Source organism: Melopsittacus undulatus, chromosome 1 (genome assembly GCF_012275295.1).
Source record: "Melopsittacus undulatus isolate bMelUnd1 chromosome 1, bMelUnd1.mat.Z, whole genome shotgun sequence".
Taxonomy (NCBI): Eukaryota; Metazoa; Chordata; class Aves; order Psittaciformes; family Psittaculidae; genus Melopsittacus; species Melopsittacus undulatus.
In genome coordinates, this window is record NC_047527.1 from 69,474,803 (window position 1) to 69,546,891 (window position 72,089).

The 72,089-nt window shown below is 37.6% G+C and overlaps 1 protein-coding gene across 2 annotated transcripts; it reads right to left on the reverse strand.

The window, feature by feature from the left end:
- Positions 1-25,663: 25,663 nt before the first annotated feature.
- On the reverse strand, positions 25,664-50,706 carry VSTM2A (V-set and transmembrane domain containing 2A). 2 transcript variants are annotated; one of them, XM_034064903.1, is made up of 5 exons: positions 50,392-50,706; positions 48,045-48,211; positions 47,148-47,198; positions 43,520-43,856; positions 25,664-26,096 (listed from the first exon to the last, which is right to left on the reverse strand). In XM_034064903.1, exons 1-5 carry the CDS (start codon positions 50,468-50,470, stop codon positions 26,008-26,010), a joined length of 723 nt encoding a protein of 240 aa, XP_033920794.1. In that variant the 5' UTR covers positions 50,471-50,706; the 3' UTR covers positions 25,664-26,007. The 2 variants fall into 2 exon arrangements, with proteins under 2 accessions (XP_033920794.1, XP_033920797.1); XM_034064906.1 differs by having other exon boundaries at positions 25,664-26,218.
- Between the last annotated feature and the right edge of the window lie 21,383 nt (positions 50,707-72,089).

Here is a 72,089-nt window from a genome sequence, read left to right on the forward strand (position 1 = left end):
TGGTGGGAAAGCTCACGTGACTGGAATGTGGTCATGGATGGCTATGTCCTTTTTAGGAAAGATAGGTCAGCAAAGCGAGGTGGTGGAGTTGCTCTTTATGTGAGAGAGCGACTAGAATGTATTGAATTCTCTCCAGGGGCAGATGAGGAGAAAGTGGAATGTCTGGGGGTACGAATTAAGGGACAGACTGGTACTGGTGATACAGTTGTGGGAGTCTATTATAGACCTCCTGATCAGGATGAAGGAGTTGATGAGGCTTTCTACAGGCAACTGGAAGTAGCCTCGCGACTACATGCCTTAGTCCTCATGGGGGATTTTAACTACCCTGATATTTGCTGGAAGACTCACACAGCCAATCATTCACAGTCTAGGAGGTTCCTCCAGTGTACTGACGATAACTTCTTAATGCAAATGCTGGACAAACCAACTAGGAGAGGAGCACTGATAGACTTAGTACTCACCAAGAAGGAGGGTTTGATTGAAGTGATGATAATCAATGGCATCCTTGGCTGCAGTGACCATGAGATGGTGGAGTTTAGGATCCTGTGTGGGAGGAATAGAATACCTAGCAAGGCCACAGTTCTGGATTTCCGAAGGGCCAACTTTGGCCTGTTCAATCAACTGCTAGGGGAAGTCTCATGGGAAAGGGTACTAGGCGGTAAAGGGGCTCATGATAGTTGGTCAGCATTCAAGGACCACTTCTTCCAAGCTCAGGATCAGAGCATCCCAATGGGTAGGAAATCAAGTAAGGGATCTAGGAGACCAACGTGGTTACACAAGGAGCTGCTGGGCAAACTCAAGTGGAAAAGGAGAATCTATGGATTATGGAAAGAGAGGCTGGCCACTTGGGAGGAATATAGGACAGTTGTTAGAGGATGTAGGGAGGCAATTAGGACAGCTAAGGCCTCCTTGGAAATTAATCTTGCTAATCAGATTAAGGACAATAGAAAGGGCTTCTTCAAATACATAGCAAATAAAACTAACACAAGAGGCAATATAGGCCCACAGTTGAACAAGGTGGGTGCCCTGGAGACAGAGGATATAAAGAAGGCAGAGGAGTTGAATGCTTTCTTTGCCTCTGTCTTTACTCCTGCAGACTCTCCCCGGGGGCCCCAGATTCCTATAGCCCCAGAAGGAGTCAGGACAAAGGAGGAGTTTGCTTTGGTAGATGAGGATTGGGTTAGGGATCAGCTATGCAATCTGGACATCTATAAATCAATGGGTCCTGATGGAATGCACCCACGGGTGCTGAGGGAGCTGGCGGAGGTCATTGCTAGGCCACTCTCCATCATCTTTGGTAAATCGTGGGAAACGGGAGAGGTACCTGAGGATTGGAAGATGGCAAATGTCACACCAGTCTATAAGAAGGGCAAGAAGGAGGACCTGGGTAATTATGGACTGGTCAGCCTTACCTCCGTCCCTGGAAAGGTGATGGAACAACTTATTCTTGACTCCATCTCTAGGCATATCAAGGATGAGGGGGTTATTAAGAACAGCCAACATGGTTTTATGAAGGGGAAGTCATGTTTGACCAACCTTATAGCCTTCTATGAGGAAGTGACTAGGTGGAGGGATGATGGTAGAGCAGTAGATGAAGTTTTTCATTATTTCAGTAAGGCATTTGATACTGTCTCCCACAGCATTCTCATAGATAAGCTAAGAAAGTGTGGGCTTGATGATCAGGTTGTGAGGTGGATCAAGAACTGGTTGAAAGGAAGAAGGCAGAGAGTTGTGGTCAATGGGGCAGAATCTAGCTGGAGGTCTGTGACTAGTGGAGTCCCTCAGGGGTCAGTGCTGGGACCAGTACTGTTTAATTTTTTCATCAACGATCTGGATGAGGGAACTGAGTGTACCCTCAGCAAGTTCGATGGTGACACTAAATTGGGAGGAGTGGCTGACACACCAGAAGGCTGTGTTGCCATTCAGTGAGACCTGGACAGGCTGGAGAGTTGGGCAGGGAGAAACTTGATGAAATTCAACAAGGACAAGTGTAGAGTCTTCCATCTGGGCAAGAACAACCCCACGTACCAGTATAGGTTGGAGGTTGACCTGCTGGAAAGTAGTGAAGGGGAAAGGGACCTGGGGGTCCTGCTGGACAGGAGGATGACCATGAGCCAGCAATGTGCCCTTGTGGCCAAGAAGGCAAATGGCATCCTAGGGTGCATTAGAGAGGGTGTGGTTAGAAGGTCAAGAGAGGTTCTCCTCCCCCTCTACTCTGCCTTGGTGAGGCCACATCTGGAATATTGCCTCCAGTTCTGGGCTCCCCAGTTCAAGAAGGACAGGGAATTGCTTGAGAGTCCAGCGCAGAGCCACAAAGATGATGAAGGGAGTGGAACACCTCCCTTATGAGGAGAGGCTGAGGGAGCTGGGTCTCTTTAGCTTGGAGGAGACTGAGGGGTGATCTCATCAGTGTTTACAAATATGTAAAGGGTGGGTGTCAGGATGATGGAGCTAGGCTTTTTTTTCAGTGATATCCAGTGGTAGGACAAGGGGCAATGGGTGTAAAGTGGAGCATAGGAGGTTCCCCGTTAACATCAGGAAGAACTTCTTTACTGTAAGAGTGACAGAGCACTGGAACAGGTTGCCCAGGGGGGTTGTGGAGTCTCCTACGTTGGAGATATTCAAGGCCCACCTGGACAAGTTCCTGTGTGATGTACTCTAGGTTACCCTGCTCTTGCAGGGGGGTTGGACTAGATGATCTTTCGAGGTCCCTTCCAACCCTTGGGACTCTGTGATTCTGTGATTCCACGTTATGGAAATATGTTGAACTCTTGAGATAAACGCAATATATTAATTAAAATTTGGGTTGATGTAATAAGTGAAGTAGTTACTACACATATGCATTTGAACAGCAGCTTCTGGAATTGCAGAACTAGCATAAACATGTGGGGTCTTTCCAACTTGCATATAGTAATGACTATTGATTGTTACAGAGCTGAATGGGAAAGCAAACCATGATGAAGGGTCCTGAGTTGCACAGCAATTTACCCCATACCTGTGCAGAAGCAGTTCACTAATTACCATATGAAAGCAGGCTCCGCTAAACATTACATGGCATTTTTCATTGGGTTAGTGCTTGTAATTCATACTCTGGCAGCTATTACTAACAATTTGTGTTGTTATTCTTAAAGGGAACCATGTAAGAGTAGAAAAAAAATTTATTAAAATTAATTACTATTAGTTTTAGTACTATTTACATTACTAAATTAATTATTAATAATTAATATTAATTATTATTACTATTTTAATTATTAACTCCATACACATGGAGTTTTCTTCCTACAAAACCAGGCAAAATTGTCAGCCACAAAAGAAATTAATCCTTCTGTTCTACAGAACTAAGTGGACCAATTACATTTTCTGATGAACACAAGGGAAGAACAGGACCTAAGATGTAAATGCTCACTTAGCTACTTACCAGTGACAGAATGCTGATAATGTCCAAGAAAGCTTTTAGTGGACTGTGGGTAAGATGGTGCTGCCTGCAAAACTCATGAGATACCAGTAGCTGCATTCAGACTGGGAATAAATTGGAAATCTCTTCTATAAAATATTACAAATTCTTCCGAAATAAGAGACTTGATAGAATAAGAATCAGAGTTCGGACAACCTAACTGTTGAGGAGATCCCTTTCTTGAAAATTTATACTCCAATGCAAAAAGTTAATTGTAGAAGTAAGAAATGGATGTTTAAAAGTACAGGGAGCATCCTACAAATAGATTATCAGGAAAGAGCCAGACCTCCTTGTCTCTGGAATTAAGAATGTTGCCACATTTAATAGAATGTGGCATAACTGGTATTCATAGTCAAATCTTCTGCAGCACAGAAAGAGGAAATGTTATGTGTGGGTGAAACTGATTGATTAGCAGAAGAGCAATTCTAAGTATTTAATATATGAATATATAAAGTACATGGAAAAAATGTATAAATTACATAAAAAATATGAAAACGCGTTGTGCTTCTAGGTCTAAATTTTTTCTTTGCTTGTAATTATTTAAGTGTCTTTAGATGTCTAAGATAATGAAGAACTTGGGGAAGTGGAAAATGTGATCTATGGAATGGTTCTACATCCTGTTTTGCTTATAGCTGGATACACCGGGTATTCACTGCAACATACTGGAAATATTATAGTCAGATACTACTTTTGAGTTACAAGAGTGACTGTTCTTGATTTTGCTTATGATATCAACAGTAGAAGAATGAACTTATGCTATGGAGTTGGAAACATACTCAAAAGACCAGCTAGCATCTTGTAAACCCCTGCACAGCGGAAACGTATACTGGACAGTTCTGACCTGAACCTTGTGATTTTTTTATTATATTTTTTTGTACAAATTGTGTCCAGTAATACATGTCTTTCATACTTTTTTTTTTTAAATCCATCTGTGGAGTATGCTTTTAAGTGAAGCTTCATAAAAAGCAGTTCACATTTTAACTGATACAGAATGAAGCTATCACTTAGCAGTTCTCTCAAAGTGGTGAGATAGTTCATTTTCTATTATGAATAGATAACTTTGCTAATATAATTGGGAGATTATTTATATTGTATATTTCTTAATTCTTAATGTCTTGAACCTTTTAGGCTTCCTCAATTTCTTCTTCCCAGTCAGATTCTCAAAACTGAGATGATGTGCAAAGAGACACAATGCTTGTAAAAATAAAATTTGATACATGTATCTTGGAAATAAAATGTATGATGTCTTAGACTGTGGATCATGACTTTCTGAAACACTAGGGCAGTTTAGCAGAGCAATGATGATATGATCACTAGCTATTTGATCATTTTTTTTAAGAAGATATGATTTAGTTAAAAAAATAATTTAAGGAAGTTTTCTAAATTAAAATTAGACTAAATTATCACAGAAATGTCATTCAGTCTTCATAAATAAATAGATACTGTGTTATCTAAAACTGTTTTTAAATGCTAAAATTCACCACACCTTAGTTGTCCAACAAAACTTTGATTTCATGCTCTTTATAGTTTTCACTGTTCTGTTCAAATGGATAGTGTAGGTATGTTAAAATTATTAAATACTTATATGTTTTTTTCAGATTGGATACAAATTGATGCTTTTTTCCACTTTGAAAGTTTTAATATTTTCTAGAACTTGTTTTTCATGCGTAAATTCCATGCTAATATCAAATAACCAAACTACTGCCTTCAGTAATTTTTTTTTCACCATCTGCTACCTGTAAGAAGTAGAAATCATCCCCAGAGACTCATGTAAAAGAGTCAATACATGAAAATAATTTAAAATTCTTTAGTGTGTCTTACTCCCAGCCAGGTTCTCAAATGGTAGCTCAATCGCATCTCCCAAGCCCTGCTCCAAAATGATACTGACAGATGCTATAGCTTATGGAAGGTGCCATTCTTACAGAAGTATGATCTAGTTAAGCATTTCTGTAGACAGTACTCACTATATCTGATTATTACTAGTTAAAGTAATAAATTTAAAGTTCAGCTATCAGCTAAACAATTCCTCTGCCTGTCCTGTTTATGCTTCTGCTCAGGAAATACCACACTGTTTTTTATAACCCACTTGGACTTCATTTCCACAGAAAGTAGAAGGCAGTAAAAGAAGAATTAGTGTCATCCTACTACTATAATATCTCTAGGCAGTTGCTTCAAATAAATAATTATTGTATTTTACCTATGGTTCATGGTACTTCCTTTTTCATAAAACAGCACTGAAGAGTTCTTCAGTTTCAGGAGGAGGCAGGAATCTTTTGATAACACACAGTGGATTTTTTGTCTTAAGTGCCTGTTTGTTGGGTAAAAATCCTGAAATGCTAGCTAATTATCAAAAGACTGAAAGAGGAGCATACCAGCTAATTGCTGCAGTAAGACTTGTTGAACTTCAAGAACCCCAGGGAAAAAATTAGTATCATTTTTGCTGTGCTTGATTGTAATCGGTCAGATTTAACTGAAAAATTCCAATTTAGCTAATCGAGTTAAACTTAAAATATGCAAATGCAAAAGAGTAGAACTCTTTTGTCTTTGAGCATTATGTAAATGAGAGAAAAAAGTCAGATGTGAAAGGGATGATCAGAAAGAATGTGCTCTAGGTCTAGCAGCAGAACATGCAAGATGCAGAGCACTACTAAGGGTTAGGACATGTAACGTAAGATGAATAATAGAACTTTAGTAACATAAAAAGTCAAATTGCTGTATTTGCATCATGACAGAAAAGATGCATATTTCAATGTTAAAAAGAAGAATCTCGTATGATGTGGAAGATTATAAATGCCTGCAATTCAGTAGAACTTCCTCATGGGCACTGATTTGTTATGTGTTGTCATAGGTAAAAGGAATTCCATCCATTGATGTCACATGTCAAAAATTGCTGACAAGTTATAACAAATTGACTTGGCTTTGGATGAGTACTGTTTAACTCGTTTTAAGTAAAATGGACACTTGACAGAGTAAACTGCCTATTTGTGTAAGCCTGAGTTCTTCAATATAGTTGTTATTTGATACGTAACTTCCATAGACATTAGAACCACATTGGTCTAAGAATGTCAGCAAAGGTGAAACAGCTTGGTCTTATAATTAATTAATCTTCTTAATAAATAACAATGGTGGTGGAATTAGATCCTAACAAAGCACTAACAACACAGAAGCAGCAGGAAGAGAATGATGATCCTTCTCTCTCATACTCTCTATGAAAGGCTAATTAAATTTCAGTCTAAAGTTTCTGAAATTGCAAGAGTGGTGGGAATATACATAAAACGGAAAAAAAAAAGTTTTGAAGAGAACAACAATTCTACCCTGAATTCAAAGCTATTTCTCTTAGGAAAGGTCTTCTGAATCTAATCTGGCTTCTCAAAGAGAATTCTCTGCATATTATTTTTACCTGTTTCATTTTCTATAATGTGATATCCAGTAGCAAAAAGAGGAAAAGGTAGTGCTAGAAAATAAAATAAATATTCTGATAACATTTAAGATTTTGCCAGGCAAGCTGGTAGTCAGTAAAGGTCAGTGAATAACCTATTTGGAGAGTGAGAAATAATGGCATGCTTCTTAAAAATGTTTTTATTAAAGGGAATGTAAAAGCTCTGGAAAATTCTGCTGAGACAGGCTGTCAGGGATTAATTTTACTGTATTTAACTGCTGTCTTGGCAGATGGAAGAAAATTCTTAAGTCGCTTGAACCAAATTAGCTGTGTGCTTACTTGATTCTCCTCTCTTACCAACCTCTTCTGTTGTTCCCTTTTTTCTGAAAGCATACCCTAACAATTACAAAATGTTAGATGAAATGTTGGAATTTATGACCCATGCCATTCAAAGATGAGGTGCAACAGACAGATGCACAGTGTCACCTGACACTGCAGGGACAAGCAGGTTCTTTTGAGGATCCTTGGCGGAATATTACTGGAGTTCAGGAGTAGGGGATACCAGTCACACACAGAGAAATGCTGCTGGGTTAAGAGTACAAGTCCATTTTATTTGGGTAAGGACTGAAGGGGAAATCATACTTGTACTACATGAGGTTGTGTAAAGCAGACATCTGCAGAAACTCTCTTCCTTTGTGTATTGACTAGCAGAGTAAATGCAAAATGCAGGAGTTGAATTATTGGATTTTGATGGAATTCCCAAAGTCAATGCTGCTATTTTACTTTCAGAGATGAAAGTGAATGGCATGGCCTTTCAAATGTCATCAAGTTTGTAAGTTAATGAAGATCAAGCACAGGGCTAGGAAATGTCGAGACAACAACAAACGCCACCCACCCCTGCTCCCCTTTATTTTCACATGGAAAAGTAATGGTGTTTAATTGATCAGCCCAATAGAAGACAATGTAGTGGGTTCAACAGGTCTTGTACTTCAGGATTCAGTAATATGCTATAAATTGGTAGTGACTTGGGAAAAGTCAAAGGGGTAACTGACTGATAAGGTGAAGTTTTATACTACTAGTAAAGCTAGAAAAATACACACTTTATACTACTGGTGGTTATAAATTTCTTGGCTTTTTTTTTTCTATGTGTAAAAGTCCAGGAGGCAGGATGAGATAATAATTTTCTGGGGTCTCTAAAAGATTAAGAAAGGACTTCCTTTAATTTTTGCCCTGACATTGAAAGGTTCCACAGAAACTTAAGCATATTTTCAAGAGTTTCAAGAGTTGAATCGATGCCAGCTTACAGCAGTAAAATAGGTCACAAAAGTCACCTCCTTTAGGCTCTTAAGACTTTTCTCAAAGCACCTTTTTATTGCCACTGGCAGTGACAGAAAGAGCTCAGTAGTACTGGAATAATCATTACACAACTTCCTTGCAAAACAGATACCTCTGTAAATTCTATTCCATCTTCTCATTTTTGTGGGAAGCATTCCCTCAATCTTCCCCAAAAGCACTCCCAAAAATATGGCTTCAGGTCATCAGCTCAAGTCTGTGAGCCGCCTATATGTACATCTGTGTAGAAAATGTTGGTCATAAGGGTCATCATTACCAATTGTTCTTCTGTTTTCCATTTCCAAGGACTTAATTTTGAACTGTCTACTCTTTCTGTTTACATTGCATGCAAATATTTTGCTTGGTAATACTGAAGTGAACAGTGAATACAGCTGCCATATGATTAGAGTTGTTCCACATGGTGGCTGGAATTTATTCAATTTAGTAATCTTAACTGGTTATTTGAGTGAGGGTTTTTTTATCAGGCCACCTAATTAGAGTCATGGATTAACATTACTAATGCCCTCCAGGGTCCTTTTAGTCCTGTTTTGTCTCTGACCTTGGCCATGTCAAGGTTTAAGCCCAGGTAACTCAGAACCACTCAGCTGCTCGCCCACTCTCTCCCACTTTCGAGCTACCCTCTGGGCTTAAACCAAGACAGACCACTATCAACGTATTTGCATGTTAAACTACTGTCCCTGAATCTGGGCAGGTTACAGAGGAGGTGATTGCTAGGTTCTGGGCAGTTTTAAGCAGTATTACACTGTACTGAGTTGCATTACCTCATATTGTTATGTACCATGGATAGACTTGGCGGGGGTTGGACTAGATGATCTTTTGAGGTCCCTTCCAACCCTTGGGATTCTGTGATTCTGTGATTGTCTGTAGACATTTAGGCAGCTGACAGATCTGACAGCTGTTTGGGTTCTCAGGATACATATGGATGAAATAGCCCATACTTTCTTTAGAATGAAGAGAAGGAAGTGATGAAATGCCTGTGAAAACCCTGTCAGAAAACTATCATCATCAAGTCTTTTGGTGCCTTTGCAGCCTTTCTAGTTTTTAAGCTGTAGTTTTGAATGTCTTCTTTGGTGTCCTAACACTTTTTGACCATGTATTTAAGGAATATGCAGTTGACAGGAAAAATTCTGATTGTTACCCCAAGTATTCTACCTTTATGGTGATTTGATATCTTCCTTTGATATTTTGTCTCGCAGTCCTTTATGTATGGAGCAATGGAGGGGGGGAATCAAAATCAAATAGTATGCCAAAGCTTGAAACATCCTCATTGTAATTATAGAAGGAGTTGCATACGGCATCTAATAAAAAATGTGATCACAGAAAAACAGACAGGTCAACATGTTCCTTGTTGCAGGAATTTGAGAGGCAGGGAAAAAATGTCTGTGCATGTAAGAGAAAGAAAGGGAGATAGATTAAGAAGCTGACAGAGTCAGCAGAGAAAGAAGCCAAGAAAAACAGATGCCAGATCTAAATACCAGTTCTGTAAGGACTGAATCATTCTTTCAGCAGCCATACATTGACTGCTTACAATAATTGACAGGGTACAATGCTGTTGTCTGCTTGGGGAAGAGTTTTTGCATAGTCAGATTGAAATTATTCAGAGAGGTCAAAATGGCTGTGAAATCAGCTCTCTATTTATTATTCATACAGATACTATAATGATCCAGATGTCTGCCCTTCAATAAATCACTGAGCAGCTCTTTGGGCTATAAACATATCTTTCAAAACACATTTGACAACTTAGATTACACATTGCTGTCTGATACTCTGTAGTGTATGTGTCCAAATATGTTTTTAAATGTATTTGCAATAGTATTATGGTCATCTTTTGACAATTTATGCTGCAATGATAAAAAATACAAAAGATTGTAAAAATATGATTTAGGGTAATCAGTGTTGTGTCACTTAATCCTATAGAGTTTACAACTGATTTAAAAAGCTATCACTGGTATGACATGGTGCTGGTTGATGCCCATAGTTGTCAAAGTAATCTCTAACATCTGACTTCTTTATTAACTTTTATAAAAGCCTAGTATGTAGGATGAAGGGACTGAAGAGGCACCAAGTTCATTCCTCTGATCCAATATAGACTGAATTGTAAAATAAACTTTCTGATAATTGTCTAATCTGCTTCTAAAAGACTGTAATGAAAGAGACTATAAATATAGATAAAAAATATAAATCATCAGTATTATGAATAGGAAACAGTATTAATAAATAAAGAAAAATAAAGAAATTATATATAGCCAATGATAAACTGCAAGATAGTCAAACTGGATACTAAAATCAAATTTACCACCCTGGAAAGCAACCAAGCACAGTTTATAACCTTATTCAATTGAAAGCTTCGTGTTACTTCATCGCAGAAAGGTACAGCAAAAATATTGTATAGGATAACTTTCCATGTGAGAAATTAACTTGAGAGATTGGCAGATTTCCAGAGTTATACAAAACAAGCCTTAAAATGAAGGAATTAGTATTGCTTCCCTTTGCATAAAAATGGAAGATTATGACTGCATCTACATGAGCTGTTTAGGTGGATTTTCGTTGCTCAGCAAATTCTCAGTTCACCTTTCATGCACATGAAAAATTTTCTAGAATCCATTCCAGACTAAAACCTAGTCAGAATAGCCAGCTTGATCTATAGGACTAGCAAGAGATTAAGTGTTGACCAAGGATATATATCCTGTAAACAAGTCATGTGCAGCAGAATGGTTGCTGTTGGGAGTCACTACTATGAGATAAAACTTTCTATTAAAAAAGAGATAAAACTTATTATTTTTCAGACTTTTATCTGTGGAATTTTTCAGGGGTCAGCAAATCTTTAAAATACTTCTCTGATTCTTGCTGTCTTTGGAGAGACTAGCAAATTTCTCCTCTCAGTTATTCGTCTACAACTGATTCTAAATAAAGCAGGGGACAGGATTAAAAAGGGAAAAAGAAAATGTGAAGAAAAACTGTTCACAAACGAAAGCTAGCATCTGACTGGAAAAGTATTACAAGTTTTCAGTTTACCTGTAGAAGAAAAAAAAAAAAAGTGGATGATTTCATCAAAACTGTAAAACCCAACATATATAGGACAGAATCTCTGCGAAGGTGAGAGTGGCAGGAATAGCAAGAGTGGAAAGTTTTGTCAAAAGAGATAGGCAGACAGAAATATGACTGATATAGAGGTTTTGGGTAATACATCAAAATGCTATTGATAAATAAATAAATCTCCCTTATGAAACTCATAGGACTAGAAGGAAAGGCTGCAGTTTATTAAAAAAGTGTTAGGAATTCCTGGAGTAATTATTTAACCTATATGAAGTAATAGAGTCACATAGCTTTGTAGACCCATTTACAGTTTCACTTAAGAGACATCAGTGGGTGATGGCAGTTAGAAAATATAATACAGTTTTAAAATCTGCTGTGGCTCAAGCCAAAGGCTGAGTTATGTACTTTATTGCCTGCATAGCATCTAGAAATGAATGGCTTGCAGAAAGAAAAAGCAAAACAAAGTTATAATACGATACTTTTGCCTAATGCTGATTTCAACCTCCAGCTATTTTTTCTTTAGAAATCTGACTCTGTGGTTCTATTTCTCTTCCATAAATTTTTTCAGTCTCCTAATCAGCCTATATGAACTTAGAATCATAGAATCATAGAATAGTGAGGGTTGGAAAGGACTTTAAGAGCATCTAGTTCCAACCCCCCTGACATGGGCAGGGACACCTCGCACTAAACCATATCACCCAAGGCTTCGTCCAACCTGGCCTTGAACACTGCCAGGGATGGAGCATTCACAACTTCCTTGGGCAACCCATTCCAGTGTCTCACCACCCTAACAGTAAAGAATTTCTTCCTTATATCCAGTCTAAACCTCTGCTGTTTAAGTTTTAAGTCATTACCCCTTGTCCTATCACTACAGTCCCTAACGAAGAGTCTCTCACCAGCATCCCTGTAGGCCCTCTTCAAATACTGGAAGGCTGCTATGAGGTCTCCATGCAGCCTTCTCTTTTCCAGGCTAAACAGTCCCAACTTCCTCAGCCTGTCTTCATATGGGAGGTGCACCAGTCCCCTGATCATCCTCGTGGCCCTCCTCTGGACTTGTTCCAACAGTTCCATGTCCTTTTTATGCTGAGGGCACCAGAACTGCACACAATACACCAAGTGAGGTCTCACAAGAGCAGAGTAGAGGGGCAGGATCACCTCCTTTGACCTGCTGGTCACGCTCGTTCTGATGCAGCCCAGGATACTGTTGGCTTTCTGCCGGCTCATGTTTATTTTCTCATCGATCAACACCCCCAAGTCCTTCTCCACAGGTCTTCTAAGGGCTGTGCCAGTTTTGTCAAGGTCTTTTATACCTCTCTCTTGAAATGTGTTTGAATGGCTTAATTGGTCACCTCCTGTTTCCTACTACAAAAGTGAGTTAACAATTTTCATCAATTTTTATGCCATCTGTGATTTTATTTTCTTCTATCATACCTCCTGTCTGTTTTCTCTTTTCCACAAGGAAAAGTGACAAGTGACTATATGTAGTTCAGTATACAGAAATCATACGTAGATGCACTTTCTAATGAGGTAAAAATATATTTAGAAAGTGATGAAGTTTTCTAGTATGCAGGAGAAGTACAATTAATTCCGTGGTGTGATTACCAGTTTTGCATGCGCCAAAATAACTGGAGAAAGATGTGCCATGTTCATAGAGATTTAGCCAGATCATATGTACATTGGTTTTATTGGTAGTATGCAGTTTTATATGAAAATTTTTGTTCCTTTTATCATGTGGAATTGAGCAAGTGATGAAGAGTGCTTTATCTCTCTCTTCCTTTGTGTGTTATATAGTTTAACCAGTGCCACAGAACTGAGTGAAGTACAGAGGTAGTTGGTTGTTGAGTTAATCAACTTTCTCATCAGATAAACTGGAATATTTTTGGTTTCATTTTTCTTCCATTCCAAACCATTGGTAATAGTGTTGTTCTTATCAGATTTTTCTTATCTTCTGCTTTTTCTCGCTTCACCGCAGAACTACCAATCCTTTTTTTTTTCTTTACCCTTGTCTGTATGAGGCTTTTTTAGAGATTTCCACTATGTTATTTAACACAGTCATTATTACTGCTCAGAATGACTCTGAAGAATAGTTGAACTTCATGTTATAGCAGTATGGGAGGCAATTCGCAATGCCTGACATTTGTCACTACAAAATCAATTTCAGAACAGATTCTAAGAGGAGAATTTGACACTGGAAAAACTCCTACCAGTTAAAAAAGTCTCTTATCGTTGTTGAAGTTTTTTGCCTAACCAAGGAAAAAAATGTGGCCTAAGTATATAGTGATTCAAAGACCAAAGAATTTGTTTCCGAGACTAAATTTTAAATCTAGCCAGTTCCCTATTTCTTTTAAATGCCCTTTCTTAGCTACTGATATATTCTGGGGTGTTAGTAACTGTTATATTTGGTCACTATGGTATTCAAGGACTTATATTTTTTTTCTCATATCTTTTCTCATAAGGAATAATGAAGGCATTGGTTTATATTGACAAGATTCCACTACTGATAAAATACTCCAGCCTATAGCTAGCTTTATGGTTCCCTGCTCTCCAGATCATAGTCATTGAGAGATTTCTAGGCAGCTTCAGTATTTCTACTCTCTCATTTTTAAAAGGCAGCGTTCTAAGGAAAAGTAGTCCTTAATTTCTCTCTGTATCCTGACACTATCTGTATGTCTTCTCACACCAGTTCCCCATGCTAAGCAGCCTTACTTATTTCCATTTGGGGACAAACATTTCCGGTCAAGAGACACATCGAAGCTTCATCTTCCCTTTTTCATTTCTTCCTTTCCACAAGAGACATAACGAACTGTAATGAAATATAAATGCATGAATAAAGAAACATGCATTAAAATCACGCTGAAAGAAAGCACTGCAAAGAAGGAAACTGAAATGAACCATCATCCTTATCAGCAGTCTGTGATCTCCCTTCCTTTTTCTCCCCAGTATTGCCTGCCTTTTCTTAAATATGTTTTCCCAGATGCACCGTACTTGTGGATGATGGGTTCAGCTTTGGCCAGTGGTGGATCTGTTGTAGAGCTGTCTGGAATTGGCTGTGTCCAGCACATGGTAGTCCCTGCCCTCTTTACACAGATGCTACTGCTGTGATCCCAAACTGCTAAAACCTTGTCCTTTACACCCGGCCTAAAAGCAAGGGAAGCAGTGTCTCCTTATGTAATAAGAAGATGCTCTTTATGGAAGAGAGTTTAGGAAAAAAACATACCCTAGGAGTGTAGCCTCCTACTTTGCCCTTACTATTAGCAGCAGTAGTAATTCCAGTTCTCCCACTTCACTTTTCCTCCCTCTCTCAGAGTTTATGTGTATTTTCAAAAATAAATGGTACTTGTTTGTTCTTAGTTTTAGTGAGTGTGATGTTGGTGATGTTTTTAATAATTTGATCTTTAACGATGCAGAGACTGTTTCAGTAAATTCTATTTAGGACTTTTCAAACTGGCCACCCAAATGTAGATTATGATTTAAAGCTTTATTTTGTTTTCTTCTTAATGTCAGTCCTCTGTAATCTTGGCAAACAAATTCTATTACTGCATTGACTTTACATGCAGTTTCAACAGAAAGTAAGTTCTTTGTACCAGTGCAGCACAGGAAAGAACCTGAGTTTGGATTGGGCAAGCTCCACTCATTCGGTTACTTTTTTTAAAAAGTGAGTATGTCTTACAGTTTTTGAATACTTAGAATTCCATCCTGATATTTTGGTGATAAAAGTAAACAGGATGTGGCTGATACAGGAACCAGCTATTTTTAGGTAAAAAAATTCTGAAGTGGGATTTAATTTTAAGTCTTCTCTGCATTTTTATTTCTGAAGCTGCTTGCAAGGCTTGAATGATACATGATTAATAACTGAGCACATCGTATTTATACATTCCTTTACAATAGATGGATGGAAAGAAACTAGAAAATGAAGGGGGTTGGGGAGGAAAAGGATTAGCAGCCTGGGATACTAAAAGGCAAAAATAAACTTCCATGGTAGATCCTGCAAGAAAGACATGAGCTGGTAGTGATGATAACTTTTCTGCAATCTACCTGTGTTTAATCTGTACGTATTAATTTATACAAGCCTCAATATTCGCACTTGGCCCATTTTCTCTTGTGCAAGTGAATCAGAGGCAGGATTGTTGTAACTGCATTACGGATTAAGGCTAGACTAATTTCTGCTAATATATGTACTGCCTAGTTAAGGCTAGAAATCTGTTTTAAAGTCCATACAAATTATGCTTCACCTACACAGGATATGTGCAGTTAGTGGTATGGCCTAATGTTTTTGGCTGAGTTGACACATGTGTTGGCATGTGACAATTATTTGCTTGTACTTCCAACCAGAGCAAAATAATACTAACAATCTTATAAATTTAAAAATCAAAAGTCTTAGTTAAACTGCATTAACGTGCTAGTATTAATGCTCTACCTGTGATATACTGAAGTAACCACCCCATCCACCTTTCTGTCAACTAAGAATATCTGGCAGTAACTTTATTTTTTTTTTTAAGTTCATAAACCATCGAAACCTTCTTCTTGGTACTTCTAAAGTATAACAGAGAAGGTTACAAAGAAAAATCTTGTTTTTTACAGTCCTTTTCAAAAGATACCCCATGTGGTATAGGAATTTTAGTGTAAAAAATTTGAAAATCTTGAAACGAGACTTTATTGTTGGGGAAGTTAAAAGGGCATACTACAGTTTTACAGCCTTAGCCTTGGTTATGGTCTTATACATGTTCACAGTCAGAAAAATATCTGAAACCTCTGCATTGTTTATTTCTGCAGCATGTAGTGGGGTTCACCTAATTCAGTAGTGTTCAGTAGCTAAATCTATATGCTTCTCAGAGATAAGGAAATCTCATGGAATAATGTGTTCATGGAATAATATGCCTAAAGGTTACGTTATTACCACCAGTAAATGTTTGTTACCTTCGGTGTTGAAACATGAAGATTTATATTCATAGAATTACAGAATCATTTCATTTGGAAAAGACCTTTAAGATCATCAAGTCCAAATGTAAACCTAACACTACCAAGCCCACTATTAAACCATGTCTGTAAGTGCCATAGCTACATATCTTTCTGAATACTTCAGGGATAGTGACTCATCCAATTCCCTGAGCAGCCTGTTCCAATGTTTGATAACCCTTTCAGTGAAGAAATTTTCCCTAGCATCCAATCTAAACCTCCCCTGGCATGGCTTGAGCCCATTTCCTCTTGGCCTATCACTTGTTACTTAGAAGAGACGAAAACCCACCTCACTGCAACCTCCTGTTAGGCAGTTGTAGAGAGCTCCCCCTGAGCGCTCCCCCTGCACAAGGTCCCCCTGAGCTTCGTTTTCCCCAGACTAAACAACCCCAGTTCCCTCAGCCCTTCCTAATCAGACTTGTTTTCCAGACTCTTCACCGGCTTCGTTGCCCTTCTCTGGACTCGCTCCAGCACCTCAATGTCTTTCTTGCAGTGAGGGGCCTAAAACTTAGCACAGTATTCATGGTATGCCCCCCCCCCACCTTAAAAAAAAGCTCTTATACTTGATCTGTAGATTTTATTATTATCTTTACAAGCATCCAGTTTCACTTGGAATTTTACTGTCTTAAGTACAGCTCCATTTTGAACTTGAGCTCTATCTCACTGCCACATTCTGATGCTGGTGTTGTCAGTGATAACAAGTCCACACTTGCATGCAGTATATCTCAGCAGCAAACACAGAAACCTGTCGTGCCATTTTGTTATTTTCAAAGTTTCTTATTTCCTTTGTTTCGTATATGTCAAAATGTACTTTCTGCTTGTTTACCCATTAACCACTACAATGGTGTTTTATCAATCCTCTCACACTGAGCCCTAGTCTTTCTTTGGAACGACTATAGTTAGTACAGAAACAATACATTCCAGTGTTAGGTTCAGATTTGTTAAGACCTTGACTATGTAATAAATCTTCAAAACATATACTCATGTGAATTTAAGTGTCACTGGAAGAGCCCTCTATAGTGGATGGAACCTGGACAGAGCACAGGAGTTGCTGGCTTATTTATCCTGCCTCCCAGTGTTGTGTTTTTCCACCCGCATAGCTTTACCTACACTAGGTACTTTGTATGCTGGTTCATCAACAGATCTTGCACCAACTTCCTGGATGATATTCCTTTTAAATACCCCTGATGTCTAGGGTTTGTTTTGTTTTTTTCCGAATGACCAGAGATAGCTGTGCCTGCTTTAAAACATGTCTGCCACTTCACCTTGTTTCTTACCATGCTGCAGCTAGGAAGTCAGAGCCCTCAAAGCTGACCTTGTGAAACAGACTGTGCAAGTGTTTCTCATTCACTTCAGTAATGTTGTATGGCTTAGTAGCTTAAATTGAAGAAACAGAATAAAGAACCAGTACAGAAATCCACAATAAAATGAGGGCAGATATTTCAAGCAGAGCTTCCATTGTGGCATATATGATGGCAAATCTTTCTGAACATTGTTTCAAATATGACTTGTATATAACAAACTTATCTTGCAGAATGACACAAGTCTTTCTTTTCCTAAGGAAATGTTTAGCCTAATTTAATTTGTCCAGTGAAAACAGCCACACACTTCAATGCAACTGCCTGTGGTTTTTTATGTGCTACATATTTCTGAGGGCTACCAAAAGCCTAGTCAGATGGAAGAATGAAAAGTGGCTAAAAAAAAAAAAAAAATTACTGCGTGTATATATTTCCAGGATAGAATTGATGCTACTGCTGGCAACTATGATCAGTAGGAGAAGTGTGAAGTAAACAGAACTCATCCATCTGCTTCATCCATCTGCTGAGAAAAAAAGACTGCGTTACCATTAGCAAGTCTGTCTGTATATGTGTTGTGTGTACATCTTCATGACAAATATCTTACATACATATATTGACTACAGTTAACAATACTAAATAGCATTTAATTTATCAAATTACAAGCAGCTCTAACATTATTATTTTTTGAAATAAATGAATAACAGAGCATAAATTCAGAAATGTCTCCTTAAAGTTCATGATGATACACTAGTGAATTTTTAAAAAGGTGTCCAGTCAAAGAGACTGGTTTATTGTTAAATATACTTGCTAATTTATGTTTCATATCGTTTTGAGTGAGGATTTTGGCATAATATACCACTTTGTCTTCTCATTATCTGCTTATAATCTATTTAAATCTTAACATACCTTTCAAAAGTGAAGGCAATAAAGCTGGGCTGTAAACATCAGGTGAAACAGTGTTCTCCAACTGCGTCTGTGGAGGTGATCGCTGAGGAGAGCAGTTTTCTTGAACTTCCACATTAGAAGTCTCAATCACAAACAGTAAGGGAGACTCCTGAGGAATTTTGTTCAATATTGTTTATTTTTCCACATTCTGTATTTTATTTATCCCATGGGTTAGGAGCCTTAGAAAGTAACAACTTTTCTAATCACACAAATCCTAACTAGAAGCAGGAGCAGACTAAATCTAACAGCTTCTTCTGTGATATGTGATGAGATCTCCAGTACATACAAGGCATTCAGAATCACTAGAATCCAGACAATACCATATACTCTGCCTGTGTGCACAACGCCAGTGCAAATTCAATAGGTCCTGTGCTTTGCACAGGATTGTCAGCAGTGTCAGCATACATTTTTGCTGCTGCAGGTGCGTAATAAGTAATTTCAGAATGTATTCCTTTGCTGGGTCTGAGAAGTATACTGGAAGGGTGGGAAATGAAGATCACATCACCGGAATCACTGCAACGACTTTCTCCTGGCCACCTACTTTACCCAGCATTTTGCATACCTGATTAGAATGTATTCAAGGCCAGGTGGTTTCTGTTTGTTTTTTTTTCAATTAATGCAAGTAGATTGTGACACGTACAGAGCTTTATAATTCTATTGGGTCACTTTCTAAGCCTCTTCTGTTATTGTGAATGCTGAAAACTTTTTTTTTAAAAAAACAAACAAATAAAAAATCCCTAAAGAAAACCAACAATCTACAATATTTATTAAACTATGCAAATATCTCCTTACATCAACAACAGCAGCTAAGTGATGTAATGAGATTTTTCTTCTATGAGAATAAAAATAGTAAAAAAATGACCCCTTTTTTAAAGTATAGAAAATCAGTGTTGTGTAGTATATGTTCATCTCCTGAGTGCCTTCCTCACTGGTAGGCAAGTATAGGGCAGCAATGGTGAAGGGAGGCAGCTGATAGTCTCTTGTATTTTCCAGTGTACAACTACAAAAGACAAAAACTTTCCCTGTACAAAGCCCTAATTACAAGACCTTTTTTTCCGATTAGTCAAAAGAGTCATAGTTTTGGAAGAAAAAAAAACTTCTATTTTACTAGAGAAACTGCATTTAATTTCATTGAGTACTTCACCTTATTGCAGAGTTGAGCTACCCACATTATTTTTTAAAACAGTGATTTGTTTCAGTAGTTCCTATAAAGACTATAAAATCATAGAATGGTTTAAATTGGAAGGGACCTTAATTATCATCTGTCACAGGCAGGGACACCTTCCACTAGACCAGGCTGATCCAAACTCCATTCAACCTGGCTTTGTTTTTTCTCCTCCTTTCAGCCAACAGTTTGTCAGCATCACTTTTTGTGTTTGAAAAGTAGCCCCCTAGTTCTTTCTTATTCAACCCAACTTAATTTCTTTTCTGAAGAAAAGAGAATTATGCTATCACTTCTTCCATCATAGTTGCCTGTTGTATGGAAAACAAAGAATCACACCTTCTGTTTTCTGTCTTTTGATGTGGTCTTTTTTGTCAGCGCTCAACCCTACTGAGGTGATGCCACATAAGGATAAAATGAATAAATCTCACATCCGATTCACCAAAGAAAAAAACATTGAGATGGTTTAGTAAGTATGTTGATATTTATTTTCAATAAAGTGTGAATTCCTCCTTTTCTGTTACGGTGAATAAGCAAAAATTTTGAAACCTGAACCAGTGTTGGTTAACATCCAAAAACTAAAGTATAGTACAGAAAATTTGTCACCTATTTTTTTAAGAATTATAGTTGCCAATGATTTGAAGGGTCTGTTAAGTCATTTGATATTGAAAACAATCAGCATCAATCAACATACTCTTCTTACAAAAGAAAACATTATCTCCTTCTCAATTTGATGTACAAGGACTTAATGTATATCTGTAATTTTGCTTAACAATCTAAACCCCACATAGTTTAAAATGGCATAGTTACACAAACGCTTTTCATAAGAAATAGTTGAGACTTTAGATTTAAATGAAATGATTTGCTTTAAGCAGCTAGTTGTCAAACCCAGTCTTCTCTTTTTTTTTTTTCACATTCATAGTATATAAAAAGAGGAAAGAAATTAATAGTCACTTTTGTACATTTTGGCTTCCTTATAGGCTGCATAGTCTCACATACACACATAAGAACTCTTCCTGTGCTGTAATGTCATCATAAAGGAGCACTTTGATAAGTTTAAATTTCATTTGCTCCAATATGAAGGCTTTCTGTAGTCAGCACAATATAGATGGAATTCAAATCCAGAATATTTATAGCAGTGTGGATAAGAGTGGGTTACAATAAAACTTTAAAAGAAAATCCCACAAAAAAAGCTTGCTTTTTTATTTTTATTTTTTATTTTACTAAAATGCTTGTCATATTTTGGAACTTTTGAGAGACTGCTAGTTTTTGGTATTCTTCCAGATTTGTTTATAGCTCTAATAGTTGTCATTCCTAGTAACATTTATAACTGAATGGAAAAATGTTCTGAGTTGCAAGTATTTATCATTTCAAAACTCAAACCAATCTGTCACTGGTAGTTAAATGGAAAACGACTGTATGTGTGAACCTTACAGAAGAATCCTGTCCTAACCTGTAGGATAACAACTCTTGGAGCTGGGAAGGCAAGATGAAACACAAAACACTTTCTCTGCTGTTCCTTCCCCATAAACTTGTGAGCAGAGATATTTTTTATCTGACAGGGCACTGTAAAAATTTAGATTGTTGTTAAATGAAGATTATATTTTTCCCCCTAGCTTCTTTCATAACAAAGGTTACATTATCTTGTCCTCTGTCACCTTGTTAAAAGGGAGTAGTAAGAAATACAGTATTGTCTTATTTTTCAGATTGAAGCACTGACAAAAGAAAAATAGCACAAAAAGGGGGAAATGAAGTAACACTGCAATAACACTTGTGTCAAGAAAGCACCCTTCTGTTTCTTTGCAAGTAACTCTACTAATAATTGTGATTCATTATTACAGATAAATCTAACTTTTTCTTTGCTATTGTCTTCCTGAATTGTTTAGATGAAAAGCACTAGGAAAACTATGTATAATCTTTCAACTCTGTGAATGCATGTGCAAACTTTATGACTGTGAAAGCAAATAAATCAATACTTACGAAGCTTAGAACAAAAGACTGAAGTTATTTATGGTGACTTGCATTAAGCAATTTGCTATGTGCTTACCATTGTTTATCTAAGCTAATCATAGAAGATTAACCTTTAAAAAATTATATTGCAAAGTATGCTGATCCTATTCTTCGTTCTTAATGCTTTTAGCTCTGTAAACAGTATTTGACATTTACCAATAGTAATGTCATGGACAAATGTTCCCAATCCTGCAAATAATAAAGGTTTGAATTGTTTTCTCTTCTTTTTTTTCAGGAAGGAGCTGAAGATTGGCAGCCATGCAGTCTTTTTTTTCTTTAATGGTGAATTAAATTATGACATGACTGTAGAGATCATTAGAAATTAAATTGTTAATACTGAAAAATATTAGGCAAGCATTCAGATTTTTGCAGTGGCCACTGTTTCATCATTTTATTTGAACAAAGGAAAAATACTTTAAAGAATTAATATGAGAAAAAGTGGTTCTAGGACATGTTCTGATCCTAAATCACAGGGGTACTGAATTATGTGCATTGGTATGGACCCCCAAGCAGTCTTAATGCTTTTGCTGTGATGCCATATATGTTTATACCTACTTCTGATCTTTGCCTTCAGGTAGTGCTGTAATATAAATATTCAATATTGCAAATGGCAAAGAAATAACAGTAATTTTTGATAGAGTTAGTGTTTATCATTCCAATTTTCTAGTAACTTTTTTTAACAGGAGTTCTGAGGAACAGTCAATTTTAAATCACTCTGCCAAGCTTTTTTTGATATATGGTCTGAGCACACCTGCTCCATACATTTCTTTGAAGAAAAGGAAAAGGCAATTAAGAAAAGAAAGTTCAAACATGCTATGCAGTAACTTTCATGCATGAAGTTACAGAGATTAAAACAATGTTGGTAACCTTTGAAAGGAGAATTTATGGGACAGGCTCTGTAGCAGTGCTAATCCTTGACAGTAATACAAAAGTGCTACAGATATTTATTTCATATAATACAAAAGCTTTCATTGACATTTGATGAAATTGGAATATGTTTCTTTTAGCATCACAAGACATAATAACTCACATTGTGTGCATTTTATTTAGATGGCATATAACTTGAAATGCAGAAGTGTTTCATACTCACCCATGTTTTTTCTTTTATTAAAATAAAAAACTATTATAACCATCTGAAGAAAGTCATATATTCAATGATGCTTTGGGGACACCAAGTGAGAAGTATGAGTCATGTAAATTACCACCTCAAAATAGACTATTTTTGTAGTAAGATTAAGGACATTGGGTTTTGAGATGTATGTTGCCCTTTCAGATACCTGACTCAGAAGAGCTTTCAAGGATATAATTGAGCCTTTTTTTTTTTTTCTCTGTTACTATTAAATCCAAAGTAGAAGTGGGCCAGGGTGGAAAATTGGAGTATTTTGACTCATATACAAATATTATTCACAACTAAATTCTTAGGATAAAGGAGACTACGCAGCTTAACTTGCCATTTTGAGAATTTCTTGGAACTTCAGGCAGATTCCTGATTTGAAAAGCATACGTTGAGATATAGCATAGAATCTAGAAAATTAATAACTGCTTCTGTTAGGAGGTGCTGCTGCATCCACACAGGTTGGCAGAAACTGTAAAACTAGGTTTCAGGTCTGCAACCAAAAGGGTTGGACCAGCCTTATCTGAAGAATTTAGGCTTATTATTATGGGGAGGGGGGAAGGATGAATCCCCTTAGCACCTCATGCAGGATTTAAAGGCTTTTATAAAGTCTAACAGATTTCTTCCATCCATTTTCTGCTGACTGTTAAAGAACAATGGCAGGTCAAAATATGTCACTTGCCTCACTAATGCGTTTTGAGTTGTACTTTTAATTCCACTTTTAATTTCAGCTGGCTCTTTAATCTTACTTCCGACTACATGGTGATTTATACCTAAGCAGCTAAAAGCATAAAACAAAACACAGTATCAGTTTAAGATAGGAAACAGAGGCTAACTTTAACAATGTGAGATTAAACTGTTTCTGAAAAATGCTGTATGTCACTCAGGTTGTCTATAAACTATGTGCATACACGGAATATCCATACAAGATATATGTATACAGTAAACATATGAAACACGTGTGATGCTAAGCATTTGATCTGGGTAAGATCAGTGGAAACTGAGGTTTCCAAACCCAGCACAGGAGATTTTCACAGCATCCAGTCATAGGTATCTGTTTCACAGGGAAAATGTAGCCTTTCTTCCAGAGCTCTGACAGTTTGGTTCCATACAGGTGTTCAGAAAATGAGGCTTCAAAAAGCTCTGGCTCCTTTTTCATTTACATCCTCTTGGATCCACAATACTGATTTTGATTTAAAACAGCTTAATAGGGCTGTTTCTGTTTTCCTTGTCAGTAGTCTGATACACTGTTATTACTATGAAGCAAAACATTCCAATGTTTCTAGTAGGTCCTTAATTTTATGTTGAAACAGAATAACTTTCTCCCTATTTCTCCCGACAGTTATTCCTGATTTTGCATTAGACCAAACTTCTACTATCTTTATTGCTGCTTAAACTTTTCTGAAACTAAAGAAAGACTATTTCCAGTCAAGCTTATAGTACATAATAAATGGGAAATATGTTATCTTCTTCCAAAGCATTAATGTGTTACCCTTTGATTCATTGACACTATTTGTTCTTTCTCCTTTGAAATTAATGGGGGAAGACTTTAGACTTACAGGCATTTTGAAATAAAATGTTGGCCTGTAGGCCATAGACTAGTGAGATATTAAACATACTTCCTTCTACATTACTTACAAAATGAGGAGAAATCACACAGCTGACCACACTGCAGCTACTTAATGCTTCTGTAAATAGATCATAATAAGCATGGGGTACACATGATTGTCTGAGCTGATAAATGAAAGGGTGTGGATTGTTCATCATCAGTGGAAGGAGGGGAACATAAAAAAAATCTTCCTGATTGCAGCTGCAAATGGTATCAATATTTCCTTCCTGCATTAATGAATATAATTCATGTAATGCATAATACTACATTCAACAGTAAAATTCTCACGTCCAGTTCACAGACATAAAGTATTTTAATTAAGAATATCAATGAGTAATGACAATCCACTTCCAGAAAAAGCAAAGAAAGATGCTTCTTTGGCCATGTAGAAGGAGCTGTGATGCAAATATAATTTATCAGTGTAATAAATTCACTTTCTTAGAACTCTTTGCCAAAAAAATATCCTTTAAGCCATGTTCTTATTTATTTGTTTGTTTTCCCCTTGTAACCTTCTTTACATGCACTATTTGACTGCAAACCTGCATTTTACAGTCTCTAGTGATCAAATCACTTCATCCTCCACAAACATCACAAATTAAAAGAGCTTTCATCTTTTAAATTCCAACACAACATACACAAAGCTAAAATAATTCATTGTCTAGAGACCATAATAAATTTTAATGTGAATTTACAGAGTAAACAGAGGGCTGAAAGGGGCCAAACCAGTGGAAGTGAAGGTATGTCTTACAAAATCCACACAGTACTGAAATACAAACTAAAAAGTGATGTTTCGTCAAACAAGGAAATAAAGATGCCTATTGGTGGCATGACATACAGATATTATTAAAAACTTGCTTGCATGAGGACCAAAGTATGTCTACTCTGAAGTTATATCACACAGACTGTAAGCAATTTACAGAATTTAAGTTAGTTTTGCATATACAGGAGTTGCAAAATTAGAGAAAACACACTGAAATATAGAACACACACCAAAAAAAAAAAAAAAAGATGTATATATATATAAACCTCCACGCAATTATCAGGGGTTGGCCTAAGTCAATAGGTGCCACCAGTGAACAAGAAGCAAACAAACAAAAAAAAAGATAGAAAAAATCTCACAGGATAAAAATAATAATAATAATTGAAAAAAAAAGAATCTAAAGAAAAATAGCCTAGAAACTAGAAACAACGTTCTCTAGTCTGCTTAGCTGCTTTGTAGATTTTTTTCTCTTCCTTATTCCTCATGAAAAAAAACCCAAAAACCAAAAACCAAAAGGCTTTTTAATAAAGTTTGTGAGGTGTTTTAATGGTGCTGATGTTTAAACCACAATGTTTTGTTTCATTTTTTGGGCTGTATGTGCTTCCAGGCTGGAACGGTTCTTTCAGTGTAGGAAACCAAATGTCATCCATAGTTAATTTTGTAATACTGATAACTCGCAGGCCAACCCCTGAGAAGTCAAGGATGAGGCTTCTCCTTGCCGAAAGAAAAGGAAACTAAGTCTTGCTGTTACAAAATGCTTCATTACGTCACACCAGTTCTCTTCAAATGAAAGATCAGTGATACGCCAAAGAAAATAAGATATATCAAGAAAATGTGGTATCCTCTTCTTTTTATAATATTTATTTATTTATTTAATTTATTTAGTAATTTTGTTTGTACTTCCTGAAGAAGGTGCTCCTTGTGTAGAGATTTAAAGTACATTGGGTGCAGAGTGGTGGTTGGAGGTTAGGGTCAACTTTGCTGTCCGCTCCGTGGATTTTACAGGCGATTTGCTCTTTGCTTTAAGAAGAGAAAGTGATATTGGAAAAAGTCAGCACTTTTAGATTAAAGCAAAGCACCCTTCACAAAGCCACAAACAAGAAGCAGGACAGAAAGTCCATGGCTTGTAGCTATCCTCGCACCTGCGGAAGAAGTTATAAGATATTCGCTCATCTTGCAGATTTCCAATGCTCCTTATAAGGCTGTTTTAAACACATACATTTATATATTTAATTAGCTCGCCAGGTTGGCTCTGGTGCCCATGAATGTCTTGGCATGCACTGCAAATAACAACACATACAAAGTATTTCAGTCCCAGGGAGGTTTTTTTGTTTTGTTTTGTTTTGCTTTTGTTTCTTGTCTGTCTTTTAAAACATCCAGAAAAACCATACATACCAAGAGGAACAAACCCAAATACCTTCCACCTCAGAGTGTTCTTTACAAAATCATTTCCAGCATCATATCAGCTGCTAACAGAAATGTCATCTCCTGGCTAGAGTGTTTTCATGTAAAACAGAGGAGATATTGGCAAACGGCTGTGCTATTTACAAGGGGGAAACAGATTGCTAAAAAGTTTGGACCATTGTTGAGAAATTATGTTTTCATAGATTTTTTTTCTTTTTTAAAAGCTATGAAAACAATGGTACATATCATTATTTCTAAACCCATGACTTTATATTCTAAGTACGTTGTCGAAATAAAAACATTCAGAACTAGATAAATTAAACTCAAATGTTTGCACACCAAGGATATAGCTATTTAGATGTCTTACATACCAAGTCTCAGCACCTGATAACTCTATATCATAAAGAATTACATTCAGAATTTATACATACTACTTGAGGTGAAAACCATAAATTTAATTTGGTTACAATATGAATAAAAGTTCAAATTATAACAGGTTAATGTATGATGAATAGATTTTATAGCTGTGTTGTATACTTGAAAAGAATGAATGTTATTGATGGGTACAGGCATCAATTCTATAACAAAGTAGTAATGGTATTATAAGCAGTCCATAATAATGCTGGACTTTTAACAACTGGTTATGTTTTAAAAGCTCTGTTAAACATGTATAAGCTGTTTTTGTAAAGAATTTTATATTAAACTGAATGTAGGATTCCATTGCAACCACAATAAGCACATTTATCTTCTCATCAAGAATATACACAATGAAAACAAAAAGAACTCAATGCAAATGCTCATTTTTTTTAAAGCTTTCAGATGTTTTGTACAACATTTGTACAACATTTCTCTGTATCCGCTAACAATGTTTGTAAGTGTAGCAAGAAGTATTTCTGTCCCTGTCTTTGGTAATTTCTTCCCTTCAAAAATGGGGATTAAACTAAATCTCAGATCTCTGAACACTGTGTCATTTTGCAATACATGGTTTGAGACATTGCATACATAGTAGTCGTCATAAAAGACTCTTACTCTTCTGTCACATACACAAGAGCTTCTAAGCAGCAGTGATATTTCAGTTATCCATGTGTGAACTGAATTTCTAAATGAATATTAACATTTAAATGGAAACATGTCTCAAAGACATTGCTAAGATTTTCAAATAAGTCCAAGGGATTTGTGAACTTCATTCCTCCTGAATGTAGGCAGGAGTGGGAAGCCTACTTTTCTCTTGCCCATCTGACAATGCTACACTACCTGTCCTACACTGCAGTAGCTTGCTGGGCTTCTCAAAACACTTGTTCTGCATTAGGTCATAAGCAAATTTGTTGTAAGTTCTTGCTGTGGGTTGTTCTCATACAGATAGTGTTTATAATCTTGCCCCAAGGGTTGAGCTCAATTTCTGTGTTTGTTTTTACTGCAGCATAGTTTTCTTCTCTGTTTTACACAAGATGTAACATTTGTCATTTGTCACATTTTTAAAAAGGCTTTTCTTTCCCTAAGTTAGCAGAACTTGGTTAGAATCCTTGTTAGTGTCAGATAATTTAATGATGTACTGAGTTATTTTCACTTGGTTTATTTCCTTTAAGTGTTTTTTTTTTTTTTTTTTTTTTTTTTTTTATTGAACTAGAGAAATACACTGCTCAAGACAATTCTAAAGAGGTCTTTGGAGACCCATTTCCTCTGCAGAAAATATGTACAATGCAAATAAGGATAAACACTCAGTAGAGTCTCATGGATATTTTTATAAGAGCTTTTTTAACTGTTAATGGCATTATAATTTGAGAAATGAAAGCTGTAATGTGTGGAAGAGAAACAGTATGATACAAAATAGGTTTGACAAACTGTTTTGCAGTGGGAAAGCAGCACCATAATATTTGCAGGCAAAGCATTCTTTGATATTTATTTTGGTTTGCCTTTTTTTTTCAGTATGTCAATCTGTAGATTTCCAAATTAGGGGTCATATATTGCATAAACATGAAGTCTTTTTATTTATAATGTTCAGATTCTGTATAAATAATGACTTTCCTCCAATTCAGGGCACACGTTATAATTGCATGTTCTACTGTGACATGTAAGATGAAGTGCATCCTTGTCTTTTCAGTGATTTGTTATGAAATACAGTTGAAGTTTTAATATATTTGGGTTTCTTTTGTAAAAGAATTGTATTTTTTCTTTCATGAAGCCAAGCATTTCTTCAGATTTTGTAAGGGTGAAATCTACAAATGAAGAATAATAACATAGCAAAGCAAAAAACAGCCTTTTTAAGGCTTTTTTCCCCTTTTTCTATTCTGTCAAATCTGCTCATACTCTATATTTTGCTTTTCATCTTGATAAACTATAAACGACCAGAAACAGGCAGAATTTTCCATTTTGACTGTGAATCTAAAAGTTATAGGGTGTTTAAATGAAAGATTTAGTTTCATTATTTTTAGACTCAAGTGTGAAGCAAAGTATAGATCAGAATCCAAATGTCTCAAAAATACAAAGTATCCACATTCAGATATGTCACGCATATATGGTTTTGGTGTACATTTCTGACCAGAACTTAAACAGTATCACTGTAACAGTGACCACAGTCATATAAGTAAAAATCTGTTGATCTGGCTGTGGATTTGCTAAATCAGTTACTCATTTCCTCACCATTTCTAACATTACCTTTTAATTAACATAATGAGAGCTAAAAGAAATTTTACTGCAGGTCAGTAAGACTGGATTAAACTATGTTAGCCTCAAAGACAGTAACCTGGATGAACAACGGTAATATGTATACATATATTGTTTTTATGTATGGGTCAAGGATTTTCATATTTTGACCTGTCAGCACTGGCACCCAGTTAAATGCCTATGTGTTGTCATTTGTTTCCTGCCACTGACATATGTCCAAAAGAGCAAATGTTCATGAAATACTCAGCCTTCTCCTGCAAGCAAATTCTGTGTTGTCAAACACGTGATCACAAGGTAAGTTTTTTGCAGCAGCACAAAAGGGTGGTTAATTATATTAAGCTCTTTGAAACTGTGATTTACTTAAATACTAGGAAAACACAGATAAAACAATAGTGATAAATAACTGTGATCTCAGTGTTTAAGATGATCATAGAAACACAGAATGGTTTGGATTGGAAGAGACCTTAAACATCATTTTGTTCCAACCCCCCTGACATGCCCAGGGACACCTTCCACTAGACCAGGTTCCTCAAAGCCCCATCCAGCCTGGTCTTGAACGCTGCCTGGGGTGGGGCAACCACAGCTTCTCTGGGCAATCTGTGCCAGTCCTTTACCACCCTCACAGTGAAGATTTTTTTCCTAATATCTAATCTAAATCTCCCCTCTTTCAGTTTAAATTCATTTCTCCTTGTGCTATCACTACCCACGCTTGTAAATAGTCTCTCTCCAGATTTCTTTTAGGCACTGTTTTAGGTATTGGAAGACTGTCATCTAATAAAATAATCTGTCTCACAGATGTTGAACCAGATTTCATGGCTTATAGTGTCTGCACCAAATAACTAAACATCAATTTTGTTCTGTTAATGAGACTAATTTTAGAGCATCAAATTACAAAATAAAGGAAAACGTTATTAGCAAAACCTAACTGATAAAAAAGCTATTCTCTGCATGCTTCTGAGCCTCAATACTTGTCTGAAAACTGCACTAATTCTTACAGTTACGCTTACAATGAGTAGTGTATATTCATATAAATAATGTAACAAACCTGTGAATTCAACAACACGGCTTTAATATTTTAATAAACATCTAAGTTCAGTGAGGGTATCCATGAGTTTCCTCTAATTAGTAAGCCACTGATCACAATGGAAGACTAATGCCTAGTAAAGTCCTGGTTTTATGCTGACCAGTTTAGCAGAAATACAGCCAGTCACACAAAAGACTATCCCATATTCTCTGTATATATCACATGATGTCAAAATATCCTTGCATATATATGGGGGGTATATATTCTGCTTCTGCTGAATATGAGTTTATTTTGCTGTAAAACTGGTTTCTAAAATCACAGAGGTGTTGAAACCTTGGAAATTTTATTTTTCAGGTATTTGTGCCGATATTTTCCAACTTTAATACCTGGTTTGCTATTCTGCAACACTCGGATTTGCTTTTAGTGTTAGATTAGAACCAGCCTCCTTGTCAGCCACAGCAGAAATCACATGAAATCATAATTTTGTATGATTTTCATGTAAAGCAAGTTAAATTAATTAAATACCTGCCTTAATTTTACTGGAGATATTAATGAACCATAAGATTTATTGGAAGACATTTACAGTTTTACATCCATGAAAACAGATGAAATCAAGTATGGTTGATTTTATTTAAAGTTCGATATGAATATGTCTTTCACAGGTCTTTCTTAAATAAATAGATTCTTTCTCTCTGGTCTACCAAGTGCTATCATTTTTATTCCTCTAAATGAAGAAATCAGTGTTTCCTATAGCTCTTCTATATTGCTGGAATACATATATATACACACTCAGGAAGAAAATTTCCCTTCCACAAAGATAAGATCCCCTTTTCCCTCCTCAGGGAAATGGCTTGCGTAATTTAAGGTTTTATCACCTGTATTTGATTTCAGGGAACTGAATGACAAAGATGAGCAGTAAGTAGCATATTCAAGCCTCCTAAGGTAAGAAGTTTTGCTTAGACTTCCACTTTTTTCATTGGCTGTACAGTAGTCAGCCTAAAATAGTGTGAATTGTCTTTGGCAAACATACCACACAGGGCAAAGAAATTCATCTTACATATCACAAGAAAAGTTTCGGCTTTTGTGGGTTTTTTTTCTGTTTTTTTTTTTTTGTTTGTTTGGTTTTTCTTTTTTGTTTGGTTTGGGTTTTTTTGTGTGTGTGTTGTTTTGTTTGGTTTTTGTGTTGGGTTTTTTTTTTAGGGGAGTGGTTTTTTTCATGGGTTTTCTGTTTTGGGGTTTTGGGTTTGGGGTGGGTTTTGGGGGGGTTTGTTTTGTTTTGGATTTTTTTACATTTTGGAAGAAAACTACTGTGTCCAAATTGATGGAAATTTAGAATAAGCTGTGTATTGAATTTCCCTGAATTGTACTTATACTTTGCATCCATCATGCAGCTCTGGTCATCTGCTGTGTGTTACTTTTTTTGCCAGTGATGTCCAAAGAACAAAGGTGGAAGAGGGATGGGATCCCAGATGGATGGTTATTCCCTAGCTTTCACTAGCTAAGGTGCCCAGTTGAACTGAGGTGTTCAGTCCTGTCATGGTGCAAAAGAAAGTGTCAACTTTCCAAACCTGAGTAGCAGAGAGACTTCTGCCAGAGTTCTGAGCTACTGAGTTCAGAGTTCCTGAAGCTCTTTCCAGGCTAACCCAAGTCACAGCCTTTAACTTGATGTATTCTACACCTAAAGCCACTTTCTAATGCAAACTTGAGATGGAAATACTTGGGAAAGGAAAAACCTGAGGAGAGTTCAAATACAGGTAGCATGTAGTAAAATGATACTTGGCTTCAGGTGGTAATGTAGGGCAAGACATAATAAATCTATACAGGAATAATAGAGTATGAAGGGAGAAAGAAGAGTGAGATTTTGATTTCCTGCAATTTCACAATGTCAAGATGGACAAAAGTAGAATTATGGGTACACTGGTGTGAATAAACATGGGATTTTACATTCAGGCCACTTTCTATATCATCATTTACATCAACACATACCTAGGGAAACATTTAAATCTTATTCTTCCTCTGCAGCATATCTGAGAATCATGGGATTTTTTTTTTTTAATTCTTCAAACAGTGCTCTTGTTCATCTCTTAATTCATTAACCACTTGACTAGAACCAGACTTCTTTACTGGGACATCACGCATTATAAAGGAGCTAAAATGATCTCTACCATCATTCTCAAAGATGAAAATGAAAACATCAAAAGAATTTGACCCTGTCATCCTTTAACCTTGAACAGGCAGGAATGGTAAATGGGAAGTGCATCAACATTAATAGATTTTCATACTCTTCTGATTAGTCAAAAATCACTTCATAGTTTGAATACAGTTTTTCAGGAAGATGAACTTGACAGTGTAGTTTGCTTACTACACCTCTATGGCAATTTTTGCACTTTCTTATGATGTCATCCTGTAATTCATGATTTCCACTGTCATCAGTGCATTTCCTTCTGCTTTCATCTGTAGCTTTGTTTCAATTGTGTTAGTAAGTGGTTCAGGGCTAAGTAACATTTTACATACTAGTGTGATTAGGAAATCTTGTTATAGTTTTGCCTTGGCTTCAACAGTGTTACACATTTTCTGAGCAGTGATTCTAAGTTCTGTTCAAATGTTTATGTTCTTGGAAACTTATTTAGGCTGTTTTGGACTGAGAGTGAGTCTAGCTATCTGGACAGACTATCCCGAAAAGAAACCAGCTTCTGAAATTCTAATGTACCTAGCATTTTCATGTGATGCTCTCATAAACAAGTTTAGAGTAGTAAAATAGCAGTAAGTTAGGTACCTATTTGGTGAAATTCAGTATAGTTGAATTGTCTCTGCAGGTGATATGTGTGAGCATATCATAGTTAAAATGATTTTTGAACCTAAGGTACACAGAGTTTAGCTTTAGATATACCCAGAAGCATATTTCTCCCTCTAGTAGCTTAAAACTTCTATTTTTGCTCAGCTACCCCAAATTTCATGTGTTCAGCCAAGGATATAGTGAGTTCTTGATGTCTCTGTATTGTTTAGTGGCTGTACAACTATGACTACTTCCATAATTATACATTTATTATACTGTGGAAGCTTTTTTTTTTGTCTTAATACTCAAACTTCCCTGACAGACTTTCTTTTCTTAGGAGAATGACATTCTGCCTACCTGGGTCTCCCAGTTACAAATGTTCAGGCATCAGATATTTGTAGCAAATATCCTAATTCTCCTCCTCTCTTTAGCTGATGTTTGAACCTGCAAAGTTTTGAAGGTTTTTTTTGTTTGTTTATTTGTGGATTTGTTTGTGTGTGGTTGGTTGTTGGGTTTTTTTACACTGAGTATCTCTTTTTGTGTATAAGCAATGCATTGACTTCAGCTGATTCTATTTCAGTGAGAGAGTACTTTTTTGGGAAAAGGGTTGCTAAGAGAGATGTTTGCAAATAGTCCATGAAACACCAGTGTTAGCTATTTAAATAAAAACAGTGTGAGAAGCAGTCCAATATCCAGTGTCCGTTGCAACAGCTAAGAGCTAAGGAGGGTGAAGGCAAGCTCAAGGAAATGCAGGCCCTAAATTGGTTAACTGGTATTGAGAACCAGTTGCACTATGCTTTAGGACTGGTCTTATCAGCATTGGGCACATTTCTCTCTCTCCCTCCTCCTACAAACCACCACAGATAAAATGTCTTAGATTTTTTTTTAATGTGTGGCAGGAAAATATAGACACTGGTGCATTTCTATTTATCTGTGTGAAATGTCTGATTCTAAAGCAAATGTATTTTTTTGTGACTGTCCTGTGATAATCCATTCTCATCCATTTACTTGCATAAAGTTGTACCCATTTGAATTAAAGTAGAAACTTGGGCTGTCAACAAAAAATCTTGAATTGACTCTTTTGTTGGCAACTTGCTCCTTCCGTTGGAACTAAGTATGGCGCCAGTGCAAATTGATCAGCATTCTTGCATGATGTATAAATGTGTTCATATTTGATATATGCCACAGAGCCATTTCTGAAAGATGCCATAAGGTTGCAACAAGCATTTTATTTGAAGAAAAATAGAACCTAACTTGTCTTTTTCTTCCTGTGCTTTTGGCATCCTGTTCAACCTTTCATCTATCAGAAAAAAAATCTTAAGTGGGATGATACTTTATATTACTCTATCATCTTCAACTGTCATACCAATAAAAACAGATACAGAGAGGGGTATTATAATATAAAAATAAGGAAAATTGTAAATATTTCAGTATGAGACACTTGCACTGTTTAGGTTTATGTTTGACATACGGTCAACCTGTTCTCCTATTTTTATCATTTATATAAAATGGAAGTCAGCTAAGCTCCCATTTATCTGTACCCATTTGACTGGATAAGTATGTCTGTCTTATTCCTAGATGGTAAGTGTTTTGAGTCAGGGATCATTTTTCTGATCCTTTGTTTGCCTGGTGGATAATGCAGTCGTTATAGAGATTAGAACAATGCATCTCACTAACAGAACATACCTCTGTCTAAGGGTTATGAATCACTAGCTCTTAATGCTTGAGATGGAGCAGTTTAAAATGATAGTGCTTCCATCTCTCTACCACCCCCTCTTATGAAAATTAACCCCCCGATAGTAGGAGTGATATCAGCAAACCCTATGCCATTTTTTCATCAATATAACAACCTGATGGTTTAGTTTATCAGCTGTAATAGAGGCTTATTTTATAGAGGCTTATGTCACAGAGGTTTAATTTAATGCTTAACCAGGAACCTATTTCCTTTTGCCATCCAGGTTTGGGCAATAACTTCTGACTGGGGCAAGACAGGGACTTTGGGTGGGCAGCATTTTAAACTATTAGAGTCAAAGCAGATTTCACAAGTCAGAGCCTTAATCCTTTCTACACAAAAAAAAACCCAAAAAAAATAAAAAAATAATACAATGTTATCATCCCTACAGCCACAGTGTACTAGTTTTAAAATGGTGGATTGTGAGAAGGAAGCTGTAAGTATTTGTTCCAAATCCTGTCTTAATTCTATCTCCTTCACATTCTATATGGTTCAGTTTTTCTACTTTGATTTCAGATCTTTTTACTTTCTCATCATACTTCTGAGATGTGTGATCAATCATCATCATGGAATGTCATTAATTGTTGTTCAAAGACTCTTCAAGTATAGATGGTTGCTGATCAGTACATATTGTATGCATGTGAATAATTCAAGAGTACAAAATAGGTAATCGACCTGTTATTTGGCAGAGTTTCAGACAAGCACTATGCAATGTAGCCATATTCTCAAACAGTATTATTCTACTAAAGGGCTTTGAACTATCTGAATATCTAGCTCTCTGTAAGACCTGCTGCTAGTTCTTGGCTTCATAAAAGATTTATTATTGCTCCCTGACAAAATATCTTGCCTTTTTAACTCTTTTTTCACTAGCACAGAATAAACTGGAGATGGATACACCATCTTCTGTAATCATGTAGGAGGTGATCATGCCCCTCTACTCTGCTCTCGTGAGACCTCACTTGGAGTATTGCGTGCAGTTCTGGTGCCCTCAACATAAAAAGGACATGGAACTGTTAGAACAAGTCCAGAGGAGGGCCACGAGGATGATCAGGGGACTGGAGCACCTCCCATATGAAGACAGGCTGAGAAAGTTGGGGCTGTTTAGCCTGGAAAAGAGAAGGCTGCTTGGAGACCTCATAGCAGCCTTCCAGTATTTGAAGGGAGCCTACAGGGTTGCTGGTGAGGGACTATTCATTAGGGACTGCAGTAACGGGACAAGGGGTAACGGGTTGAAACTTAAACAGCAGAGGTTTAGACTGGACATAAGGAAGAAATTCATTCCTGTAAGGGTGGTGAGGTGCTGGAATGGGCTGCCCAGAGAGGTTGTGAATGTTCCATCCCTGGCAGTGTTCAAGACCAGGTTGGATGAAGCCTTGGGTGACATGGTTTAGTGTGAGGTGTCCCTGCCCATGGCAGGGGGGTTGGAACTAGATGATCTTAAAGTCCTTTCCAACCCTCACTATTCTATGATTCTATGATTCTATGATTATAGTTATCATAGTCCTACAGCTGTGGTTTGGTGGCCAAAAGCCTCTGTCAGAGTCACAGGCAACAGTGGTATCTGAGGGAATAACAACAGTAGAAATAGGACTGGCAGAAGTAGCATCCAGATTTGCTACCTGTATTTTTGTTGCTGTTGGTGAACACATAAATCATATGCATGATGCACTAAGAATACTGGCTGTGGCAGCTGACTTTCACATTTATATTGTCCTCAGCACATTAGGTAGCTTTGTTCCAACAGAGCAGCATTTGTTAGTAGGTGGGGGGATGAATTTTACTGGGTTGGATCAGACTGGATCACCCCCACACAGGCAGGATAGCAAGTTGCACTGCCAGAAAGTATGATGCAACTTCCTTACAATCAGGTAAAATGAAGGATTTGATACAGTCTTTTCTTCAAAAGGCAACCAGGAAGATCATCTGCTGCTCTACAAATGACATCTGGCTTTATCATCAGCAAAGCAGGATTAATTCATTATTACTGTGGCTGTAAAGAAGGTAATGTGTCTGGAATATCTTTGAAGCTCATGAATTATTTAATCAAATGGAAAATCCCTGTCCAGAGAATATGAAAATACTAATTGTATTGAGCCTTCTAGCTAGTCCAGACTAAGATTTCACAGATAAAGACTAGAAAGAAGTTGATCAAAGTTAAAGGAAAAGCACACAAAAACCTTGAAGCAACAAAATCCACAACCAAGAATGCTCCTGAATCTGAATGAGCTGAAAATAGAAGTTTTCAGGTGTTTTCCTTGCCTTCATTCTGCTCCCATACAGCTTCACTGTCATAAACTTCTTCAGGGAGTAAAAGCTGGGTAAAGCTTTGATTCTTCTTTAAATTCACTTTCACTTTCTGAGCAGAGGAGAATTAATCTTCATCCTCATGCCTGAGCCAAATTTTTTTGCTATTGTAAATGAATGCCATTCTTTTGGCTTCAGCAGAGTTGTTTCCATTCCAACCAGCAGATAATTCTACTCATTGAGTGATGCAAAAGATTTTCGTAATGAAGTTAAGGCACCATAGACAGGAAACTTCCTGCTTCACATCTGAGAAACAGGTGAAAATGTCCTCTGGTTTGCTCTATATGTGTCAATTAACAAATGGGTTGTGTTTTGAAACAATGAAATCCCATCAGTTATTTCAAAAGCAGGCCCTGTCATGTATGCTACAACCTCCGATTACCCAGGGCAAGCTACCTGATGGTGTAGCAGTGAAAAAACAATTTGAGTGAGCTGACAAACAACTCATAAACAGATTTTTTTCTCCCTCTCCCATTTTTCTTTCCTTCCTTTATTTTCTTCTTTTTCGTAACTAACTGTGTGGCCCATCTGCAGTCTTTCCAGTGGTTAGTTACCTAAGAAATTTATATTGGGTATGTAGAACAGAATGGCTATGAATCAGCTACTCAGGAAACTCCTGTGGGGTCCCCTACCAGATCTTTATATACCACTTTTGTTCTAAAGGTAAGGTGAGTCTGAAAGGTTCATCTTTTAGCTGTTTTCGAACAGCTAAAACAAACAAAAAGACATAATTAAGTGCATGTGCAGCAGTAGCAGATGGACAGCAAAATATACTGATAAGGTTACTAAAAGGAAGAAAGATCTCAATATACATGTGTGTAGATAAACAACAATGTAGATGGAGAAAAGTTAAAATGAGTTTCTTAAACTTTGTGAATTTAGTTCCTGCTGTATCTGTCCTCACTGGTTTTGCATTGGTTTCGTAGGAGGCAAATATGCAGTGTAGTATCCAAAGACAGTTTTCCATGTTTTCATGCATATAACCTGTACTGTATCTGAAAAAGCAACTGCTCAAGAGTAGTCCAGGCTATGTCTGAATTCTGAAAATTAAAATCTGCCATGGAGTCCCTTTTCCTGTAGTAGGCTGTTTCTAATTTGCCATTACTTGCTTTCTCAAATTCCCTCTTACCCCTACTTGTGATTAGCTAAGTTTATTTAACATGTCTTTCCAAACACCATTACTTTTACAGGAATACGATTTACAGAGGAGATGGATGTTTAAGGACAGAATCCATGACTATTTAAACAAATCTGAGAAGACAGTGATTTTTTTCTATGATTCAGTATTCATGCTTCACCATGGGCATAACTAAGGATGAAAATAATACCTCTGATTTCAGAGATGTTTCAAACTAAGCATACCCAGTCTAGCATGGGCATGTGGGATTGAGATGTTAAAAGTTGTAGAACAACAAAAAGGAACACATATGTTTGGCGAGCGCTTTCTGTTCTTAGTTCCTCAAGCTGTGTTTTTGTAAGAGGAAAGAAAACAATAGAAAGGTGACAGTGGTGTAGTATCAGTGGTTAGCAATGGTAGTGAAAGATGATTACAAAAAGTAGATACAATTTTGCTTGTGATGGGAGTTAGAACTGCAGATCCACTGAAAACAGTTCAGTTTTACTAAACACTAGGAACAGGATATTAACTACTTGTATGTGTTTGGTTCTATCAGTAAGTACACACATATAAGAAACTAAGATGTGGGTAGGGCAGTAGTGAGTTCATTCTGTGTTGGAAATCCTGGCCTAAACAAAATGTGTTTAGCTGCTGTTAAGACCTGGCTTTGTCAACAGTTACTTGCAGCACATTAGCACTTCTCAGAAGATGCTTACTATTTCAAGGTCAACAACTAACTGGTTGATAGGGCTACACCAGTTACCATGGGAAGAATTTATTCCATTATTTCAGAGAAGCTAAAAAAGTGAAGTGGCTTTGTAGCAGGAAGTGAGAACCAAAGTGTAAATTGCAAGTAAAATCAGAGATTATAGTGTATACAGGTGCAACATGGGATAGGCCTTGCATCACCGTCTGATAGAATTTCTGAGGATGGCTGAATAAGGTTCAGAACAAGAAGAACAAAACTATCATTTGTTTTTTTGTTTTAATGTAGTCCTAAGAAAACAGAGACTTGACTGTTGTTCAACAATCACAGTAATTTTTGGTGGCTCCCAGCCACATGGTTTCAGAAATAGCAGCCACCAAAGATAAAGTCTTTCTCTTAGTGAAGAAAGAAGTAATGTTGGCTGTTGACATAGTGCAGGCTAGAGCAGACTTTTTGTCCCTTCACTTTAAGAGGAAAAGTAACATAAAAGAGCAATTTCCAATCCTAACTATTCTATGATTCTATGAATTATAAAAGACCAAAAAAAAAACCTCAAAAAACAAACCAAAATCAAACAAATCACAGAAGGTGTTTTATATTCCATATGATTCCAAACTGGACATAAAATTTGTGCTCACAGTAGGTTGATAAAATATTCCTGGACTCTGTAGATAATTAATAATAAAGGCTGGAAGGAATGTCATTGGTTTATCAGGACCACCAGACTGAAGAAATATGTTTTCATCCTCTTCTTTTTTTTTCTCACATCTGATATTCAGCTTCTCAGCATGATTTATGATGCCAACAGTCCTGGTTGTTCTGTCTTAGGTAAGGGCCTCCTTTACGCTCCATTTCAAGTCACTCACTGCAACTTTGCTACCATCACAAGAACAGTTTTGGCATGTAGTTGCATTAATAGTTGAATTTGTTACATCAGGAAACAACAAAAAGTTGCTGGAAATGTGGAGTCTGTGTGTAGGCAGTCAGAAAATGAATCTAATGTCACTTGCTCATTTGGAACTAATTCTTCTTGAGTTCTCTGGGCCTGACTTGAGTCTGAAAATCAGCTAATGGTTTTGAGTGCTTTAACAGAGCATTGGCAGTACAGGATGAGTTTGGGGGATATACACATTCTCAGCACACCAAATTCTGCAGCCGTTTGCGCTGTTATAAAGGTTGAGCAACTCAAATGCAGGTAGCAAAGTTTGTCTAGATTTATAGCCATGAAACTGAGATTTGGTACAGCCTGTAGATTATTTAGCTTCCTTTTACTGGAATTCTTGGACCTCAGTTAATTGCAACATTGCTTAAGAGTTACAAGGCTCTGTGAGAACTCTGTACTTTCCCCTTTGGACTAAGATACATTGCTATGAATTATGCAGGGAAAAATGTCACTCCACCTACATAGGACATTTTCTGGATATATGTAGATTAGCCTGTCAAATTACTCAGATTCCTCTTAAGATGTGATGGCTTACTTCATCTGCTGCAGCCCGTGAATATGAAATGCAAGGGTCAAGCTGTGTTAGCTTTGACTTTTTCTTTCCTGACTTTTTTGACTTTGAGGCATACATTCAGTGCTTCTCAGTATATTATCTGAAGATTGTGGGAAATGCTGTCTTTAGTTCTTTCTTGCCATACTGGATCTCCATTAAGCTAACAATAACAAATATCTCTTACAGTCACATAGCATTTTTCAGAGCAGCACAAAATGCTTTATGGATCTCACATCACTTCGTCAGTTCCCTTACAGTTATCAAAGGTATTCTTACTTTTATGTAAAAGAGAATGGCATAAATATCTGTTAAGTTGGGAAATGATGATATTTTTAAATGGCAGTGGCTGTAAACTGCTTTTCTAAACAACCTATTAAATGTCTGTCTTTAAGAAAGAAGTAAAATTCTGCGGTGTGCTTGAGGATTGAAGGATTTAAGCAAAATGCAACCTACAATAATAAATTTTGGGGACAAAATATTCATATAATAGAGTCAATCTTATATGAGTAGCTGAGTCCTTGAAAAATAGCTGAATACAGATATCCAAATAATTTTGCAGTGTCATGTTTCCCTTTGCTGTAAATGTATTTTGCAGTAGTCTGTGAGTGTGGAAGTAAAATTTATTGCTTGCCAATAACTACACTAGCTCTCTAGTACTGGAGAATATTTGATACAATTACCTATGGTTAATAGTACTTCTCTCTTCAAACAGTATTGCTGAAATCAATGTATTACTCAACATAAACAAACACATCACAATCACCCTATATGTCTTTCAAATAGAAACCTGGCTAACAGTAATAAGTTTGTGTTCAACCATGTTTCAGTGTTCTAGGCTGGATGGATACATTGCTTACATGTAATGTTATCACACAGCAGTCTTGTGAACATGTATATACTTAGCATGATTTTGAAGAAGAGTTTCTCATTTGACAGTATAAGGAGACTGTGTTGATTTGTGGTATCATAAAATGAAAGACCATTATAGGCTATGACACCTCCTCTCTGCTTTTCTGATGTCTCACAACTGATACCTTTCATTTCTTTGCTCCTCAGAGTTACACAGAGCTAAAAATCCTCACTGCCTTGTGCTCCTGTGTGTATTTCTATTGGTGCAGAGTGAATATAAAACGGAGTGAAAATCCAGATCTCATCACAGCTGGAAAATTAAGACCAGATTTTCTCAAGTAAAGGAAAGTGAATCCTGGTTCTCAAGAGTTAAACTGATCATCAAAATATCACCAATAATTACTGTGTAGCAAGTGACCATTAAATTGAAATTAAGCCTAATATAGATTCTTGGTACACACTTTTTTTCCTCAGTAGATGAGCTTCACCTCTGTTGAATGCAGCATTAATCTGTGCTTCACAGTAAAACAAATTAATTAATAAACTAAAGTATATTTTAATCTCTTTAATTTTAAAATTATTTATGATTTGGCCTCTCTGTACTTCATCTGCAATAATCTTTGCTCAAGGAAAAAAATTACAGATTAAGTTTTTTCTGTGCTATTTTTTTTCTTTTACAGCGTCCTTTCCATGTAATAACCTACTACTTCCCAAGTAACAAATGTCCAGCAGTCAAGATATTGTCTCAAATAAAGACATAAATAATATTACAAATTCAGTTATATATCCAAAGTGATTTAGTGGATTAGCTGTTGTGTGCACACTTTGGCTGCAATGCAGTATAGTCTATAACTACATATTTTATAAACTTGAGACTATTTTAATTAATTTCACATAGAACTGTAGAGAAACCAGAGTTTTCACTTTATGGACAAGTCTGCTACTTTGAAATGTATGAGTCCAATGGAAAATAAGCAATATATGCATTTCTCTGAAAGGAAAGTCATAGTAGAATGATGATTTTAAATCAATTGAAATACTTTACTTCAAACAGCTTAAACATTTTTGAAAGAGCTAAAAAATGAAAGTGGTTTCATTTCAGGGAAACAGAACTGAATGTAACTTACAAATAAATTTGAAAACTGTATGCAGAGGTAAAACAGTGGTGGTATGTGCATCATCTTTTCTAGTAGCAATAAGAATTTTTATATGAATAATCGTAGTGCTCCAATCTGTAATGAAATGTATTTTCCTTATCAAAATGTTTTTCTAAGAGTATGCCTGCAAGATTAAAGTGATTTTACAATAGGTGTGCTGTGAAATTTGTTGTATTCCCAGTTTTGGTTTTGATGAGATGGCATTTGCTAGCAGAAAAATGATGCATCAGAACAAACGAGGTTAGTTTCCATTATATATAGTCAGCTTGGTTCTGATCTGCCTTATATTGGGCCTTCAGTGTAAGCAGAAGTGATCCAAAAACCCTTAAACCTGCATAGTTTGTTTTCCAGAGGATTTTTGAGTATTTGCAACATGTCTTAGTTTTTTATCCTGTGAATCTCTCTATTGCAGTCATACCGTGGTCAACATCTGCATCTCCTGCATATTCACATACCTTCGCATAACTGTGAATTTTACTGTATCAATGTAGAAAATTCAGACTTATATTGCCTGCAGGTTAGTTATACAGTGTTGTACAAAATCTCTCAAACAAAATGAGTAGTATGCTAGTCTCTAAGTGACAGACAATTGAGGCACTGACATTTTTATACGTGATTCAAAGCTAATGGTCAAGATGAGAAGGGCACTTTTTCTGACAAACCCATGATCTTTGTAAAGCCTATACAAGGGAGAAACAATCTGGTATATCTAAGGTCTGCTTAGATTTAGAAGTCAAGCTCCTTATGAAAGTAGAATTGTTACTAAAAGTAGATTAATTTTGCCGAATGTTAGAGATATAAATGTTAGGTGACTGGTGTAAATTAACTTACGAAGAAACAATTCTGAATGGGAGTTTTATTTAATTTATCATGCATAGCCATCTTAAAATGAGTCATTCACTGACATGCCTCTCTGTTTCTACACACACTACAGGAAAAGTTAAGCTTTGATTAAAAAGCTAAATTTAGGTGGATAAAGCCAGTAGAGATAAAATCCACGTATAGGAATTTAAGGCTTTTTGCTTCTTCTGCCCAGAAGCTTATTCTTCAGCTTTTAGGAAGTAAGGAGATAGCAGGAAGAATAGAGCCAGAAAGTAGGAGGAATAAATGACCACCACACTCTTCTAGTCACAACTCCTGGTTACCTTGTTGGGTTAGCCTCCTTCTACATGCCGGAAAGCAATCAAATGAAAGCTCAAAATGCTTTACCATACCTGATTGTGGACTTTGTTTGGGAATTTTGGCTGCTGCTTCAGGGCTGGAGGTGGCACGCACACGCTGATTGGCAGAGTTATGGATGCTACTTGGAACAGCTGCTGAGATGTTTTTGCGAGGTTTCATGTCTTGCAACCACATTGGAGATGCCTCAAAGGCTTGCATTCGCCGAGAGTGGCTGTTAGCATTGACTTTGAGAAATGCCTGGGCCTTGTATTCCTGAAGGTCTCCATAGTTGGCATCGGTCACCCTGCACTCATACAAGCCTTCATCCTTTTTCCTCACTTTTGAAATCTGAAGCTTGTGGGAGATGTCATTCCCTTGTACTTTCACTGTCTGCAAATTTGCCAGGAGAACAAACAAACAAACAAACAAACATGTTGTCAGGTGTTGTTCTCTGGAAAGGCTCTACCAATATAGTGCCAGATTAATCAGTGGTGTGATTGTGCTTACTGCAGGGAAGTTGCATCAGCGATGAGCATGATTATTTGTATCTATGAGGAGGTGTGATGTCTTTCTAAGACTGTTTAGATTATTTGCTCTGAAAGATTAATTGGCATCAGACAAACAACCCAAACTACCATGTTCTTTCCAATTAATTACTTAAGATCATGAAGACTCTTCATGAGCTTTCTTACATAAATGTAATATCTGTACATTTCATCAGTTAAACCTTTCCAATTAGTTCATTTTATTGACTAATTCAGCTTTTGGATTTGTGCATTAACAATTTTGTTGGAAATGTCACCCAATATTTAAACTTCATTAATAACAATTTCTTGGATTAGCTTGTAGTCTCCACTACAATGAAACTGATCTTTGGCATTCAGTTTGTCTCATTCAGGCATGTACCTTTAGTATTTTTTGTTTATTAACTATAACAAGACATCTTGTGCCAGGTAGTTCCTTTTGTCTCATTTATAGAGGTGTGCGTTTATTAGAAGTCACATATTTCTGCAGTATATATTTAAGTAGCACGTATTCAAGATAGTTTTAAAAATTGTCAGTTAAAATAACTCCTGATTTCTTTTTAATTGCTTTTAACATTTGAGGGTAACATAACTTATTTTTGTCTCACATAATTAAAATGCACATGAGTAAATTATGCATCCAGATATGTATGATAGCTATTAAGATGCATTAGGAAAGGTAATACATACTCCTTTCTGTATGTTCATCACTTCAGAGAATTTATATTTAATTAATTGTCTATTACTCTCTATCTGGATTAATATCTCTTGCCTTACAGGAAGCCAGTTAAAAGGGATTTACTGGGACAGAAAACTTCAGCTTTGAAGAACTCCTGAACCCAGTTTGCATCCACCATTACATGTTTATGGATGCAAATGTGGCTTTGTGTTGTATCACTATCAGAGTGATGAGTATATGGTAGGCCATGAAAATGGAGAACTGTTCAACTGAAACTAGCAAGTGCTGTTGGTGATTATACAACATATTGCTTCTGCTAGCTTGGTATGCTGCAGTCACCAGTGTTGGCAAATCACCTATTCTGCCTGCTTGATAAACTGAAGAGCAATAATTGTGAATATATTACTGCTTTAAGGTACTGGATGGACTTTACAGCCTGTTGTGTTTTATCCAGCTCGAAATTTATACTTGGCAAACTGAGCTGGAAGTATGGATTGCATGCTTTCAGGCATAACATATGCAGTATTAATTACATGGAAAGTGCTGGATAGATATTTAAACCATATTCAATAGCAATATATCTCGACTGAACAGCTCATATTCAGCAAAAGGATTAAAGAAAGTTCATATGAATGGAAAGAGGATCTTTAGGTCATATCCCATATTAATTTGCTCCATTGCAATATCTGCTAAGTTAACAGTGTTGCATAACGCTAATGAAAAACAGAATTTGTTTTAGGAATTTAGAAATTTGCAGTCAGCATGTATGCATGTTTTCAATTTATGCCTAATTATCACTTAAAACCAGTAGAAGCAGTGTATTTCAGCACAGCTTAAATCCATATTTAGTATATATTACCATTTCTGTAAAGAATTTATAAAGTACACTTAAATTTTGCTCCCCTCTTCATGAAGATATTTGCCAGTAGTACTAATGAAGACTCTGTGTTTGCCTTCAAGAAGGAAAAAAAGGAAGGCTGCATTTGTTACAAGTGTATTTAGATTATCAACCTAATGTTGACTTTTTTTTAATTGTAAAAATAAAATGTTTTATGTAAGCTTATAAAAACACTGGCTAAATACCCAATCATGAATTGCTACCATACATAATGAGAGAGATATTTTTAAGTTGAAGGATGGGACAAGCTTTACAACTTGTACTGAGTCACAGATCTCATGGACTACTATTGTAATTTTGAACAGCCAGTATTGATAAGGAATTAATTGGCTTAAAGTACTACATCTAGTGGAATAGTATCCAAAGACCACATACGGGCCTCATTTGTAATATAGTCTACTAATGGAACTGAAGATGCAGTTGACAATACAAATCGTTTCTAGTGTATGGTGAAAAGTATCATAGGAAATCTAAGTATGGCTAGATTATGTATAATTTTTAATATAATGTATTTGAATTCTCTCTTATAAATGCTCGTCAGCTATACCTAGCTGCACTTCAACCCAATATAACTACCTGGTTAATTATTTGCAGGCATTGAAAAGCAGCAAAGGATTTAACATAAATGTTTCACCTCTGCCACTGGTTTAAACTTTGCTGGTACTTCTTTGGCTGTAGCTAAAAGGCACTTCTGAAGGGATTGTGTCTGAGAAAGGGAAAACCCCTTTGGGTGGATAAAGGAATACCCATGCTACATTATCTGCCAATTATCTTTGTCTTTCCACTGCAGTAAGCACCACACCAAGACCTCACCACCATACATTACGTAGGATGCAGAGGGAAGAGGGTCTGCACTCTTCTGAGGTCAGGGGCTGGTTATGGCTGTGCCTGGCATACAGTACAGGTTTGCTGAGTAAGGCATCCTTTCCCTGGACAAGGGTTAGAGCAATGTTGCTCATAAATTTGTTGAGACAGCTTTCTAGCTTAGTTTTCAAACATCATATTGGTAACTATATTGTCAGAACCCCACTTCCCCATGAAACAGTTTCAGTGGCCAAGAATGGAGACCTCCCAGGGGGGAGGTCTTGTCCAAACACTTTATAAGCTTTTTTCTGCCAGGCAATATGAACCCGGGAAAGCACCCGTTTAAACACTTGGACACTCCACTGAAGGGAAGCACAGCTTTCCCACCAAATTTCAGCCTTAAACCCAGCTTTGGCACACTAAGGTGGGCTCAGAAGTCACCCGGGGTAAATGAAAACAGGAGGTATAAGGACGGGTGCAGGCTAGCTGCTTCATGGGGTGGAAACAGAGCCTGCGGAAGGTCTGGCTGGACCTCGCAGGTTTGCCACCCCCTGCCAGGGCCGGCGCGGAAGGAGCCGAGGGAGGAGCCACCCCCCCTCTTCAGCATCCGGTGAGTGTGGGGAGGGGATACCCGGGGGGAGGGAGGACGGGACCACCCTCGCCGTCCCCCGCCGTGCCTGCTCCGGGGCGGCCGCCGGCAGCGCCCGGGGTGGGCTGTGTCTCCGGCAGGGCCGGCCCGGCAGGCGGGGGTACCCGCGCCGTGCGCCGCCACTTACGCTGATCTTGGTGCCGTCGCTGTCCAGGTCCCGCTCTGGCAGGAGCTCCACCTGCAGGGAGAGCAGCGCGCCGTCGGTGGGCAGCCCCCAGCCCGGGGACCACGCGGACCCGCGCCCCCCGCCCCTCCACAGAGCACGGGGAGCGGTGGACGCGCCGCGTGTGCCCCCTGCGGGCCGCGCCGGGGAGAGCCGCGGGCAGCTGGGCACCCCAGGGAGCTCGGCAAGGGGGACACAGCCCCACGGACGGACCCGCCTCGCACCCGGCTTCCTTGGGGCGGCTGAGCGCCGAGACCCTGGCAGAAGAGGAAGGAAAGAGCTGCCCTGGGTGGCGGTGTAAGCACACATGGCCCCCTTTGCCCACTCGGAAGGCTGAAATTGTGCTGTTGTGTGGTTTTTATTTTTATCTTCTTCTTTGGGGCATCGGTTCCCCCCCTCCGCTCCCAAGTGTGTGCCTTCCTGTGGCAGCTGCATGCAGAGTTAGGGCTGCCAACTTGGCTGCACCAGCTGTAAATTGGAGGGCACGTGTAGGATCTTGCCATTTGGGAGATGAAAAAAAATCCCACAAGGAGCAGTCTCTGAACAGCTGCTTTCCGAAGGGAAAATGAAACAGAGAAAAAAATTAAAAAAATAGACTTTTGAAATCCGTGAGGTTTTGTGAACATCCCTAGCTGCATCCCGAGAGTGACAGGCACCAAAGGCACCGTCCCTTGAGGTGGGTATTTTTCTCTGCAGGTTTTTGTTCTGCTAGTTCATGGTCAAAATTACGTCCCTGGGGAGATCCAGAACCTCCCTCTGCTTCCTCCTTCTCTCCCCCCTTCTCTCCTTCCCTCTCCACTCTTTCTCCCATTGCATTCATTCCCTGGGTGGTTTGGGAATCCCACAGCAGAAGATCAGTACCTGAGTGCCTGTCACCTCAGCTCCAGCCTCTTGGTCCTCAGCTGCCCGCAGAAACCACCACTGAATTTCAAGGTACACTGAAGCGGAGCCACTTTGGAAAGCACAAGACATCTCCACGTTCTGCCCTTCAGTGGCAGTGACATTTCGGGGAAACTCAGTGAATTTTGCTGCAAAACAAATGCATGACATGTTGGGATCTCCTGACACCACTCATTGTTTATTCTCTGCTTTTTGTGTTGCTTTTTTTTTTTCTTCTATCTCTGTTTTTTTCTTTTTCTTTTTTTTTTTTTTTTTTTGCCAACTGATTTTCCAGTTTCTCCACACATTGTTCCTTCCTTCCCCACCTCTCCACCCCCCTTCATCCCCCTAGTTTCTCTCATAAACAGCTTTGCCTTTCCTCCCTTATGCACAAATCTGCCTTCTTTACAGTCTAAGCTCTGCTTGTGGGAAATGCTGTAGACCGCCCTGGTTGCTCCCATAGGCTAGCAAAGTTTCATGTAATTAGGTCCAAATACCCTTGGGCAGAATGCAGTATTTCACTGGACTCACTGAGGGATTTTGTGCAAGACAAATTTAGGAGAGGAAAAAGGAGATCAGACTGATTTATTGTATTTCGTCGGGCTGAGCTGGAGACGTGCAGACTGTTAAACCTTCCACAGCCGGCTGGCACAGCTTATGGAACGGGCACTCTTCTGAGGCACAGGTCACAACCACTCATCAAAATGCCTATTTCAAAGGCTTTACCTGAGTTAGTTACTCTTTCTGAGAACCTCTGCCTACATAATCAGACCAAGGAGCAATACATCTTGTTTTTCTCAGCCCTGGTAGACACTTCTTAGAGCTAACCTTCACCTTTGTATCCCAGTTCTTTGACAAACAGGATCTACCCGTTTCAGTGTAGCACTGCTAGGTTTAAACACTAATCCTGAGGGACACAGTTCAGGGCACCAGTCTCATCCTTTCCTATAACTCACTTTAAAAATGTGCAGCATAATGAAACATGATAGTCAAGTGAGGGGGGCTACAGACAAACAACACAATAAATAAAACCTGTGTTTCAAGAAGAGAAAAATTTGGAAAGACCTTGCAATATTGCTTTCTGTTATGCATCATTACAGACTGACTAGAATGTATTCTGATGGGAAGGAAATATTGCTCATTGTCTCCTCCCCTCTTTCTCTCGCTTTATCTAGTCTTCCTAGCTGCTGGAACTGGTGGGATAATTTAGTATCCTGTGTTGCTTCTTTTGCCTTTTAAGATTGTGCTTGGCAACAGATACTTAGCAAAGCTACTAGCTTTGTGGTTTACCGTGTCCCTTTTTCTGCCCACCTCCCTCACCCCTCTTCCTCCACAGCCGCCCACCCAGTCAGCGGTTGCTAGTCACCGGCTTAAACTGAGAACTCTGCATTTTGTGGATTCGGGGCTTGTAAGTTTGGGTTCTGGGGTTGTTTTCGCTAGTTTGTCCTTTCCCTCCCCTCCTGGTCAGTGCGTGACAGCGGTGTGGGGTCGCGGAGGGGGATGCTGCCGGCATCCTCCCGCGATCGCACCGCCGAGCGCAGCAGCGGGAGATGCCGGCAGGGAGCGGCGGGAGCAGGGGTCTCCCCAGCGCGATCTGTCCATGGTGCTGACAGCGTCGCAGCAGCCTCCAGGTCCCAAACAACCGGCTCCTGCAGCGCTGGGGCTGCTTGAAATGCAAGGCGCGCCTTTAGGCGAGGAGGGAGGAAGCAAGGAGACGGGGGTGGGGGGTGAGGGCTTTAAAGAAGTCGATTTTGTATTTTTCTTCCCTTTTTTCCTATTCCACCCCCCATTTTTTTTTTAGAGGGGGAGAAATACAGATAGTCACAGACTCGAAGGTCTGACTCTTAAGGATTGCAGGATGTTAGGAGAGGAAAGGGGAGGTAACACTAAAGGAGGATCAATGTTTTGAGAGAGGCAGTAGATTTACCCACATGATACTTTGTCTGAATACAATAATTATGCACGCACGGGTAGGTGTTTATTGTATGCATACATGCACATACACAGACATGCACTACCCAAACACATGTATGTCCATTCACCAACAGCCCTCTACTCTTCTGCGAGGTGTCTCTTAATTTCCTCTTTGCAATCAAGTAACGGAAGCCTGTTTTATTCCCACTTTGGGGAAACTTCTCACTTCTGTTCTTATTTAAAGACAATTTTAACCTAAGTGCAAACCTGATGCTTGGTATCTTCATCTCCTACCCACTTTGTGCTTTTTTCCTCCTTTTAGTCTCCTTTTCCTCTTACCCTCCTCCCCCTAATCCTGTTCTCAGTCTGTTTTAGCACTGAAAAACATACACACGGATTTGATAAGTGATCTTACCTTGGGTAGAAAGTCCTTGTTGAATATACATAACTGAAAAGAAAATGAATCCAACATAAGCTAGAAAGATCCCCATCATTCCAAGACGAAGAAGAAGTCACATCAGGGTAATAAAAGCCAAAGGTGCCCTCAAAAAAGGATGAATTGATATATGAGTGTGTGTCTGTATCTCTAAATACGTGAACACAGAGATGTTACAAAAAGGCTCTGTATTGTAGCCCTAGCTGCGACACTGGCAGCATTCTGCTACTCAGTGGAGTCTTTTTCTCTGGGAAGAGGGAATATTGCAATACAGTGTGGTTCAGATGAGCTGTCTCAGGCGCTGTGTTGCTTGAAGTCCAGATTCAGACTAAAAAAAAAAAAAAAAAAAGAAAAAAAAGAACAAAAACCAAACAAACCGTTGAAAAGTGGGTATCAGCTGCCTTCTGTGCCTTTTTTCAGCTACCTGGCAGCTTCGGCCAACGTCAGCTCTTGCTGCTCAGGATGGCGTGATGACTGCCCTCCCTACACACTGATACAGCTCGAGAAGAGGGGAGTGGGGGAGAGAAGGGGGGGAGGGGGGAAGAGAGAGAAGTCTACTGTGCTTGTACTGCTTCAACTTTTCCCTCTAATGGCTGCGATAATGCCTTTAACCCTTCCCTCTCTCTCTGTTCCCTGCACCTCTCTACCTGCTCTGACTTCTACTGGCTCCGATGCTGGGGTAAACCTGCGCTTTTCTTTTTTTTTTCTTTTTTTTTTTTTCCTTTTTGCATAGTGCACAGCTTGTGATTGTAGAGAGTGCAGGGAGCCTTTCTTGCACTGATGCAATCTTCGGTCTTATATTCGAAAACATTCAGTGGCTAGGAGGGCAATGCAGTGGTTTGATTTTTTTGGTGAGTTAAGCTGTTCCTGTTTTCTCCTTTTTCTCTCCCTCTTACAGGCTCTGAGAGAGGAAAATAGTTACTCAGTAATCCTATTGCGCTCACTATTGCTTGCCCCAAATAACTATGCTTCTAGCATCTTACATTAAAATGTTGTTAATTTTGTCTGCAAAGGCAGGTACAGGAGATGATACTTAGAATATGCTTAAGATACATGCACTTATATAGATTTCTATGGAAAAATATCTAGCTAGATAAAAATGGATGTCGTTATACTACAGATTACTAGCAGTAATATATATATATGTACACCAGAGGAGGTATTTACAGCATCTTAAAGAATACTTCCTCCTGCAGTGAATGTTTTCTTCTCGCTTCCTTGTTTTCTTCCTACATATGTATTAATAATGTTTAGACAAGAGACTAACCTTGACTGTATTAAGTGTTCAAAACACCCTGAAAAAACATCTGCACTGAGCGAAGTTCTCTGACTAAAATCACGGTGCTGCTTGTAGTAAGAAGCCATCTAGAAAGTGCTTGTTGCACCAAGCAAGCAACAAATACCTTCTCAAACCTGAGACAAAAGCTAAATAGAATCTGAAAGGAGCACCTGATAATCACTTAGACTACCAAATAGCTGAACTTAACTGCTAATCACAGACTAAAAGAAACATTTAGGACATACCAAACTAAAGAGAATTTTATCTTAATGGGCAATATGTTTGCAATTGGATGAATAGCTGGACAGGTTTTGTCATTCTTGGCAATGGGAGTGCAGCAGTTCCACAATGGCACAAGATGCAACTTTCACCTTACTTGCACCACCCAAATTGCTACATGCATACAAGACATTTGACATATCTGCAGAGATCTTCTTCTCAGAACTAACGCCATTTGACTGGAAAACAATCATTTTGTCTACATTTTAGCATTTATTTGTTTTACAATTGCATGAGTTCCCATCTTTCTTTATCAAAATAAGGGAGGCATTTTTCCATGGTATTGTTGTCATATCTTAAGCACAGCAATAATTCTGTGTGAAAAATGAGTGCAATAAATAAAATATAATTTAAATTATTAAAATGATTCCCAAATAGCAAAACAATTGCCTGCCTGAAAGATTTTCTATTACTACAGAGTTTTAATTACTTTAAAGGAGGTCATGATGGATATATTCAAAACCAAATAAAACCTGTGAAATACAAGTGCAAGTCTTTAAAGGTGGTAGACCTAAATTATCTGAAGTAACCAAAGACTGTGAGTGATTCAGTGATTAGATACACCCTATGGGGGTCTTTACAGGTTCAGATGGTGAATGTTTCAATAATTTCTATAAAAGAAATCAGATCCTTTTCAGATGGGCAGCCAAAATCCTAAGTCACTCCTGAAAATGAAGGCTGATTATAGGATTCACTTCAAACCCATGTACGTCATCAGTAATCAGCTGAAATTACAAATTAGAGACTTATTATCAGCAGCCAAGTTAAATGTAAATTAGATAGGAGGAAAAAGGATCTAAGCAGCATCACCTGGTTTAGAAGAAAAGCAGGAAACAAAAATAGATCACTTTTTTATCTTTATTGCCTATTCCAATTAAAAACATTTGATAGGTAAGTTAATTTTATCAATTTATAATTTAGAAACAAGAATAATTCTTCCAAATACCTTGTAGTCAATGGAACTATTGAAATCTTAAATTATTATCACAGGGAGGCACAAAATATATGCGGTTATTAAAATATGAGAACAGAGGATGTATTTTGAAATTGATTTAATTGAAAGAATCTTTAAACTTGGTTGCATGTTTATTGTTTTAACTTTATTCATGTGCTGCAACAAGCCATATGATTCTGTTAAATACTGCAAACAGAAAACAGATAATCCACCTCCTGCGACCAATGTTAGATTTCATACTGATGGATGTTGCTTCTCCACAACCAACCATGCTGTATGAATGTGGTCAGTGAATGTGTCTAGTTACTTTATGTGAAATTTCTGCCTTTTGTGCTGTAGATAGAGTTTTCATGTAGCCTAACTTGAGAAGTATCAGCTGTGCTTTACAGCATGAATTTTATGGTTTATGTGAGGTTTTACTGCCTCTTTTCCCCCTTTCAGCAATTCAAAAAGATGAGTCATCATTGGATACTCTCCTAGGTCATAGCCAGAACATTCATGCAGAGGAGAGAATGTCTTTTCAAACACGCCAGAGAAATATCATAATGGAAGACCCATTTATGCTGTCTTGGAGCTGAACTGTGTAGTTCATCCTATGTCTTATTACTTTTCAGTAATACTGAGTAGTATTACTCTTCGGTACATGTTCCAGACCAAGTGCTCTTTCAAAACCATAACTGGCCACGCATGTTCATTACTCTGCCCAGTTTACAGACCCCAGATCTATGCATATATTTTAACTATTGTGGTAAATAATTATTCTGGAGGCGATGAGTCCAAGCTCAGTAAAGGTTAGAAATGAAAACTCTTTGCTGTCAGTCAGCAATAAAGTTGGAGTGCTTCGGACCTATGGAGACATGAACCAGTATTGGCTGCCTTGCCCTGAAGAAAGCTAGTCAGCTGATTATTAGCTTGGGGTTGTTCAGTTTGGAGAAGAGAAGGTTCAGGAGAAACCTTATCACTCTCTACAACCACCTGAAAGGAGGTTGTAGTGAGGAGGGGATCGATCTCCTCTCAAAAGTAAGAAGCGATAGGACAAGAGGTGACCGCCTCAAGCTGCACCAGGGGAGATTTAGATTGGATATTGGGAGCAATTTCTTCAAGAGAGGGTGATCAGGTATTGGAACAGGCTGCCCAGGGAAGTGGTGGAATCACCATCCCTGGAAGTGTTCAGAAACAGTGCAGATGAGGCCCTCAGTGACATGCTTTAGTGGTGGTCTTGGCAGTTCTGGGGTAATAGTTGGACTTGATGATCTTAAAGGTCTTTTCCAACCTAGTTTATTCTATGACCCTATGACTTACCTCTTGGAATAAGATTATGGCTGACTGTTGCTACTCAACAAGTTCAGTTAAAAATTAAAATATAAAAAATGTTATTTTTTTCTTTTTTTAAATAATATTTTGCTTGATTTTTGTATATTTTCAACTTACAGTTACTTTTCAGTTACTGTTATTCAAAGATTTGTTTACTATTTTCAAGGTGAATTTTCCATTTTCTGATGTACAAAAGTTGAAAAAGGAACTTGGTTTTCTTTACTGAGAGCCACTGTTTGGCTTTGTTAATCCAAGCATTTATGTACACCTCTCCCAACATATTAGTGTTGCCTTTGTGCAACAGTATCACTGTAGCGTTGCTATGAGTAGTTAAAATATATAAGAAGTCTATGAACAAGCTTGATTTGTAAGGGGGAAAACAATCTAACTAGCCAACCAAACAACCAGCCCATCACTTTTCAGTGTTTCTGTGCTTGCAAATTTAGCAGAGCTAGTAGAAGCGTAACCTAAGAGTAATTATTTTGGTAATAATTCTAAAAAAAAAAAAAAAACAAACTTGTGGAGATTTAACTTTCAAACCTGAGAATATCAGTGAGATTTCTTACACAATTACAGATTTTTTCAGTCTAAGGAAACAGCACATACACAGAATTACCAATACCCAGACCACTGAGAGTCTTGGCTATGTTCAAAGAATTCATAATCTTTGAAGAACAGAGAAAAGCTAAACAAATGTATGTTTTGAGTACTTTGGGGATAAAAGCTTCTCATATCTGTGTCGAAGGAGGTGATCCTGCCCCTCTACTCTGCTCTCATGAGACCTCACTTGGTGTATTGTGTACAGTTCTGGTGTCCTCAACATTAAAAGGACATGGAACTGTTGGAACCAGTCCAGAGGAGGGCCATGAAGATGATCAGGGGACTGGAGCACCTCCTGTATGAAGACAGGCTGAGAAAGTTGGGTCTGTTCAGCCTGGAGAAGAGAAGGCTGCATGGAGACCTCATAGCAGCCTTCTAGCATCTGAAGGGGGCCTATAGGGATGCTGGGGAGGGACTATTCATTAGGGCCTGTAGCGACAGGACAAGGGGTAATGGGTTAAAACTTCAACAGGGGAAGTTTGGATTGGGCATAAGGAAGGAGTTCTTTACTGTGAGGGTGGTGAGGCACTGGAATGGGTTGCCCAGGGAGGTTGTGAATGCTCCATCCCTGGCTGTGTTCAAGGCCAGGTTGAATAGAGCCTTGGGTGATATGTTTTAGTGTGAGGTGTCCCTGCAGATGGCAGGGGGGCTGGAACTGGATGATCTTAAGGTCCTTTCCATCCCTAGCTATTCTATGATTCTATGTAACCAGGGGCTCCCAGAAATGGTAATGCAAGTGATAGCTATTTCACAATGAAAGTCACACCATAACCTTAATCATGACAGAGAATAAAGGTATGACCTTTGCAGACTAGTAGCATTTGGGACACTGACAGTCTGAAGAATACTTGCCAAATGATGCTTTTTGTTACTTAGATGGAATTGCTTGTCCTGATTATATTTCTGCATATACACAAGCCATACACTCCGTGCTCGTAGTTTGTAAATGTGTAATTTTGAGAACCTGAGCACTTGGGCTGTGATGTCTCTGTGTGACTTATGTCTTACAGAGTTTGAGATGGTGGTTAGGTTTATGGGGTTTTCCCCACTTTTATTCACATATATATCAACTATCTATGAAACCAGGAAGAGGAGGGGATTATAAGAAAGGCTAGAAATAAGTAGTTTTACTTTTAAAATCTTTTATTTGGCATACCTTTGCATTCTGACTCTTCAGTTCAAGGACATCTTATTTTATAGAGTTGTCAAATATGTTGGCAAATAAATGTTATAGCATTTGTGTTTGGACATTGTACCTTTGCCACTTGCAAAAATTCCTGCATATATGGCCAGATTCAAAGATCTGAAAATATATGGGTTGCATGCACTCAGTAACAGCTCACATCCTTTAGAAGCCTGTGTTTGCTCATCATGGCTAAATTCCTCATAGTCTTGAATGCTGACTAAGTGCATATATGAAATTTTCACAGAGGGAACAGACCTGCACAAAACCCCCTGCAACTAGCATCTGGAGAAAAAGGAGAAAGGCAAGAGAAAAGAAAGATGTGACAAGGAGCTGAAGCACCAGTGAAGGGGTTGAAAGTTGGAAAATGTAATAATTAAGCTTGTTCATTTACTCAATGCATTTTTTTTTTCATTTGCATGCAACTATGAGCAAGCTTCACTTCAGGTGAACTCCTCTGTTTTTTAACTTCAGCTCATAGCTCACTCAGTGGACAAAATTGTCCTTGTCTGAGAATGGCTTCCTGCTCAAGCCCGGGAAGTAAAGGATACCATTATATGTAGTACTTCTGCCTTATTTCTTATAATGATTGGAAGAGAAAGGATGCCTTCCCCTCAAGGCAGCTAGGATCTAGCTTGGAAAAGTAGAGTCTGTCTCTGACTGCCATTGCTCCTGAGCAATGCTACACAGTCCCTTACATCACATGTTTCACAGATGGCCAGTAGCAGTGTGCTTCCCATTTCTGAATACCCACCTCAAGATCCTGAGGGCTGAGATGATGAAGCAGTGAGCAGTCAGAGTTGCAATCTAAGTGAATGGGGGCTGTGCCTGAAGGTGCAAATTATTGCAAAACACGACAAAGCCCCATGACCTGGGTCCTGGGTATCTCAACATTGACTGTTGCCAGCCTCTGCTGCCTATCTGTAAAGTGGGATATATTATCCTGTCACTTTAGAGAGTTTTTGTTAAGATAAATTAACTTTCATGAAGCTCACAGAGCTTTGCATGATGAACATCATAGGGAAGCCCATAAGGAAATTAATAATCCTGTCTTCAGCGCACGGTTTGAGTGGTGTGCATGGGTGGAGTCCCAGGGACATATGCTGAACAATAAAAATAACCAAAATATCAAAGACCTGTTCATTACTTGAGCTCCATTCTTCACATACCCTGAATAAGATGGGGGGAGACTTCAGAAAAAATGCCCACATCATGATGTATTTAAAGACAACACAATGTTGCATATGAAGGGAGAAAAGGTTAATTCTTGCTTTCCTGTCTCTTGAGTACTTTTTTTTCCAACTTTAGCAATGCTCTTTCAGTACAGCTTTTTACGTATAATGCATTTTGTGCATTTACGTACAGTGCATAATGACGTATAGCATTTTATAGTGCTCTCTCTCTCTCTACCATTGTCTCTCTCCACCATTAGGTATCTGGGAGAAAAACTCTCCCTTAACAACCTTAAAATGGGACTTTGGGCACCAATCCAAATGCTTTTTCCTGGTTTTCTCTTTGTTTCTATTAGAGAAAAAGCAGGGACGAAAAGCAAATAAAGCAAAAAAAAAAAAAATCCCTTTTAAGCACAGTCTGCACCCTGGTTTTGTGGAAAACATGTGAAGCTCAACATCCTATGCGGAAAGCCTTGATGTTGCATTACTCTTCTTACAAAACTCTTCCTTTTTTTGTCCTCTTTATTTTTCTCCCCTGTTGGTTAATACCCAGAATAATGTAGAAGTATCTTTAGAGTACGATAAATTCATATTTCTGGCCTAAGTAAGCTTTGGAAAACTTGAGTTCCTAAATTGCTTAGGATCACATAATCAGAGCTTATTAGCAAGACAAACAAACAAAAAGATAAGATGCAGAAATTCTATTGTAGGATTTTATACTGCCTGAACTACGGATGTTTGGCTGCAGCTCTTCTAAATTCTAGCTTCACTGAAATTTCAGTCTGATTTCCTTTTTTTTTTTAATCATCTTTATATTCTTGAGGGTGTTGCTCCAAAATACAGTAATAGTTGAGGGAGGTTCATGAAAGAAACACACACTGGAGGGCAAGACAGTGGCTGGGCTGTTTTGTCCCTACTATTCAGTGAACAGTTAGTAAGGGGTGTTCTCACCAGGTTCAGAAGAATGGGCAGGACTAGAGACAGCTATCAGGCTGATCAGATAAAGGACTTAATTCTTTTATTTGAATCATGCTAAAGCAAATCACATTCTGTCCATGAAAGAATTCCTCCTTCTTTTTTTCTTTATTTTTTTTTTCTTTGGGGGGGTGACCCCAAAATTTACTTAATTCCTTAAGATCTGTCAGTTTGATGAAGGGAAAAAGAAAGTATTATCATAGTGCCCAAAGAGCATATTTAATTTTCTTAGTGAAATAACAAAGGAACACTTCATGGAGAATTTATCTTTTTCATTTCTTTAGTTTCTTTTTTCTTTTCCCTGCCTTCACTGGCTTGGGCATATTGGGTGCAACAGCACACTGAAATAGCAGCAAAGAAAGCAGAAGTGGTGTAATGTGCTGGATTGATTTTTTTTTAGCTTGAAGTTTTACAATGAATCACGAAGGTACAGAGTACCCTTAGGGAAAACCTGTTTTCTTCCAACACAAGTTCCTTATTTAGCAGTTTTCTTTTTTTTTTTTTTTTTTTTTTTTTTGTGTGTGGGGCATGGTAGGTGTTACCTATTTACCTGTTTTTGAAACAAAGGCTACTTATTCAAATAAGTCTTTATGAGCAACATTGCTCTGTGGCCATTTTCATTAGCTTGTAATTTCTAGCTGTCAGTTAAGCCTTATGAAGATGCACAAGTTGTACAAGTTTAACTGTGTTGTAGAATGTAATGGGTTATGAATTTCTTCTACCATAGAAGATGCATTTCAGAAAAATTCCAGTCCCTATCAAAACACAATTACTCTCTATTAAGTTTTGTATGGATTTTTGGTTTGTTTTTTTAATCTATGCTATGCCTAGCCCTCTTGTGGACAGTTCTTTAGGCAACAAGACAGTGAGGAGCAGCTAAGGAAAGAAACAGTTTACAACTTTACCCAGGAAGCTGGGAGACTGAAAACTGTGACAGTGCAATTTGCAGACAAGACAGGCTCTGGAAAGCACCATTTGACCATTTCCTGTCTGTGGTCAGTTAGGACAAGATCACTGGACACTGATGATAATTCATCCAGAAACACATGAGGCACTTATAAAACTTTTTATCTGCAGAATTCAGTTCCTTTCAGCTAGTACCAAAAGGACTTTATGCTTTTTTTTTTTTTAATTATTCTCATTTTAAAAACAATGAAAGCAAAAAGAGAAAAAGAAAGAAAAGCATCCCTCACAAAACCACACAGTGAAATGCACCTAGTTTTAAAAGGGAGAGCTCTCTGACTTCATAAAACTGTAATCTTTCATTATGATGATTATGAGAGCAAACATAAGAATTTCAAAATAGAGCAGGCTGTTTGTGTCAACACTGGATATTACATATCCCTTTGAGGTAAGCTAGTGACAATGTAAAAAGCCTACTGTAATGCCCTTTCAACACATTGGAATGCTTCATAGAAGAGATGTTGAAAAACACTCAGATAGCTTCAGCTGCCTGCATACAAAATTGTTTGGTTTCCAGTATTATATTCACTTTCCTAATTTTAACGACAGGTATTTCTTTTGTTCTAATTTTTCTGTAGTTCAGTGACACAGCTACCATAGCATTTTTAGCCTGTAAGAGCTGTTTTCATGGGATAGAAAAAGCAAGTCTGTCAGCATTTCTTTTTGGGCATTATTTTGCTGCATTTGCTTATATATGAGACAGTAGTTTTCAAACAAGCTCAATAACTGTGAGGGTATCTTCACAATTCAGGACCAAGCAGTCAAGGGGAACTGGAAGCTTCTGAGATGACTGCAAACTGGGAAAGTTTTAATTATAAACATAGCTGGTAAACAGAAGCTCATCAGAGCTTAGTTTTCATCTGAGCTTTATTAGAAAGAAACTATACATCTTTGAAATACCTTAGAAACAATCTGATTTTATTTTTCCTACAGCATTGTTTTTACATTTTATTGTCTTCCTTATCCAGTGAATTAGTAAGAATAGGTTCCTCTGTTTTTGCACACAATCCTACTCTGCAAAGGAAATTATATCCTTGGAATGAAAGGTGAGTGAGGATGACATAATTTGCTTCATAGTGCCCACCATGGTACAATAAATCTGTCATACTAGGTAACATTCATGGAAGAGCAGTCCACAACCCAGAGGAAAGTGCATGTTTTAGTAATTATTTATCAGATACTCACTTTCTGCAATATTCAAAATGAGATTTAAAATGGCAAAAAAACCTGGAATTTTAATTGTTTGAGCCTACTAGGAGACACGGTTTAGTGGTGGTCTTGGCAGTATTAAGTTAACGGTTGGACTCAATGACCTTGAAGGTCTTTTCCAATCTAAATGATTCTATGATTCTGTGATTCTACTTTAAAGGCACAGATTCTTTAACAAGTAAACTTCTGATTGGCCAAGTACAAGTATTCATCATCTTCTGTACAGGAAAAGCCTCAAGGACTATTCATGATTCTGCATTTTGAAAACACAATTAATAATTAGAAGCTTAAAGACAGAAGTGGATCCATGTTGAAGTGTCAATATGCCTGTGATTAAACGTTAGGATTTGTTGATTGGAAATGATTGATAAGTTGCTTTGTTTTTCAAGATGATTTATCAGCAAGATTCAATTTGAGCATTTTTCTTTTTTTTCTTTTTAATTTGATAAGGGTTTTTGAGGTTTGGGGTTTTTTTTTAGGACTATGATTTGGAATATTGTTATACACAATAAGCCATGAAATAAAGCAAAGTGAACTTTTATTGGGCCAAACTATTAAAACAGTTTCCTGTCTTGTATATTCTCATTTTCAGTTCGATATAAAGCTAATTTAAATCAATATGAGTCTTTTGTTAACTTCAGTGGCCTATGATTTATAGTTTCTCTGGCTGGTAAAGGATAGCATTGACCATACAAAAAACCCATCTGTCTTACTCACTTGGACATTGCCAATGTGCTTCTCAGAACTGAACTCTTCTAAATTATTCACAGAAAAAAAACATTCATATAAAAATAGCATTTCTGGGTTGGTTAGTCAATATACCAACATTTGACACTCGTGAGGTCAGGAGGTCTCGTGTTTTTGGACTATGGCGAAAAAATTTTCAGGATGCATCAGGGCTTGATTGAAACTCTGATCCAATTAAACTGGAGCAAACTTTTTAGTATCTTTGTAGTCACTGCCTGTTTTTCTTCACTTATTCTTAAGCATTCATGTTATTTTGTGTTAACACAGTGTTAGGTATCTAAGAAATGCCATTTATAGATAAGTAGCTTTTCCAATGCTTCTTTCCTGACCTCGATTACTAGCTTGTCATCTTGACAGGGTAAGAAAAAATGACCCGAAATAAAACATTTGAGTCTCTGTAGTTTATTTTGTTTTTCTGTTCTTTTCATTCTTCTCTTTCACTAGCTTTTTTTTTTTTTTAATTTTATTCTTAATAATGGGGGAAATTCTAGGATATAGGAAATACAAAAAGCCACACACCAACCCTAACACTGCAGAGCAAGAATAAATGTAAGTGCCCTTCTTTGAAACACTCATAAAGGATATAATTCAGAAGCTGGGAGGAGAGACCTGTGAAAGGAGACTGAATTCAGACACAGCATGCTGTGTAACCAAACAAGAGAGTGTTGCCCTTCATTGTTTAATATTCCTAGCAGTAAGGTGGTACCACTCAGGATATTGAAAAGTAACACACAGTGGGGCATATAATCAAATGAAGCCTGAAGAATAATTATGCAAGTACAGCTCAGCATAATGAGGAATGAGGGTTAGATTTTCTTAATATCATATTTTGACATTATGTACAAAATTGAAATGTGACACTATTGTATCTGTTGGAAGGAACCCACATATACAGGCATTTTGAAGAAAAAGACTATTTTTATCTTCTGTGAATTAGTACCATTCCATATTTTATTTAAGTAAAATAAAGTTTTATTTATTAAAGGCTTGATAAAATTTCAGAAAAATGTGAGAATTTCCATTTATCTAAATGGAAACTGGCTCCATCCTTCTGTTGAAATATTTATATTTTAATCTGTACTCATACAAATAAAATGTCATAATTACTCTGAAATCTGCAATGCATACCAGTTAAAGCCAAGTTTCTGAGCTGTTCAGAAGAAGATATTGTAAAATGAGGATTTCAGCATGAGCCTGTTTATGAGGGACAGCTCTAGGGTTGCCACAACTGCAGCTTTTTGCTGCCACTGCAGAAGTTTACAAGAATGTTTAATTAATATAGCATTTGGAAGAGTGAAAAGATATCTGTCCAAGATAATTCTCTAATTCTGGGACTTAGTTTGAGTGGCAGTGTTTTTTCCCTGACATACTGTGGTGTATTTTAAAAGGAGAACCAGAAGGTATATGAACTTCATTCTTGTTTCTGCCATTGCACTATAGTTGCAGGGGTTATGAAAGTAACATCTCTAAGCCATGCTTTGCTGGTGTTACTTGGATCTTTAACACTGCTGCACAATAGGAGAGCAATTTTGCTGACCTTGCTAAAGGTGTCTACTGCTATTATGAGGTTCCCTAGATTATCTCAGGTGTTGGCATGGGCTTGGCAGATGCATAACAGAACCTAGAGCAATCCTACACCTGTTTGAGAGAGCAGCTAGAGACAGGTCTGAGCATTCCAAGGTGCCATTTAGGCACCAGGTGGTTGTGTTTAGGCAATCAATCCCCTCATAAGGTTTACATAGTTTCCTCTATTCTTCCATAAAATAAGAGGAGTCCAAGAGAAAGGCATTTGCATTTATCTATACTCATAATCACTTAATTGCCTAATGGGATGAAAAAATTATAGCATCGAATAAGTATATAGCAATATATGAAAAATCAAAGGAACTCCTGATGGAAAATAGTGTTTTCTGAGAATGCTGTTGACTGTCTCCTTAAATCCATGACATTAAGCTTTAGTAACAGAAAAAAATTTTGGGAAAATGATTCTTCTAATACTGAGATCTGTCTCTCAGATTATATATATATATATATATATATTAGGAAGATTTTGGTAAGGTTTTGGTAGAAACCTTAATCACTTTAAACTGTAAAAGCTATACCTTTTAATGCCAGGAGAGGTGTCAGGTTATTGATACTTCATTTTGAATTCAAGGGGTGTCTTGCACTTTGAATAGTCTGATTTTATAATTTCAGAGCAGTATTCTCTAAATAGATAGAAAAACAGTTCTTAGTGTGAGAAAAAAAAAAAACAAAACCCTAGGACTTTGATTTTACATCTCTGCACAGGCTTCTTCAGCATTTGGAAACTTTGAATATGTAACTATTTCGTATTTAATAGTTTTTAGACGTATCCACTAGAGGTAAATGCAGTTCAGTGGTGGCTGGTTTGTATTATTACAAGGTAATGCTAAGAAAACCTGGATTGGCACAGTACATAAAGGAGAAATAAATTGAATATCTTCTGCATCTAGGTATAGTGCACACCCATGTGACAGAGGATAACTAAAACTATAATTAAAAAGTTCATTTATAATTTTGCTTGGAAGACAGAAACAGGGATAAGGTGACCAGAGCACAAAATCACTTAGATCTCTATGAGTAAAAATTTGTGTCACTTATTGTAGAAAAGAAGTTGGCTGACCTGCTGTTCATGTCTGACAACCTGACCCATAAACACTAGGAAGAAGCTACCTGCCAAGAATGCTCAATTTACATTGCCTGCCACATCTTTACAGCTGGAACAGAAGATGCCTGAAAGCTGCTTTTTTTTTTTTTTTTTTTTTTCCCTTAATAGCAAGTGAAAAGTCTGACTTCTCTTGAATCTGAAGTAGGACAGTGAGTCATTCTAGTTCCTATACTGTAAAGTTGGAGGCATTGCAGAGGACACTGTGCTGTACTATAAAACCAAAGGGAGCGTTTCAGGTGTAATTCTCTCCAGTTCTGGTGTAAGTACTGCGATGGCAGTTACCGCATAATGCACAGCGCTGCTACACAAGCTGACCCCTGGGAGCATTTAGTAAATTGTAACAGTCTGTGGAAGCACAAAGTAAAGAAAGATGGACTTTTGTTCTGAACACACTGGTCTGATTCCTGCAGGTACCTCTAAGAGTGATAAGGAGGTTAAAAGCTGCCTAGCAGCAGCAACAATTCTTGCATGTAGTACCAGAAGATGGTTTCATCCTTGGCATTGAAAATTGCAAATTGGTGCTTGCAGAGCAACGTTTTCCCCAGAAGCCCATAGGAAGGGTGCTGGGACAGAGAGCAGGGTGATTTTCAGACCTGCCTACTGTGGGCTTTTCTGAAATTGTACAGATTTCTCTGCATGTCACTGTTCCAAGGCTCTCACTGGCTCCACCCATTAATTGTGTGGCTGTCTCTATTCCAAAAAGTAGAACTGGGCTCAATTAATAAAAGAGAACTGCCAACCAACAAACAAAATAAAGAGCCAGACTCCCTGCTGGGGTGATATTTTCATACACTGATACATGAAGTACTGGGGAACAGCAACATATACTATGAAATTCTTACTCTCAATAAGCTATCAAGGTGTTAAAATGCAGTTTTAAAAGCTTTTGACCAAAAGCTACAGCTCAGCCTGCTGGTTAAATTCCATTAGGCATGCATTTGGAGGAGCTCAGCCTCCTTTGCTAGAACAATCCTTGTTCTAGCATTGACTTTATCTGATTCATTGGGAATGCTGCATACAATTAGAAGCCTTTTATCCAAGTTTAAGTTAAGGATGATAACTGTTTCTAAAGAGCTCTGGAATTCACACATGAAAGCTGATGTATTGGTCCTAAGTTAAACTTGTGACCACTTGCTGAAACTGCCCACTTGCTGTAGCACAGTGTCATTAGTTAGTGTGCCCAGTTCCTCTGAGGACAATGTAATGCCAGGTCCTGACTGAGCTTTCTTGGCATGGTACTGCCTTTCCTAGAAGTGCCATATATTAGAGGAGCAATGTGAAAAGGCTCTAAGTCAAATCCTCAGCCCTATTAGCTTCAGTGAGTTGTTCTAGTTTGTATCTTGTAGAGTCTTAGTGTTAAAAAAACACAGAGACAGAAAATTACAGGCATGATTGCAGAAATATTTTTAACAAGCCTTTTTCTCTTCCATACTTTGGAAGGATGATGAACAGGAAAATGTATTCACCCAAAAAGCAAGCCTTTTCAGATATTATGTATGTCATGGTCTGGATTCTCTTTGAATCTGGAGTGCAAGTGTGACTTTTTCTTCAGCTGCTTTTCCATACTTAATTATAAGAATATGTCAAGACTTTTCACAAAAGAAATTCTTTGAAAACGTGGCTTTTTAACTTATTTTTATTTTTTATTCATAGATCAACAGCCAAATAAGACCTCTTTAAAGTTAAGCAGCAGGAGCAAGCCCAGGCAGCAAATGTAGCACATCGTCTTTTCTTATTATTTCCTTTCTTCCTTCTTTCCCTTCTTCCTCCCTTCCCTCTCTGCCCCACTTTCTGCTGCAAATAAAGGACTGAAGAAAGGAAGAAAAGGCTTACACAGCAACATTTGCATCCATGCCTTTAGTTAGTCACACTTTTCTAGCTTGAGGTACTATGCATTATTGAAGAGTGTCCAGTGCTCTCAGGTAAATATGTGCCAGGGAAATAAATAACTCCCTACTATACTCATCTATACTCCTGGGCAGTGTTTATAACTATCCACATGCAGCCCAGTTTTCATTTTTTGTCCTTACTTTCATTTTTCAGGAAATACATTTTTAGCTAATGTCTCAGACATACAGGGGTCAATCACAAAGAAGTAAAAAATTATACTAATTTTTGGGCCAACACAGTAGCATTGTGACAGACCAATACTGAAATGTGGCTGCATGCTTCCAGCCTTTTAAGTCCATGCTCAGGCTAAGGATCTGTACAGGAGCTGCTACTATGAGATTTTGGTTGTCTAACATCAGGTGTCCAGCTTAAAATATTGGGTTCATGTTGCAGAAAAGTTACGGAGTTAATTAACCGATATAAATTAATTTAGTAAGAACTTCCTTTTATTGCAACCTGACAGAAGGAATCTGCAACAATATTTAGTAAATTACAACTTGAGCAACTCCCCATTAACTGCATAATTTCTCTCATACATTTTGCTTCCCTAAGTTGTCCCACTAAACATTTTACTGCTTATAAGTTAGGATAATTAGAATGGGCTGAACAGTATCTGAGATTTAAAAAGAAAGCTTTGGAGGGTGATATATAGTTGCTTCTTTTTATGACTACCTGATAAAGGTCAGTCATTTAAAATTTCCTTGAATTGTAGTTCATTTAACTGTTATACTAGTATGGTTTTGGTGTATGGCTACTAGTGCTATCTACTGTAAAGATTTAATTCTTTCAAGTACATAATGCCCTTTGACTATACATGAACATGTGTTCATGCCAGTTAGGAACTGTAAAATTCATTATGCCAGTGCTATTCCTGTATAAGGTTCTTGTTAGAGAAACTGCTACCTGTAACTGGAGATGTGTATGAGCTGGGGTGCCAGATGGGTCTAAACATTGAGAAACCTTGTCTGATATACTAATGTTTTTGGCTACACACAGCATTCAATATCTTGATTTAGGTTAAAACACTCATCCTTTAATACTCAGGGTTCAGCATAATCTGTTTTCTGAACTCAAGAGTTTCAAATGCGCAGCCCCACCCTATAAGGAGGGTGTCCCAAACAAGAATGAAAGCTATTTTGGATAATATATAAATAGATTGTTGTAGTCCTCAATTGTAAAACTTTTTTCTCTAAGGTATTGTACAGGAATAGAAAACCAACAAAAGTTCAGAAATTAATTAGCTTTATTTCATGAATGCCTGTTGGTGACTACTAAATGCACTAGCCTGGGTACAATTTCTGGCTTAAAAATTAAAAAAATTACAGTAAAAGGTGTGGGTGGGGAAATCGTAAGCTTCTTGTTGCCGCAAGGCAGCAAGTGATTTCAGTCCATATTTCATCTATTTCTTACACTCTTTCTTTAAGCAACTGCAACTAACCATTCTCAGACATGATACTGAGTGACCTTTGGTCTGTTCCAGCATAGCTCACATTATGCTCTTAATGACACATCTCCACACTCTTTTATAGCACAAGATCCAGCTTCAGTCTCTGAGAGGGTGGACTGGGCTGTGGGAATGAAGCGCTTTGGAGCATGAGGGAGGCTCCTTCCTCAGTGCCTGCCACTTCCCCCTAACAGAAGCTGGAACTCGTACCATGCATGAGGCAAGGCTACAAAAGTTACCTCATGGTGAGGTCATTGAAAAGCTGGTTTCTATTTCTGTCCCTGACATTGCTGCAGGATTTTTGCCTATGGTAGGCAAGCCACTTAAAACACATTTTTCAGAATGCTGACTAATGACCTTTCCCATGTCCCTAAGACCCGCCTTTGACGCTTGGTGGTAGGATTTCACCAATTGGGAAGGCAGATGGTGCTGATGGACTGGTGGGGAGGCTGCAGTCTCCAGGAGCTGTGATTTGAGCAGGGTGGAGCTGACAGAATGCCTGAGTCTGAGTCATCCCAGACAGTGAGTTCCCCAAATCCGTGGCTCTTGATCTTGGAGCTTTAGCTACCCAGTATAAAATGAGAATAATTTTACAGTCATACTTTACAGGCAATTATAAAAGTAAAGACATTGCTGCTCACGAAATGTAGTCATGAGCGCCAACAGAGAAGTCTAAACAAATGGCTTCAAAAGACAGCTTGAATAATGCAGTGCAAATAAGACCTAAGGCCACACTTTACAAAAAGAAGATAAGAAAATCTTCAAAACTGTTATTTAATCCATCTTTGTACCAAGCGAGGGAGGGGTCATGTGTATCTGACCACGTAATAAAAAGCCAGGACTGAAATAATGCTGCAGAGGTGACTTTTTCTGCATGTCTGTTATTTGCTTTTATTTTCTGGCACTTAGGGTGATTTTTTAAGATGGCATATGTGTGCAATATGTATAAAAGCTAATATGAAAATTAAGTTTGCTATGCTCACAAAATTCTCAATAACGTTACAAAATTTGGTGACCTTTTTTATTTAGTATTTCCTTGCTGATTCTATCCCCTATTGTATTTAGCACTGAAAGCACAATAAAATTTAGTGCTGAAAGCTAAGCACCTGAGAAAATTCTGAGTCATGTATTCAGAAACCTCCTGTAGCACAGCTAATGTATTGATTCCAGTGAGAAGACATTATTGCTGGGATCTTATGATTACAGTGTGAGAGCTGATGTCTGGCAGTCAGATCTGATCTCATGGAGGCCTCCAAAAACCAGCAGATTGGCCTTTAACTGGAAACAGCCTCAATTCCAGATGCTGGAATTACATTTTCAGAGAAGCAGTATAAGGCAAATTAAGTGAGGCTGATTAAGGATACACATGCATTTCTCCCTAAGGCTTGTTTTCAGCTGTCTATAATATTCTTGTGTGCTTTGTTTTACTTTTGAGCTTAAAATATGACATTTAAATTCTTAAGACAGAAACTCATACTTTAAATACTGAGCAAGTATATTTCTTTTCTGACCAAACAGAGAGAAAGAATAGCCATTATCTTATGTGCTTTCTTATCTGATCTCATTTCATAATACAGTTACTGGTCGGAAATGAACAACATGGAAGAATAAAGTCCTCAGGTCTCAGTTGAGGATTGCATCAGTCTGGGAAAAATCTGCTGCACTTCTTCACATTAAGGAGAGTTTAAAAGCAGACTGTATATACATATTGTGATTTCTTTTTTTGCTAAAGGGAGCTACTGGTTTGCCATGGTTCCTGATAACGAGGTACATCAAGGCTCTTTTAAGGCACAGAGATATAAAGCTGCGGCCCTCAGTTCAAAAAGGACTGGAACCAGTATGACGTACATTGAGGCATCAGATTTGAAGAACCTACGGAAACATGTATGGATGCTTGCATTGCACAGACAGTGAGAACAGTCTCAGAAACAGCTGCAAGTGGCATACACATGAGCCATACCCATTATTTCCTTTTAGCAGGCTATGGTATGAACCATGTAAGAATAACCAGATAGCACTAGTAGACAGCCCTGACTCCAAGAGAAGCGTCTGTATTATGGCAGTGTGATATTGCTTGATACAGATTCTAAGAAGGAATTATAGGTCACATGTAGTTAGGTTAGGGTTTTAAATATCTAATTTGAAATCTCCCATGAATAAACTGCACATATTCCCTCTCTCTCACAAAGAGACACCTACCTTTTCTTCTTGACTGACAGAGGATTTGATCTCTTCAATTTTGGTCTTCTGAGTGACACCGACATTCAAGACAAGAATAACTGGGATAAATATTTCCCTGTCTTGTAATGATAACCTGACTACCTTATTTGTTGGGTTTTTTTCCTGTGTGTGAGTCAAAAGATGAATCTTTTTAGCTACCTGTTGTGCAAATTCAACTAGGAATCTGCTCATCCTCTCCGATACATCATCATCAGTAATAAATATTCTGCAGCTGGAATTTGTCTTTCAGGTTTGCTGGTGATACATGAGTCAGAGTGAAATCCTATGCAGCCTTTCAGATCTGTCTTGGTTTTGCTGTGCTAATAGTACATAATATTTGTTTTAGTCAATAAAATAAGCAGTTTTACATCAAGTACATATGGGAATTAGATCAGTTGGGTAAGAATATGGTATTTTTCATAGTCATTTCTCAAGCTGTAACTGCACTTTAAAGTTTTGAATGTGGTGACACAGCTAGTTTGACAGCATCACCACTTTACAACTTTTAAGATCACTGCAGGATACATTAACACACTCAGCTTTGCCATAAAAGAGAGGATCACATTCAAACCCTGAGGTAATAAACTAAGTGCTCCAACAGACATTGTCAGCAGCTAACCACCCCTTGCCTGGGGTAAGCATTTCTAGCCATTGAACTTCAACCCGCCTTCTCCTTAGTTAAGAAAGTAATACATTACAAAACAGGGACAGCTTCACATACTAATGACTTGTCTATATTTAGATTTTCAAATTTACAAATTCATCATTGCAACCATAAGATATGCAGAAAAAGAAACAAACACTCTGGAATTTCAGAAGCATGGTTCAGCATATTTTGTCATAGAACAACTACGTAGCACGACATGCTTTAATTGAATTTTCTTAACCTTAGATTTTTCTGGATTTATTTTTCAGAGTGAAGAGCAGATGTTTATTTCTGTCTGGCATAGACAAATGTTCACATGTGTACTTCTCTATAGCAATTTCTGAATGTAATAATCCATTGAAAAATATAATTTCAGTCAATATGTTTTTAAGAATTCATCAAGAGCACAAGCCTTTTAGGTGTCTGTTCATTAAATATTCAGTTCATACTTATTTGTGGATAACAGTGTAAGATTCACATAAAGCAGCATAAACTTTGCAGCAAGGCATTTAATAATATTTCTTCTTTTGCTAGTAAAGTAGAGTGAATTTTATTTTAGAGAAGACTGAATCTTTATGCATGCTTGAAATCATTGGATCTGCCTACAGGATGCCAAGAATATATCCATTAGAATCAGAGAATCAGTCTTGTTACTAGAAGTAATGCATTGCTGGTGAAAGAACTGGGCATATGGTAATTAGGCAAAGCTGTAGTGAGGAACCACAGTGAGTATAGTACTTTTGTGTTGTTATTGCTTAAATCCTGTTTGATTCTGAATACAGCAAGAATGTTCACCCATTTAGGTCAATAAATCTGAGGAAATGTGCAATACTAACCAAGTCTTTGTAGTCTTTTGCAGTGGAGCACTGGGTCATAGGCACCAACAAGTCAGCTGTTTTCTGAAGATATTGTACTTGACTTTGGGAGTCAATAAGAATGTAATTGAGGAATTATGCAGAAAAAAAAATGAAAAATTCCTAAAGATTGCTAAATCCAACTATCATCTCTAAGTTGGACAGTACTGTGCTGTATCTAATTATGCTTCTCCAGCTTATTCTGGACTGTTGCTCTACCCAGGAATGTAATTTTATACCTCTCAGGCAATTTATTCCATTTCCCATTCTTCATTATGAAAGCTATATGTATGTATATATTTTATATATATATATATAAGAATTCTAATCTAATTTCCTTTCTTTAAATGAACACACTTATGTTTTTTCTATCCCTAGTGACATGAGGAAAGCATTTACTCTATTATCTTCATCTGTGGAAAGCAACAGTATTCCATGTCTATCCCTTAATGTTTTTCCTTCCTGTCTAGTAAAAGGTTGTCTCTTTTAGCAGTATTGCTTAGACTACTGATCTCTGCTTCAGCTCTTCTCTTATTCAAACACAGCTCTTTTTGTTATTGGAAAGATATACTTTCCAATAGACTTTCTATCTAACATGGTCTGAATACTGCCCAAGAAAATTCTATTAAATATCTCCTCATAACTAATTTTTGGTTTTATTTCAAAAGAATTTATAACCTCTTAGTGAAGCAAATATGATGTTGTCATGGCTAGTAACAGACCATAGGGTGTGCATTAATTTCACAGTACATATTTCAGTGCTTGTCGGGTTATATTTGGACTTTCTTGGTTTTTCTGGAGCTTTGGTTTAGCTTCTGTAACTAAAAAACAATTGTCTAATGAACAGGGCAACATTACCTCTTATGTTCAAGCTTTTCTACAACTCTATGGTGTATGTACGTTATAAACAGACACAAGCATGTATACTTTTTTATTTATTTATAGACATATAACTAGTAGGTTGAAATAAAAAGTAGTTATTCTGTGTAAATGAGCTATCTGTGAATCCAGAATAAAATGTTGTGTAGAGAAGTATAGCCATGACTTGGTCAGAGAAGCTCAGGAGAGTATGTGAGAATTATTGCTGCATTTCAGTTCTTAAAAGGGGCCTATAGGAAAGATATGGAGAGACTTTTTAGGGGGTTTGTTGTGATAGGATGAGAGGTAGTGGTTTTAAACTAAAAGAGGGGACTCAGGCTGGACATGAGGAAGAGATTTTTTACAGTGAGGGTGGTAAAATACTGGAACAGATTGCCCA

Coding starts and splice junctions, on each gene's coding strand:
- VSTM2A (XM_034064903.1), bottom strand. CDS start 50,470: ATGATGGGGATCTTTCTAGCTTATGTTGGATTCATTTTCTTTTCAGTT. Junction 48,212..50,391: donor ACAAGGACTTTCTACCCAAG/GTAAGATCACTT, acceptor TTTGTTTTGCAG/CAAAATTCACTGAGTTTCCC. Junction 43,857..47,147: donor GCGACGGCACCAAGATCAGC/GTAAGTGGCGGC, acceptor GCAAATTTGCAG/ACAGTGAAAGTACAAGGGAA.